This window comes from Globicephala melas, chromosome 1, assembly GCF_963455315.2.
Source record: "Globicephala melas chromosome 1, mGloMel1.2, whole genome shotgun sequence".
Taxonomy (NCBI): domain Eukaryota; kingdom Metazoa; phylum Chordata; class Mammalia; order Artiodactyla; family Delphinidae; genus Globicephala; species Globicephala melas.
The window spans coordinates 85807376-85879464 of NC_083314.1; positions in this window are offsets into that span (position 1 = coordinate 85807376).

Below are 72089 nucleotides of genomic sequence, written 5' to 3' on the forward strand. Positions count from 1 at the left end.
CTTTCCCCTCCTGCAGAGGGCTCATGCATGGTGGAAGAATCTTCTGACTGCCGACTCCCTGTTCACGGTGTCCAAATGGTCACAGCTGAACCTCTCTCACCAAAGGCTTCTGGATGTTACTGATAACCAGGTTACGTGTATTCAGTAGCTACGTAAGCCAGGTGCTGCGCTTTCTGTGCAGTGTGTGATTTGTTCTTTCATCATAAATGCCTAGTATCATTGCTGTTTTACAAATGAGGAATATGAAGCTCAGAGAAGCCAATTAATATGCCTAAGGTCAAACCACTTGTAGAGGGTGGAACCAGGATTCAAGGCCAGATCTGCCCAGCTCTGCTTTCGATGCCCACATCCTCTATACCTCTGTATTCTAAACTAAGGTCTGTGACACCAGCAGAGAATAGTTCACTCATTCATTCGATATTTGTTGAGTATCTGTTGTGATAGAGGCAATATTCTAGATCAGGGATTGTTAAACTTTGTCTATAAAAGGCCCGACAGTAAATATTTTAGGCTTCACAGGCTATGTCAGTCACAATGATTCAGCTCTACCGCTATATTATAAGAGCAGCTGTAGACAATATGTAAATGAACAAACATGGCTTGTTCCAATAAAACTTTGTTTACAAAAGCAGCCTGTGGCCAGATTTAGCCCATGAATCGTGCCCCTGCTCTAGGCACTGGGGTTATAGTACTGAAGAAGACAAAAAAAAAAAAAGCACAAAACTGGCTGCCTTTGCAGTGCTTACACCTTAGAAAGGGAAACAATTGTGTTTCCTGGCCCGTTTATCATGCAAAAACTATCACAGTATCTTGGAGACATTAGGGGTGACATAGTTCACTACTCTTCTCCCTGGGTAGCCCCCCTTACACCTCTCCCGGCTGGTGGGCCTTCATTCTGTGTGAGTGTAGCCAGCATCAGGGGAGCTACCCCCATGCCCCCCCCACCAAGTCCATCCTTCTTACCCAAGCCCTCCTTATCTGCCTCCTGTCAATTTGACCCGTTCATCCCAACTCTGGCCAGAGGGCCTCAGACTTTAAAGCCTCAGGATCACCTGCAGGGCTTGATAAAACACTTTGCTGGGCGCCACTCCAGAGATCCTGATGCAGTAGGTCTGGGGTGAGGCCCAAGACTTTCCATTTCTAACAAGTTCCTAGGTAATGCTAATGCTGCTGGTCCCTGGGCCACACTTTGAGAAGCAGTATTCTCTAGCAATAATGAGCGAGTCTAGCGATTCCTCTTACACAACTTTCCAGGTATCTGCTCATCAGCATCACATCAGCCTGAAGTCTTCTTCAGGCAAAACCCTCTTAGGCCCTTTAACTCTCCACATATGAGAAATAACTTACAGATGACAAGCTCTGTCACCACCACTCAGGCTGAATCCCTAGGATACAATGCTAATGACCTCCAAGATGGTCACTGCAGTTCTGCACAAACAATGGGAAACAGTGAAACCGGTTTTCAGGGCCAAAGGGTGAGAAGCAGTCCAACGCTGAGACAGAGCGGAGCAGAGGACAAGAGCACTGGGACAGCAGTCAGGAAGGCTGGGTTCCAGTCCCTCTTCTGCTGTGTGACCTTGGGCAAGGCGCCTCCCCTCCCTGGGTCTCAGCTTCCTCACCTACAACATGGAAGCTGGCTGAGGTTCTTCAAGCAGTGGTAATTCTAGAATTCTTTAACAGGTGGGGAAATCTCAATAGACAACCCTACCACCTCACTCCTGGGGACACCCTCGGGTGCCACTTACCCAGATTGCTCTCCTCTTCCAGCAGTCTGTGAGATCCATCCCTTCTCTCTACTCTGTATTCAATTCTATTGATACTATTTGTTCTCAAGGGTTGCTCTGCATTCGCTGAGTCTGTTAAAGTCTGATGTGTGATCTGTGACTGCCACAGGCTTACACCAATTACGCTCCTTTGCCGCACATCCGTGAGCAGAATGTTCTTTCTGGGCAGTTTGTGAACCCACAAAGCCAAACTGAACCTGCCTCCTTCTGTTCCTGCCACTCGGCCCCAGAAAGTACTCTGTTGGCTTCCAAGATTTCTGCAGGGACCAGTGGGCCCCCAGAGCCAGCCAAAGTGGCTTAAGACTCTCCTTCCACCCTGAGATCCAGGCCTCAGCCACAGAGCAAGAGTTCCCTGGTTCCTGCCACCTACACCTGTGGAAAGTCAAATTGTCATCTATGCCTTTGTCTGGTCCAGCAGCTCAGCAGCCCTTCAGTTTAAATAACAACCACAAAACAAATATCGCTGAGGACTCTTAGCAAGGCTTCTTTAGTCCAGTAGGATGTGGAATCCACATTCTGGTCCATATCGTGAAGGGGGTTCATTTCCCTTCCTGTGAAAATGACAAATGCCACATAAAGATTAAATCTAGCTTAATGCGTTTAGGTAAACAGGCCTACCAGGTGGGTCAGCCGTCCATCCCTCCTCAGGAGGTGGTAGAGCAGGAACCAGGTAAACAGCTGAGTTCGGGGCTGCTGGTGAGAAGTTCCAGTTTGGTTGGAAGGTAAACCTGGTGAGGGAAGAGAAAGCACCGCTTAGGTCTAACCAGCGGCAGATTTGTTATATCCGTTCATGTGGTCATTATTCATTCTTTCTCAGCCGCCTATAATTATTTCCAGGTGAGTCAGTAAATCTTAGTAAAGCATTCGGGTTCTGACATGAGACTACCACGGGTTTTTAGCTTGGCCCTGTTGTTTACCTGCTACATGCCCTGGGCCAGTTTTCTTAATCCATCAGCATCTGTTTTCTTCTATATAAATGGCAATGATAATACCTACCTCCCCAGCACTGAGAGTTAAGGGATATAACATGCATAATAGTGTAACATACATAATAGTGCTGTTAATATTATTTACAGTGCTTGTTCCAAAATATTAACCCAATTGCTTAACACGTAATAAGCCTTTAATAAACGTAATGAGATTAAGTTAGAAACTGTGGTGAAATGTTCCAGTTATTGCTTACGAAATCCCTGGTGAGAGATGAAAGATGTATGTGCTGAATTTCCTTCATTCAGCAAATCTCTCTCTCTGGGTGACCTCTAGTGCTTCCAGAAGTTCAGAGTCTAAGAAAACACATGAAGTTGAGAATTCGATAGAGAACGTTGATGCAGAAGGAATCTCAGATATGTAAACCTAGTTAACCCACAGAGAGAGGGGCTGCCTGCTCAAGGTCATGCAGTGGGTTAATGGCAGAGCCGGGATTGGGTACCATCCTATTTGAATCCCTCTAGCGCACATGTTTTCTCTGTTGCTTTATGCCGAACCTCACTTGAATTCCTGGGCCATATTATTGACACCACTCGGGCTGTTGGTGCCAAATCTACAGTGACCTTTGTGCCTTAGAGGTCAGGGCCAGAACAGATGGGAGGGAGCTGGGTTAGGATGGAAAAGTACAAGGAAGTAGAGAAGCAGGTCTGAAGCGCACCCTGCCCATCCCCCATACCTTACCCTTTGTCTACCAGCCTCCCACAGCAACTGCTTCTAAGTACAGATGTCTGAGGACTTTACAAACCTGGCTTATCTAACCCAGATGTCATATACTTTCCCTTCATGGGAGAACTAAGCCCCATGACATCGACGGAAAAATCACTTTAAGGGCAGCCATGAAACTTTCATTGACTCTATTGGTTTTGCATCTTTGGCCTTAAAACCTTTGACTCTATCCACTCCCTCAGATGGTCATTTTCCCTGGATACCCAGAGATTCTTTGCAGCAGCATTTTATAGTTCTCATGGCATCTTCTAATCTTCACCAGCTCCTCCAGGGCCTTTCCACCAGGCAGGGGTTTTATCACTAGGTAAAGCAAAGTCTTGATTTGGAGACCTAGAGGCTCTGGGCTCTGTAATGGGCAGCAATTTTTTTCTCTCTACTTCTATCTGAATTCAGTTTCTTTCCCCAACCCTCTCTTTTGCAGTTAGACTAGGTCCTGAAGGGCAAGGACCCAGCCTTACCCTCTTTGTGACGCCTGCTGGCTCAGTGCCTGGCACACAGCAAGTGCTCGATACACAGGTGAATTAACAACTGAACTCCTCTCCCTTCTAAGGCTTTGCTATCTCTCTAGGGATGCCTTGTATGCAGCTGTGGACAGAAGCCAAGATAGCAGGAGAGGAGCAAGAGGGACTCAGAAAAAGGCTGCTCAACCTGGTTTTGGTGCTGGAATCAATTATACCTGACAAGTTGCTAGTGGAGAAGCAGCTCTCTTTACTCAAATACCCAGCTTTGCCAGTGGTTCTATTCTCTTTTTATGTGAGGATTCTAGTATCAGTCATCAAAGAGTTTAAGAGTTTCTTCATAATTTTCCAGACAAGACCTTCCCCCCCCCCCACATTATCCATCTATTGAGAGTCTTCTATGTAAGATGCACTGTGCTAAGAGCTGAGACTGTGAAGATGAGTGAAGTATATCCTGCCCTGAGGGTATTTTACACCTGCCCTCTTCCAAACAAGAGCATGGAGAGGTGCAGGGACAGATAGATACGTGAGTGGGGTACTGTGGGGACCCTGCGGTAGCACCAGCCTAGCCTGGGGGTGGAGCATGGGGAGAATGCCTTAAAGAACAGGGGGAGAGAGGGAGAACAGCGGAAGGTAGGGAGTGAGGGGGCACATGGCAAGAGCAAAGCCTTGGGAGGAGAGTTTGAGAAGGAGACTGAGAGGCAGGCAGGGCAGATCTTGGACAGCCTAGGCAGGTACTAAAGACAAAAATGCATATTCAGTTATTTATATTTTAAAATAAAATCAATATATGTGTACAGCAAAAGAAGGAAAGGAAGTGAGGAAGAGAAAGAAAGAAGGAAGGACAGAAGGAAGGACAGAAGGAAGGAAGGAAGGAAAGAAAGAAAGAAAGGAAGGAAGGAAGGAAGGAAGGAAGGAAGGAAGGGAAGAAAGAAAGAAAGAAAGAAGGAAAGAAAGAAGGAAGGAAGGAAAGAGAAACAGAGGGGGAGGGATGGAGAAAATATTTCCAAAGAAAACTGCAGATGAATAATGGATGATTTGAATAGTCAAAAGGGGGAAACAAGAAATTTTGCAACATAACCTTGTGTGAAAATGGGGTAAGAGAATAATGTTTGCAGGCAAGGATGTGAAGAAACTAAGGGGAAATAAAATGCTGAAGAAATATGGCAGAAAGAGATGAGAAGGAAAGGTGACACAGGGTTCAGAGCCCCTTAATTAAGACTGAATAAAAAATACTTTTTAAATCATCTATCTCTGATACACTTTTTTTTAAATTGAAGTATAGTTGATTTACAATATTGTGTTAGTTTCAGGTGTACAGCAAAGTGATTCAGTTATACAAATTTTTTCAGATTATTTTCCATTATAGGTTGTTATAAGATACTGAATATAGTTCCCATGCTATGCAATAAATCCTTGCTGCTTATCTATTGAAAGAAAGAAAACTGTCAAATGAATCTAAAATTCTGCCTTTCTTCAGTCAAATCCGTCTGAAAGCAGCAGAATACACCTTCTTCTCAAGTGCACATACAACATTCTCTAGGACAGATCACATGCTGGGCCACAAAACAAGCCTTAGTAAATTTAAGAAAATTGAAATCATATCACGCATCTTTTCCGACCACAGTGCTATGAGATTAGAAATCCATTACAAGAAAAAAAACTGTAAAAAACACAAACACATGGAGGCTAAACAATATGTTACTAAACAACCAATGGATCACTGAAGAAATCAAAAGGAAATCAAAAACTACCATGAGACAAATGACAATGAAAACATGACGATCCAAAACCTATGGGATGCAGCAAAAACAGTTCTAAGAGAGAAGTTTATAGCAATACATTCTTACCTTAGGAAACACTGAAAATCTCAGATAAACAACCCAACCTTACACCTAAAGCAACTAGAGAAAGAAGAACAAACAAAACCCAAAGTTAGTAGGAGGAAAGAAATCATAAAGATAAGAGCAGAAATAAATGAAATAGAAATGAAGAAAACAATAGAAAAGATCAATGAAACTAAAAGCTGGTTCTTTGAAAAGATAAACAAATTGATAAACCTTTAGCCAGACTCATCAAGAAAAAAAGGGAGAGGGCTCAAATCAATAAAACTAGAAATCAAAAAGGAGAAGTTACAACTGACACCACAGAAATACAAAGGATCATGAGAGACTACTACAAACAACTATATGCCAATAAAATGGACAACCTAGAAGAAATAGACAAATTCTTAGAAAGGTACAACCTTCCAAGACTGAACCAGGAAGAAATAGAAAATATGAATAGACCAATCAAAAGTAATGAAATTGAAACTGTGATTTAAAATCTTCCAACAGGACTTCTGTGGTAGCGCAGCAGTTAAGAGTCCGCCTGCCAATGCAGAGGACATGGGTTTGAGCCCTGGTCCGGGAAGATCCCACATACTGTGGAGCAACTAAGCCCGTGTGCCACAACTACTGAGCCTGAATTCTAGAGCCTGTGAGCTGCAACTGCTGGGCCCGTGTGCCACAACTACTGAAGCCCACGTGCCTGGAGCCCATGCTCTGCAACAAGAGAGGACACCGCAATAAGAAGCCCGTGCACTACAATGAAGAGTAGCTCCCACTCACCACAACAAAAGAAAGCCCGCATGCAGCAATGAAAACCCAACATATCCAAAAATAAATAAATAAATAAATAAATAATCTTTCAACAAACAAAAGTCTAGGAGCAGATGGCTTCACAGGTGAATTGTATCAAAGAGAAGAGTTAACACTTATCCTTATGGAACTCTTCCAAAAAATTGCAGAGGAAGGAACACTCCCAAGCTCATTCCATGAGGCCACCATCACCTTGATACCAAAACCAGAAAAAGATACCACAAAAAAAGAAAATTACAGGCCAATATCACTGATGAACATAGACACAAAAATACTCAACAAAATACTAGCAAATCGAATCCAACAATATATTAAAAGGATCATACACCATGATCAAGTGGGATTTATTCCAGGGATGCAAGGAGTCTTCAATACCCACAAATCAATCAGTGTGGTACACCACATTAACAAACTGAAGAATAAAAACCATACGATTGGGCTTCCCTGGTGGCGCAGTGGTTGAGAATCTGCCTGCTAATGCAGGGGACACGGGTTCGAGCCCTGGTCTGGGAAGATCCCACATGCCGCGGAGCAACTAGGCCCATGAGCCACAACTACTGAGCCTGTGCGCCTGGAGCCTGTGCTCCACAACAAAGAGAGGCCACGATAGTGAGAAGCCCGTGCACCGCAATGAAGAGTGGCCCCCACTTGCCACAACTAGAGAAAGCCCTCGCACAGAAATGAAGACCCAACACAGCCAAAAATAAATTAAAAAAAAAACAAAAACATACGATTATCTCAGTAGATACAGAGAAAGCTTTTCACAAAAGTCAACACCCATTTATGATAAAAACTGTCTAGAAAGTGGGCATACAGGGAACTTACCTCAACATAATAAAGGTTATATATGACAAACCCACAGCTAACATCATTCTCAACAATGAAAAGCTGAAAGCATTTCCTCTAAGATCAGGAACAAGACAAGGATGTCTATTGTCACCACTTTTATTCAACATAGTATTGGAAGTCCTAGCCATGGCAATCAGAGAAGAAAAAGAAAGAAAAGGAATCCAAACTGGAAAAGAAGAAGTAAAACTGTCACTGTTTTCAGATGACATGATACTATAGATAGAAAGTCCTAAAGGTGCTACCAGAAAACTACTAGACCTCGTCAATGAATTCAGTAAAGTTGCAGGATACAAAATTAATACACAGAAATCTCTCGCATTCCTATACACTAACAAAGAAAGATCAGAAAGAGAAATTAAGTAAACAACCCCATTAATCATCACATCAAAAAGAATAAAATACCTAGGAATAAACCTACCTAAGGAGACAAAAGACCTGTATTCTGAAAACTATGAGACACTGATGAAAGAAATCGAAGGTACCCAAATGGAAAGATACACCATGTTCTAGGATTGGAAGAATCAATATTGTCAAAATGACTAAACTACCCAAGGCAATCTACAGATTCATTGCAATCCCTATCAAATTACCAATGGCATTTTTCACAGAACTAGAAAATTTGTTTTTTAAATTTGTATGGAAACACAAAAGACCCTGAATAGCCAAAGCAATCTTTTTTTTTTTTTTTTTTTTTTTTACGGTTCGCGGGCCTCTCACTGTTGTGGCCTCTCCCACTGTGGAGCACAGGCTCCGGACACGCAGGCTCAGCGGCCATGGCTCACGGGCCTAGTTGCTCCACGGCATGTGGGATCCTCCCAGACCGGGGCACGAACCCGTGTCCCCTGCATCGGCAGGTGGACTCTCAACCACTGCGCCACCAGGGAAGCCCCCAAAGCAATCTTTTTTTAAAATTAATTAATTGTTTATTTATTTATTTTTGGCTGCATTGGGTCTTTGTTGTTGTGTGCGGGCTTTCTCTAGTTGCAGCGAGCAGGGGCTACTCTTCACTGCGGTGTGCAGGCTTCTCATTGTGGTGGCTTCTCTTGCTGCAGAGCATGGGCTCTAGGCATGCAGGCTTCAGTAGCTGTGGCACACAGGCTCAGTAGTTGTGGCTCACGGGCTCTAGAGCACAGGCTCAGTAGTTGTGGTGCACAGGCTTAGTTGCTCTGTGGCATGTGGGATCTTCCCAGACCAGGGCTCGAACCCATGCCCCCTGCATTGGCAGGCAGATTCTTAACGACTGTGCCACCAGGGAAGCCCCCACCAAAGCAATCTTGAGAAAGAAAAACAGAGCTGGAGGAATCAAGCACCCTGACTTCAGACCATACTACAAAGCTACAGTAATCAAAACAGTATGGTACTGGCAGAAAAACAGAAATATAGATCAATGGAACATGATAGAAAGCCCAGAAATACGCCCACACACCCATGATCAATTAAGCTATGACAAAGGAGGCAAGACTATACAGTGGAGAAAAGACAGTCTCTTCAATAAGTGGTGCTGGAAAAACTGGACAGTTATATGTAAAAGAATGAAATTAGAACATTCTCTAACACCATACACAAAAATAAACTCAAAATGGATCAAAGACCTAAATGTAAGGCTGGACATTACTACAAAACTCTTAGAGGAAAACAGAAGCAATGTAAATGTAAATTGCAGCATTATCGTCTTTGATCCACCTCCTACAGTAATGAAAATAAAAACAAAAAGAAACAAATGGGACCTAATTAAACTTAAAAGCTTCTGCACAGCAAAGGAAACCATAAACAAAACAAAAAGACAACCCACAAAATGGGAGAAAACATTTGCAAATGAAGAAACTGACAAGGGATTCATCTCCAAAATATACAAATAGCTCATGCAGCTCTATATAAAAGAAACAAACAATCCAATCAAAAAATGGGCAGAAGATCTAAACAGACATTTCTCCAAAGAAGACATACAGATGGCCCAAAAGCACATGAAAAGATGCTCAACATCACTAATTTTTAGAGAAATGTAAAACAAAACTACAATGAGATATCACCTCACACAGGTCAGAATGTCCAATATCAAAACTCTACAAACAATAAAGGCTGGAGAGGGTGTAGAGAAAAGGGAACCCTCCTACACTGTTGGTGGGAATGTAAATTGGTACAACCACTATGAAGAACAGTATGGAGGTTCCTTAAAAAACTGAAAATAGAACTACCATATGATCCAACAATCCTATTCCTGGGCATATATCCAGAGAAAACCATAATTTGAAAAGATACATGCACCCCAGTGTTCACTGCAACACTATTTACAATAGCCAAGACATGGAAACAACCTAAATGTCCACGGATAGAGGAATGGATAAAGAAGATGTTGTACGTATATACAATGGAATATTACTCAGCCATTAAAAAGAATGAAATAATGCCATTTGCAGCAACATGGATGGACCTAGAGATGATCATACTAAGTGAAGTAAGTCAGAGAAAGACAAATACCATATGATATCACTCATATGTGGAATCTAATTTTTAAACAATGATATACATGAACTTATTTACAAAATAGAAACAGACTTACAGATATCAAAAACAAATTTATGGTTACCAAAAGGGAAACAGGGGGGGAAAGGATAAATCAGGAGCTTGGGATTAACATATACACGCTACTATATATAAGATAGATAACCAACAAGGAAGTACTATATAGCACAGGGAACTCTACTCAATATTCTGTGATAACCTATATGAAAAAAGAATCTGAAAAAGAATGAATATATGCATACGTATAACTGAATCACTAGGCTTGTACACCTGAAACTAATACAACGTTGTAAATCAACTATATTCCAAACAATTAAAAAAATGAAAAATAAATAAAATTCTCCCTTTCTGCCTACCTCCCTATCCTTGGTCCTTTCCCACAAATAAATTATAAACAGCTTCCAAGGCATCCTTCCAAGAAATAATGCATATATTAGAATATTTGAATATTTATGTATGCATACTCTTTCTTATTTACACCAATGATCATGTACAGTGCTTATTGTTCTGCACCTTGATGTTTTTAGGTGTTTTTTTTTACCTTATGTATTAGAAATATTCTTGAATCAGAAGGTACAGATGTATGATATTGATTTTAACAGCTGCAGAATTCTCCAATCATTTATTTAACGCCTCCCTGGACATTCAGGTTGTCTTTAGTTTCTATTACGAACATTGCTATAATGAGCATTTTGGTTCGTGTGCTCATTCAACAAATGTTTGTCCAGCATCTCTGTAGGCCGGGCACTGTTGTGAAAACTAGCATACAGTAGTGCCATATATTATTGTTCTTTTGTGAGGATATCAATAGAGTAAACGAGGATTGCTTGACTAAAGGAAATGTGCATTTTTAGTTCTGATAAATATTTCCAAATGCTTGCTGAATGGCTGCAGAAATCTATACTCCCTCCAAGATGATGTGTAAATGGTCGTTTCTCCCTCCTCCCCAGCATGGAATATTATCAAACTTTAAATATGTTACCAATCTGAGAGCCAAAAAATGCCCTCTAGTTGCTACTTAACTGCATAATAATGAGTGAAATTGGGCATTTTTTCTTGCTATTGACACTTGTATTTCTTTTTCTGTGAATGGCATGTTCCTGTCCCTCGGGCATTTTTCTACTGAACTGTAGTCTTCCTACAGTTCTGTGCCTGTTCCTTGTAAATTAAGGAAATTAGTCCCCTGTCATATGTTTTGCAAACATCTCTTCCGGTAATCTTTTGTCTTTTGACTTTGTATAGGGTATTTTTGCAATGCTTCCTGGTAGAGATAAGGTTCAAGTCGAGTCTTGAAGATGAGTAATAACGATGAATAACTCTGTCTAATGCTTCTTAAGTGCTGAGCACGCTTCAAAGTGCTTCATATGTATTTGATATTGTACCATTAATTTTTACAACAATCCTAGGAGGTGAAACTATTATTATTCCCATTTTAAGAGGAAGAAACAGAGGCACAGAATGGTTAAATCACTTGTCCAGGGACTCATAGCTGCAGCAAACCACAGACGGGATTCAAAGCAATGAAGAGCTATTTGTCAGGTAGCTTAGGAGAGTCAGCAAAGGCATGGACGTGTGAAACAACACAAGATATCAGGGGAATTTCAAGAGAGGCCGCTTCTGAGGAAGGGAAGGGAGATAGAGGTCAAGAGGGATGCGGGCCAATTTTCCATGCCTTTGCAAGGGGTGGGTTAGTCTGGTATCCCCAACCAGGGCATCGTGCCCTTGAAGGCAGGGTCCGTGCCTAAGCCCCCTGTTACTAGCACCATGCAGAACATGTCCAGGCAGCTGGAGAAAATGGAAATGCCCATCACTGTGCCTGTGCCAGGCATGTGTGATGCAAGGCATTTTACAGCCTTAGCTTATGACTCAGTAAGCCTTTGTGGGTTCGCTGATTTAACTCCTGGGTGTCTCAGCCATGGGTGGCCAGGCCTTCTTTCCACAGTCCATGCTCCGTCCCCTGCAGATGGGCTCTCTGCTTTGCGGTCATTGGCAGCAAATGTTTCTCCGGTCCCACCATTGCATAGCACATTTCAGGGATGTTTCCATGTTCTCAGGGGACTCAGAGGATAAGAGAACTGAGTAAGTCTGTGCTCAAAGGTCACATCACCCCTCCAAAAGTAGATATAAATAATTTTGGATTATCTGTCTCCTGTCATTAATGTACTTGTGCCCTCCTAACACGGTGGTGATACTAAGCCCTGTGTGATGGACAGAAGGTTTTAGACTAACCAAATGTGCATTCAGTTCCTTTCTAACGACGCTTGGCCTCCAACTTGTCTGTGCTTGACAACCTTCCCAAAAGGCTTCTCAATGTTGAGGCAGGAGCTGTAGAAATACTGGCTTCAGAAGTAGTATGGCGAGGAAGAAAGAGTCCTGGATAAGGAGCCTAATACTATAATATTGCAATATCATCCGGTCCCAGGGATGGCAGAACCCTGCCACTCCCCTCCCTGCACCTGTGGCAGACATTACTAATCAATCGTGCACTCTTTTCTACAGAACCTATATGTAGCCTCAGATTCCTCAAAATGCTGGGCCCAGTAAGCATTCCCAGGTAACTGCACCTGGCTCTTGAAATGAAATGTATTTGTCATCCCCAACCTACTGGTTTAAAGCAGAGTTCTGGAGGCAGATAAACCTGAGTTTAAATTCTGTTTGTGTGATCCTGAGCAACTTAGCCTCTCTAAGCCTTCATTTTCACCATGAGAACATTCCTCAGAGAGTGTACGAGAAGTCAAATGGGGATAGTGTGCCTTGAAAGCTCCTTGAAAAACACAAAGTCCAGTTCCAGTGTCAAATCTGAGAAGTCACCTAGAATCTCCAGACTGTTCCCAGTTCTCTCTTGTGAAAAATCAGACAGAAAGACTAGGCCATCTCCAAAGTCCTTCCAGCTCGTTCAGTGGGACTGGGCTGCTTCCCTGTCACTCATTCATTGATTCATTCAATGGCTTTTTCCCAAGTGCTACTTTGGGCTAGGCAGGCACTGTTCTAGGCTCTGGGGCAAAGGCTCTGTCCTCTAGGAGCTTCCATTCTAGTAGGGAGGGAAACAGTAAACAAATTGTGTAATGTCAGCAGGTAGAAGGGCATGGAGAAAAACAAAAGACAAAAAAAAAGAAAATTGGGGGCTTCGCTGGACGCGCAGTGGTTGGGAGTCTGCCTGCCAATGCAGGGGACGCAGGTTCGAGCCCTGGTCCGGGAAGACCCGACATGCCGTGGAGCAACTGGGCCCCTGCGCTACAACTACTGGGCCTGAGCTCTAGAGCCCGCGAGCCACAACTACTGAGCCCGTGTACCATAACTACTGAGGCCTGCATGCCTGGAGCCCGTGCTCCGCAACGAGAGAAGCCACCGCAATGACAAGCCTGTGCACCACAATGAAGACCCAATGCAGCCAAAAAATAAAATAAATGAATAAAATAAATAAATTTTAAAAATTGGAGAAAGACTGTCTGGGGCAGATTCCTGAGCTGCAGATTCTGAGGTGAGAAGTACCCTGTCAAGAGAGAGCCCAAGAGACTGAGGCTGGGAGGCTGGGGGGCAGTCCTTTGCCCTATCAAAGCACTTGGGAATGATAAGAAGATTGCATGACTGCCAGCCCTCCTCCCATACAGTCTATCAGGGAGCTGGAGCCTCTCTTTCTACGAGAGACTTGGGTGGACTACTCGGACTTTAAATCCATTTATGTGAGAAATCTTTGCAGGGAAATCCTCAGTGCTCGTATCAAGGCTAACAGAAAGGGAGAGAGGATGAGAGCTGTGGTCCCATTTAGGAGTCTTTTTTTTTTTTCTTTTTTGCGGTACGCGGGCCTCTCACTGTTGTGGCCTCTCCCGTTGCAGAGCACAGACTCCGGAAGCGCAGGCTCAGCGGCCATGGCTCATGGGCCCAGCCGCTCCACGGCATGTGGGATCCTCCTGGACCGGCGCACGAACCCGTGTCCCCTGCATCGGCAGGCGGACTCTCAACCACTGCGCCACCAGGGAAGCCCCCATTTAGGAGTCTTGAAGTAAGGCAATCACCTCAGGGCACTGCTGACAACTGGCCAACAGTGGGAGACTGCCAAGCATTCCCTGGCAGGCAGCTGTCACGAGCCTTCAGAGGGGCAACTGCAGGCACCTGCCAGGAAGGACTTGAAAACCTGAACAGAGGGATGACAAGAGGACCTTAAAAATGGCACCAAGATGATAAAACCACAGACAACCAAAGTGAGGGAGAAAAAGAGGAGGCACCAGATCCTCATCTGAACCAACAAGGAACCTGAGGGGGGCCTAAGAAGGACAAAATACAAACGTGGAAGTGGATTTGACACAGGAACCAAGAAGCGAGGGAAACTAGCATTAATGGCTTCATGACAGGGCTCTGTATTTTAGATTTACTGAGCATTTACCATGTGCCAGGAGCTGTTCTAAGTCAGTTAGTCTATTATCTCATTAAATTTCTACAGCAGCTCTGTGAGGTTATTATCCCCATTTTACAGATTAGAAAATTAAGGAACAGGTGGGTTAAGCAGCTTGTGCAGGGCCTCTCACCTAATAAATAGTGAGGTAGTACTCAAGAAATATTAGATAACTGAATGGATAAATGAATGTGAAACTAATCTCTTTTCCTCTTTAGATATTAGAGTACTAGCTCCTTGGACATGGTTTATCAGCAGTTAACCTTAGTATTTGACAAATCTCTTGTAAACTCTTGTAGAAAAGAGTGGAGAACTGAAGGGAGAGTGATGGTTCGTTGGTGGGATTTGTTAATAAGTCAGGACGTCCATAAGAAGGCCTCCAGTGGCATTGGCCATTCATGCCTCTGTTTTGTCAAATGTGTCTTTAACTTCTGACTTGGACAAATGCATGCTCATCGAATTTGAAGAGGATCCAAGAGGAGTGAGGTATAGATTGACAGAATGAGAATCCCCAGTCATGGCTGGGACAATAAATGAACAGGGTGAAGTTTACCAAGGACAAAGGCAAAGCCCTGCCCCTGAGGCTGCAAAAGTTACCTGCCCTTGATAACCGGGGCAGACTCAGAAGAAGTGTAGATGAAGACGACCTTAGAATGGAAGATGACTCCAAGTTCAAGTTGTCAGTGGAATGTGCCTCCTTAAGACCCGCATATAGTCTGAGGTTCTGCTGACAGAGGGTAGCCAGAGAAGGGGGTCCCAAGGTACTTCACACTGGCCAGACCCCCATTGGAGCAGGTTGGTTTCAAGCACATATTAAGAGAGACACTGAGCGTGCCCAGAGAAGGGCATTTAGTGAAATTTCTGCAAGCTTTTTGACATTCAGAATATAAGGAGGTACTAGGGATGCTTCCCTGAGAAGACGCAAGTCTTAGGAGTTATGTCATAGCTGTCTAGTTATTTGAAGAGCTTAGCCAAATGACTCCAACAGGCCAAAGTACAATCAAGGAGTAAAGGCATATAGTGTGGCAAGCCCTCACAGTGTAAACGTTTACCACGAAGATCTTGTCCTTGAAATACCTGAGTTACTTAATGCCTTTTAGCTTTAATTTCCTCCTCTGTAAAGTGGAGCTAACAATAGTATATCTTTTCCCAGGAATATTATAAAAAGAAATTGGAAAATGCCTGTAAAGTACATAGCCCAGTGCCTGACACACAGGAACCACTGAAGGTGTTAGTATTTATTTTACTTTAAAATGACTTAGGCTTAGAGCTGACTAATAGTGGAATAGATTGCTATCAAAGGCAGCGAGCATGCTTCCTATCACGGATCATTTCTAAGTGTTTACAGGGGTGGTGTGGAAAGGACTCCGTCACTGGGCTGGGGACTGGACTCGATGGGCTCCAGCGCCTCCCTTCTTCCACTTTTATTTTAAGGAACCACCTTACCTCACCCTCCATCTCAGTTCCCAGGGTTTGGGTGAGTCTGATCCCACCTGGAGACCCAGAGGTTGGTAGCAGACCCAGCCCTGGCCCTTCACTGGGTGGGGTAATTTATTCCCCTCCCACAGGACATGCCTATGACCCATGTCAGGCCAACAACAGCTTCAAGATGGTGCTAAAGCTACTGCCACAAAGAAGGTTCCTTTCTCCTGGGGTTGCTAACCTTAAGCCTGAATCTCTTAGTGGCATTATTCAGAAAGAAGTCGAGAGAGAAAACTGAATTTGAGAGATGGAGTGAAACAAATTCCTAATGACATTCTTTGAACAACTAGATCCAGCTCTTCCTAAAATATTCCTGGACATTTCAGCTACCCGAGTCAACAAATTCCTCTAAGTTAGTTTGACCCAGAGACGAATAGCCAAGCCTCCATCCTACTCCCTTTCGGAGGATAGGGATCTACAGGAAGCTGGGGGAAAAAATTACAAATTCCTTTGGGCAATTCCCATCGAAACAATAGCCCATATAGGAATGCAGCTACGTGAGAGACCCCAAGTGAGAACCACCCAGGTGAGAACCACCCAGGTGAGAGCCCAGTGAAACCCCAGAACCCTGAGTGATCATAATAAAACATTAGAGTAGTTGCAGTAAGTAACTGAAACACACAGGGAACAAGGGCGCCTCAAAATCTGGAGCCCAGAGTGAACTTTCACTTTGTTTCTGGGCTACTTGGAGGCTCTAGCTGAGATAGAGTGACACTATAAATGCAGCTTTTATAACCCCTTTGTCTACCTTTTTCCTTATCAGTGGTTAGGATGACAGCCCTTCTTAAATTCCAAAGAATTTCTTTTATTCTTCTCCCTCATCAATTCACCTCCCTCTTATTCACCCAACCTGTGTGCACACACATTCAACACTGCGCGTAGTAATAAGGGGATCCTGTTCCAATGTCAGGTCAATTCCTTTCACCTTACTTTGTTGGGGGGTGGATTAAATCAGGGAAACCCTTTTGTTCCTTGGAGTAGCTGTTACTTATAATGAAGTTACTGAGTAGGTAATATCTACAAAATTAAAGTGCATGTACTCATGGATTTAGGAATCCTGCAATAAGCATTTATTCTGTGGATACTCACAAAGGTTTGCTAAGATATCTGCACAAGGATATTAATTGAAGCACTTTTGTAATTGGGTGGGGGGAGAACACATTATCCATCCACAGGGACTGGTTGAGTAAATCATGGTACATCCAAATGATGGGACCTATGAAGTCAGACTAAAAAAAAAAGAGAGAGATAAATCTGTGTTGATCTGGAAAGAACGCTGGTATATCTTATGAAGTAGAAACAACACTCTTACCACGGAGCATAACCCCGGTGGACACCATCCACGTTGTGGAGCCCCATCAGGGCTCCACAAAGCACAACGGGGCTAGTGACCGCAGAGTTGTGTAATCCTCAGGCTATTTTGGTGTGTTAATAATATTTAAGCACGAGCAGATATGTAGGTATATACAAAAATTTTTTCCCCTGGGAAAAAATCAAAATAAACTCTTAAGAGTGGCACCCTTGCGAGAGGGCTAAGTAAGGGGATGGGAGATTTCACTTTTCATTTTGTACATTTTTGTATGTATAGATTATCTAATCAAGTACTTGTCTTCCTTAATGTCTGTGGATATTACTTGATGGTGGGGAAGAGGAGATTATGGGCCATGTCTGTTTTATTCTTGATCCCTCTCTGTACTAATTTTTCAAACACTGACATGTGGCTTTTTTTTTTAAGCCACTGAGCTGTACCATGCGCCAAGCATAATTTCTGAAGATTATTCAAGTGATCCATTTTTCTCATGCGAAGTATATATTTCTCCTGTTGCAACACTCTCTCCCATGAGATGCTTGTTTCTACTTGTGAAAGAAGCCCCGAAATCCTTGGGCAAGCACACACTTCTGTCCCCCGTGCAGTTAGCGGAAGGTGGGACTGGGGCTAGCAGGTGGGGGACAGCTCCTGCAGAAAACCGCCGCCCCCTGCTCCACCTGCCTTGGTCAGTCCCTGCCAGGTGGCCCATGCCATCGGCCATCGGATTCCTCAGCGCTGCTCCCTGCATGCCAGCTCCCAGGGCTTGTTTAGGTGAAGAGGGAGTTGAGTCAGCAGATCTGCCCGATACGAGGCCGGCCTGGTGCCAGCCTGGCTTCAACCGGCCAACTCCAACAATAGTTGGCAAGATGGGGTCACAGCCGCCTCTTGGGTTCTGGAAATGAGCTCACCTCCATTGGCTGCCCTAGGGAGACAGACGCTCGGCCGAGGGGAGCTAGTCTGGAGGAGGGGCTGCTACCTCACCAGCACCTTGGGGAGTGGGAGGGCACTGGGTAGAGTCTGAGGAACCCCGACTCTCCCATCTGACACCATCTTCTGGGCAAGGGCAGCTCCCAACAGGGCCCCTCTGCGACCTCGCGGACAAGGACTTCTTGCACATTTCTCTGCAACACCCTCTGTTCTGTTTCCTCTGCCTCTTCTTGGCTGGGGTCCACAACTATCAAAAGCCAAATGACTAGAAGAATTCAACAATAATAGAATTATTATTCAGGATGGTAAATCTGTGAAGTGGGAGACTTCCTTGCTGCCAGCCCTGAATCACTGTCTCTTTTGAGCATCTTCTCCTAATGGCCGGTCAGGCTGAAAGACCTCCCCTCTCAAACCTTGTATATATACCTACTCAAGCCCTGATCACTTCTTCTCACAAGTTTACTCTGCATCCAGGCTCTTCATGAATCAACAGAAGAACTGGCTGGAATGATCACTCTTCATTCTGGGGGTCCCATAAGCTCTGTTTGGCTTCACGTCCCTACTGACTGAGAAAAATGCTATCTTATCCCAACTTTCACGGTTTGACCGTCGGAGTAGCCAGCTGGTTCCCGTGGCATTTTGTTGCTTTCCATGGTTTCACTTGCCTTGAATTTGAGCTGCTCTTTTTCAGAGGCAGAGAAGTATTCTGACCTTCCTTCAGGAGCAAGCCCCGAAGACTTCAAATATTGGGCGTCCACTTGATATGAAGAACAATAAAGAACAGCAAAGTTCTAGAGATGATTTTATGCCAACAGCAGCTTCTGCCCCGAGACTCTCCACTTCAGAAGGGATGAGTCCCCCTTGTCAAGAGACCACAAATGCTGGTACCACTGGGTAGGTATGTAAGGGGGAGACAATGTTATTGACTGATGTCGGTCAGGTCCTAGGAGAAACACTAAGAATTTTGGTCTTACACATTCCTCCCAAGAATTCTGAGTGGAAGCATTTTTGCCCTTTTCTTCATAGAGGAGGGAACTGAGGTTCAGAGGCATTTGGTGACTTGCTAGGGTCACATAGCTTAAATAGAGCCCCAGTCTGTCTCCTGCAAACCCCCCGACAGCCTCTTTCTGGATGAATGAGGTGACACCACAGACTAAAGAAGTAAACAACCCCTTAGTTAGTGAATTTGCAGACTGAGTGTTCAGACAGACCAAACTTGCCACCCTCACCGATACAAATGAGTGTGACCCAGCCCTCTGGTTCACTCACAATGGAGGTTCTGTGCCACCATGGCAAAGAGACGGTGAGTCTCTACCTGCAGCAAACAGCATACCTGCCCTCAACTTAATTCTCATGAAAGTTTATCAAATAGGATTGAACTTAATTCTCATCAAAGTTTATCAAATAGGATTCTTTTTCAAAGAAAATCCAAATCAAGCTGCAAATCCCCTTTCCAAGTCTCCAAAATTCACAGCCTTTAAGCCAAAGGCCCAGCTCACTTGCCCTTCCCAATGCTGGTGGATCGAACTGTTGGAAAACCACTGTCCTCTGGGGCTATGTGGGTCCTGGTCCCAGAGCCTTTCCCTTCTCATGGCAATATGGCTGAAAGACTGCACAGGGGCTACTGTCCCCCTGAAACACCTTCCTGTGGGTAATGATAGCAGCAGATGTTGCCATTTAGAAAAGCACCTTGCAGGCCTGGCTTTTGGCCCCATGGTTTCCATGACGAGGCTAGAATGGAGTCTCCTGGGGCCCAGCTCTGGCCAAACATTATCAAAGTCCATTTTCAAATAGAGTTGACTCTCAGTTATTCATAGATAAATGGTTCAATCTGTACACCCTCTTACTCCTCCTCACTCTTCCTCTTCCCTCCCTGTGCCAGCTGCCTTTTGGCTCTCCTCATTAATACACCCACCAGAGCAGGCATAGGCAGAGGACTGGCGATCAGTCAATGTTAGGGCCTGTTAGCGATCACAGTGGAGGTTTGTTTAAGGAGCAGGTTGGGTGGAATGTGGATTTCAAGTATTCTTGCTAATCTCATTCCCCCTTATGGACAAGAGACAACTGCCTTGATTTCTTTGAGCTCCTCTGCTAAGTCTTGCCAGGAGAAGAAAGAGAAGGACTGAAATCCACACCCCCAGAGCCAGGTCCCAGGCTGCGACTAGCTGGGTTGAGAAGGCAGGCTTGCCCCGTGCTACCCCATCTTGCAGACCTAGGATACGTGTGTGTATTTGCTCAGAATCTTCGAAGGACTGTCTCTTGTGGTGGATGGGAGGAAAACGGGTTTTGAGATGAGTGAAACGCTCAAGAGTTTTCCTTTCTTGAGCGGTTGGCGTTTTAGATTTCCAAATCAAATAAATTAGGAAATAAAATATGAACACTACTTTTAAAACTTCTAATTCATACACTGTAGCAGACATCACCTCTTTCCTAGCAAACAAGAAGAGTTCCCAGTCTTAGGATGAGTTACATTCCCCCAAAACGATACCATAACTTCTCCTTATGTTATTAATAATAATAAATCCTAACTCATATTGATGCGTAAGTGCCTGATGCTATGTTAATAAACGTATATGAAAATATTTAATCTTTACAACTCCATGAGGTAGAAACCACTATTATTCCTGTTCACAGCATGTGAGACTTAGGGAAGTTAAGTCACTTGCTCCCGACGGCTCAGCAATAAAGGGGTGGAGTGGACTGTCTCACCCAATCGACGGACCTCATGGCCCTTGATCCACCAAGTGTTCCAGCTTTTCTACAGTGTGGTCCACTTTACATGTTTTAACCTCTTCTCTTGACCAGAACTACAACAACCAAAACCCCAGTTATGTAACTGGCGATCCCCAGCCCCCTTCCTGTCCTCGCCATGTGGTCTCCTGATCCCCAAATGTCTAGCCCGAGGGCTCCTCTGCTCTGCTAGACCTTCCACCCCATTTAGCAGTGAACTGTGCACATCACGTGGTTCATGTATTTGTTCTTTCAGCATTGTTAGGTCTTACGTTGTTATTTAACTTTTTCTGTGTAAACGTCATCTCCCTAGAGTCGAGTCTCCTGGGAAGGGACAGTGTCATGCGTCATACATAACTGTAATTTGTCATGGCTCTTACTATTATACTGGGCACAGAGTAAGCCCATAACACCGGTTTTCTGATTATTTAGTTGACTGATTCAGAGGTAGAAACCTCTAGTGTATCTCTGCATATAGTAGTGTGGACGAAGAATGTCACCGGCCATAACAGTAAACAAAGGATGTTGCAACTATCAAGCCATCAGCCACTGCAGCTGCCAGGATGTTGCAACTATCAAGCCATCAGCCACTGCAGCTGCCCCCGGCTGTATACCCTGAGGGGATTCAGGATGGAAAATAATAGGATACTGGCCCCAGATAGTTAAGGTGCATATCAAAGGAATGATTTCAAGAGCCCAGACTCTTGCTTCTTCCCATACATAGAAAAGCACTAACTAAATTCATTAACTTGGGATGTCTGGTGTTCTTTAATAAACAATCATCTTTTGATGTTTTGACTACCTGATTTTTTTTTTTTTGCAAAAATTCCTATATATCCTGGCTCCTCCCTCACCTCTTTGGAGCAGTCCCTCACAAGTATCTGAGATCCTGCCTCCCAGGCTTAAGTTCTCAGTATGTCCGCTGAATAAAACATAATTCTCAAAAATTCTCAGCTATCTGAGATCCTGCCTCTCAGGCTTAAGTTCTCAGTATGTCTGTTGAACAAAACATAATTCTCAACTTTTAGGTTGTGCATTTTTTTTCAGTCAACAGTTTATACTCGATACAATTTTTGTTGCCTGTTTTGAGCATCAGACTACCCAGAAAAAAGAAAGAATGAGTCTAACAGTTACTGAGCCTCTACAATGTGGTTTATACGTATTATCTAATTTAAACTTCACAATAATTATGTGAAGTAAATACTGTTCCTACTTTTCAGAAAGCCCCAAATCCACAGCTGATGAAGGGTGATACGAGGGTTTACAAGCAGAGCCCAGGCAGCAGGGTGAGGAGACCCTAGGCACCCGAGGAGGTTGGCCTGGGACAATCAAGGTCCCTCTTGGGGACACCCAGGAGGTAGTCATGTGGCGGGCAAGAAGGGTCCGGGGTCAGACAGGTCAGGTCCTAGGACCGACGGAGAGTTTGGGCTGGGTGTCTCAGCCAGCAGCCCCCAGGAGTGGCCCATGGGGACTTTCTGTCCCCAACCTTGGACCTAGTTTTGAAGCCAGGCTCCGCCCATGTCTAGTGTTTGTCTTTGGGCAATTGACAGAAACCACTCTAGCCCATTGCTTTCCAATTGTTCTGGGACCTGAGCTGGTTCCAGCTGGATAAATCTGTGTCAGACCAGAGAGAAGGCTCCCTAGGAATCTGTGGGAATGTAGGGGAGTAGGCAAGAAAAGAGACAGTAGGATTAAAAGATTTAACAAAGAAAGCATTCCTTTACATGGGACAATGCCCCGCAGGCTGGTTCTGAAGCATTTGTGGAGTGGGATTTGTACAGCTCAGGAACATGAGAGTTTGTATTTACCTAAACTTCTACAAACTATTCAAGCATGCATGTCTTGGCGGGAGACGGGGACTGCTCTAGGGTTCCCAGTTCATCCTGCCAAGCCCCTGCACGCAGACTCAGTACATGCCTGCTCCCATTTCGAGTCCTGAAATGTCCATTTCAAGTCTTAACGGGAAGGCTGATAGGTGAGACAGACGTCTACCAGCAGGAAGGAGGGCAAAGACGGTGCCTTACCGCAAGCCACACCCCAGCCCACCCCAGGGTGCATACCCTTGCACACAAATCATTTCCATTCTGCCCAGAAGAGACAGCGCTGTCTTTGCCTCAGCTGCAAGAGAGGGGCCGCCAGACTGGGCTCTGCAGGTCCTGAGACAGAAAGGGAAGGGGCAGGGCACAACCAGTAAAAGAATAACACAACCATTAAGGACAGGATACCACAAAAACCAGTTAGAACCTACTAGACCCAAGATGGCGGAAGATTCAACTCCCGGTAGACCTGAGCCTCATTATGCTCTCATTGTAATACATTAGCATATGACACACCCACAGGTGCCAGGACAGTTCCCAGGCCGACCATAAAAGGCCAAAGAGTGGGCGATGCCCCATTTCCTAGAAATCCCTTCCTTTTCTCCAAGATGGTTAGACTATTTCTCCCACTCATTGGCCTATGCAATTACCCAGCCCATAAAAAGCTAACCGTTTCCACACCCTGCGGCCTCTCACCTTCTGAGATGGCCCACACCCTGTCTATGGAGTGTATCTCTCCCTGAATAAATCGGCTTTCACTCTACTTTGACTCACTCTTGAATTCTTTCCTGCTTGAAGCCAAGGACCCTCACTTGGCAGCCCATCCCAGGGACTCACCCCAGACCTCGGACATGACCATCCCCTTGCGCCCCATTTTTCCTACAACAGTCCCGTCCTGTCCCGTTTCTCAGGAGTCTGGCCTCGGCATCTTCCCTTGTTCACCAGGGCCTGAATATAGTAGGTGTTTGATAAATATCTGTCCAATAAGTTAGTTAACAACGTTTCAGGTATGTCTATTAACCTGCCCCAGGCTGGCCTGGCGATTACATAAATCTGGCAGGCAAGGTGGAGGATGGGGGAGAGGGTCGGGCAGGGGGCCCACTAGACAGGTGTGATGCTACTCAGTTTTCAGAGCACGACAGGAATTGGCTCTCGCAGACTTCCTTCCTTACGGATGCAGAAACAAGGCCCAGGGAGGTGAGGGGACCACACATGAAGATCCAGCCTCCTCATGCCCTGTGCCTCCCCTTTAATTACTCCCTATGGCTTACCAAGTCCTACCTCCTTAGCCTGGCACCCAAGGCCCCTCCAGACCCTCCCAACTTAACTCTCCAATCTCAATTCTCCTCATGCCCCACAGCTTCCACTCCTGTCATACATTTAGTACTTCTACTACTTTGTGGTTCCTCTACCTCCATCAACCTTCTCTCTTTTTCCTCTCTTCATTTGAGAAACTTCTCAATTTGGATTCCACTGCCATCACCTCCTCTGAGAAGTCTTCCTGGGATGCCTCTAGGAAGGCTTAGAAGCAACCTGTCTTCAAGTCCAATAGTATACTAGCACGTGCAATGGTGCTGTGTTTGGGTTACCTGGCTTTCTCTCTCTCCTTCCTGGGAGATCTTTGAGAGAAAGGATCTTCCACCACTATTGCCTGCCTGCTACACAGCAGAAGCTCAAGGAATGTGAATGACAATAGCTACTAGTTATTCAAACCAGGCACTTTAAGAAGCTCTTTCCATATCTTCACTCATTTAATCCTTACAAAACAACCCTAGGAAGGAGATTATTGTGATGTTTACTATTTTTAAAGTATTTGTTATTATAATCATCATGACCATCCCATTTGATAGGAGAAGACAAGCCAAAGGGGTCTGGAGGGGAGGGAGCACACAGGCACCACCTTGCTGACCTCCACCTGCCAGCCGGAACCACTTCCCTCTTCCCAGAACCTCTTCCCTCTCCCACCCTCGTGCCAAGCTCCTTGCCTTCTCAGCAATGTTCCCCCTCTTCACAGCCTTTTGAAACTGTTAACTGTCTCTCCAGATCCAGTCACATTTTCCATGACACTTTCTATGCCCTCTGGCCCAAACAGCTGGCTCCTGACTTCCCACAGCATTAACAGCGGCGTGTAACACATTCTTTGATTTCTCTCTTCTTTGTGTCATAACATCACATTCTTTCCAACGTAACGGATGCTATGTGCTCCTCCAGGCAAGGGTCTGAGCCCTCTGCTCTTTTGGTCTTCCCTCCTGTGCGCCCAGCCGACTGTCAGGGGCATGAGAAATGCTCAGTAAATACCTACTGATTCTTGGAACAAAACACCCAGAAGACCCACCGCGTCTTCACAGATGATTGTCGCTATCTGCCATCATCATCACTGTCGCACCGTCTGGGGCTCCCTTGCTAGAGGCATGTGTTCTCATCTCGGGGTGCGCAGACAGAAGACCAGGTCTGGGGATATTTGGTTCAATGTAATGTTCTTGTCCCATTGTTTGCCGATCTCTGAGTAACTGTTAGGGGAGCCACTGACCAAAACCACCCACCCTGGCCAGGCAAGATAGTAGCTACTTGCATGAGTTATCTTAACAATAGGAGGTCCTGGTAAGGAACGCAGAACTAACAAGCTACACCAACTGGAAGAATTCAGGAAAGGTCAAAAGGAGAGAGGAGACGCCAGCCCATATGTCCTACCAACTTCCCAGAATCCTTCTCAATGGAATCTATCTTGGCCGAGCGATGTGCGCGCCACTGGGAAGGACCCTGAGTCAGAATGATTGGCCAGAGACAACCCAGAAACTAACCCCATCACCATAAAACCCGAGACGGCGAGCCACGTGGCAGAGCAGTCCTCCTGGGTTCCCTTACCCTCCTGCCCTCCGCCCGGGCACCCCTTCCCAGTAAAGTCTCCTGCTTTGTCAGCACGTGGGTCTCCTCGGACAATTCATTTCCGAGTGTTAGACGACAGCCCACTCTCGGGCCCTGGAAGGGGTCCCCCTTCCGACAACATAACTGGACTCTCCTTTTTCCCTCTCTTCCTTTGATTTCCTTTCCTGACCCATAGAGAGAGAAGAGGAGTTGGTTTAATATAAAACAGTTAAGGAGTTTGAGCCACACTAGAAAAAGACACATAAAATACAAAAAAGTGTCCAGGAAAGAGGTCTGTGGATTGGCTGGGGAATGGGATCACATATGCCACCTCCGTCATTCTGGGGACCTCCTCACGATGGCCCAGCAACCCTGCAGACCCACATACCAGTCTGTTTGAATGAGCCCATCGGAAGGCCAGAGAATGGGAGTTGAGAGACCACTTACTATGGATGTGACAGGAGCAGGGCAATTTCTCTCTAGATTTCACTCTTCTTACATGAAAAATGAAATAATAATGTCTAGCCTACCTACCTCATAGGGGGCTGTTGTGTAAATGAGAAAAGTACGTGAGAGTACTCTGTGGACAATAAGTTATTATATTCATTCATCCGATGAGTATTTATTGAGCACTCACCATGCACCCGGCACTGAACGTAGTCAATGGGGATACGACAGAGGGCACTGAACCAACACAGGTACTTCCTGCTCTTCTGATGCCTACAGTCCAGGGGGGGAATGGCTTTCATCAAGTGATCACACTATTGGATGATGGATGGTCACACTACTCCACAAGATAGTAGGAAAGGAACAGGGTTCCACGAGACAGCAAAGTGGCAAAGAAGGAGATCACATGACACTCTTTATTGCTGTTGCTACAACCTAGGCAGTGGTCCTCAAATTTTTAATTGGGAGAGTCACACAGAAAGCCTGTTTAGCAGGTAGATCCCTGAGCCACATCTGCAGAGAATTTAATTGAGTAGGTTTAGAATCCCTGCCGGATACTTACATTTTTAGAATGCTCCTCCGCCGCACCTCTCTAAGTGATTCTCGTGCAAATGACTTTGGGCAAAATTTTAAGAGAGTGACAGTGTGGTTCCTTAGTTGGAGACTGATGCCTACGGAGGTCTCCAATGATGGTCATGATGTGTTTCTAAGCTGACTCCACTCCAGGCCATTTTGGAAGCTTGTGTGGTGAGCCAACAGGTTTTCCTCTTTCCTTGAGCTAGTTTGAGTTGGGCTTCTGCACTTAAACATACCAGCTCCTGACTAATTTAGGTCCCTTCTGATCTCTTCAAGCTCTTCTCATGATCTCTGCTGGCTGTGTGCTGCATATTCAATCCACAGGGGCGAAGTTAAGATTTATTGTTGGAAACAACATTTAGCATCATTATCTGTTCTCAGCCCCAACCCCTCTTTACAGCTCCCCACATTCATCTCCAGGCTTTTTATGAGTGCTGTGATATGTACCAATGCACAAAACAGGGACGTCAGCAACCAGTCTCAAAATACTGATTTCTGACCGAACGAGACTGCTACTTATGCTATGACTAAATACAAATAAATTTGGTTGGATAATTACTCCACATCACCAAACCACATATGATGGGGGTTGCATGTTTGCATTCTGGGGTCAGGCTATCTGGATGTGAAAACTGGCTCTGCCGCTCCCCTCTGCTGGCTCTGTGATGGTGGACTAAGTCACTTCACTTTTCTGAGCCTTCGTTTTTTCACCTATAAAATGAGCATAATGAATAAGTCTTGTCTCATAGCTTTGCTGTGAGGATTAAATACATTATTGTATGTAAAGAATTTAGAACAGAGCCTGGCAACCAACTAGGGCTCAAAAAATATTAGCTACTATTATGTGGATTTAAATGGGTTTGCAGTAGCAATCCCTACATAGGGTTTCCCCAGCCTAATGACCTCTTACCCACACTAGGTAATCTTGTTTGTAATTGCACTTCCCTTTCCCCTGCTAATGAATATTATTTTCCATCTACATCTACTATTTACCTCCTGTCTCCTAGAACTTAGGCCTCCTTAACTTTCCCCTTTCCTGCCAGTTCATTGCCCCCTCCTTTTCGTGAACCCCTGAGTCTCTCTAATGTCCTTTCCCGTACCTCAAGGCTCCACTTTGAGCCTCTCTCACTGTGTATGTCTCCTCCATGGTCCTGGGGGCACCCAGAGACCACAGAGAAGCTCCAGCTACACCTATGCGCCTATGCCTAGCACACATCCCCGTGACCACTGCAGCCATGTGCCAAGCACTAGCTAGCTAATGACATAACTCATTCAATTTTTACTCGAGCCTCTGAACCTTGGTTCCCTCACTTGCCCATTGAGGATAATAATATCTACTTAATTGGATCACTGGACAAATTGAAGGCTGTGATACATGCAAAGCCCAGGTTAGCGCTCAATAGCATTTATTACTGTAATTATTTTCATTATCTACATCTGTCAAGAAAATAAAACAGGGCTTCCCTGGTGGCACAGTGGTTAAGAATCCGCCTGCCAATGCAGGACACAAGGGTTCGACCCCTGGCCTGGGAAGATCCCACGTGCCGCGGAGCAACTAAGCCCGTGTACCACAACTACTGAGCCCGCATGCCTAGAGCCCGTGCTCCACAACAAGACAAGCCACTGCAATGAGAAGCCCGCGCACCGCAACGAAGAGTAGCCCCCGCTCGCCGCAACTAGAGAAAGCCCGCGTGCGGCAACGAAGACCCAACACGGCCAAAAATAAAAAAACAAATTAATTAATTAATTAAAAAAAAAAGAAAACAAAACAAATGAAAGGTCTACATTTTCACACACATATGCCAACGAAGCTGACCACTGACCACCAGCCCTGGTTTGGAATGATGAGGGCTGCACTTCAGTGCCTGCCCTGGTTGGGAGGACCCTGTTACTAGTCACTACCATCACTTCCATTTTGCTCTATAACTCTCTCTCTCATAAAATACACTGCGAGTGAAAAAATATTGCCTGCCATATCAGTAAACAAAGGATGTCGCAGCCATCAAGCCATCACATTAGAGCCACTCCAAAGGTGAGCCCTGAGGGAACTCAGGATAGAAGCAGGATGCCTGCCATCAAGCCACTGCAGGCGCCCCGCACCAGTGTACCCCGAGGAGACTCAGGATGGGAAAACACAGGATTCTGGCCCCAGATAGCTGAGGTGCATAGCAAAGGGATGATTTCAACAAGCCCAGACTTTTGCATCTTCCCATACCTAGAAAAGTGCTAAATTCATTAACTTGAGATGTCTGGTTTTCCTTAATTAATAGTAACCTTTTGATGTTCTGACTACCTGGTGTTTGTTGCAAAACCTCCTATCTGTCCTGGTTCCTCCCTCACCTCTTCAGAGCAGTCCCTCAGAGCTACCTGAGAGGCTGTGTCCCAGGCTTAAGTCCACAGTTTTGTCCGCCAAATAAAACACATTTCTCAACTTTTACGTTGTGCATTTTTTCAGTTGACAACACATAAAAATTACCATCTTAACCATTTTAGAGTGTGCATTTCAGTTGTGTTAAAGATTCACTGTTGTACAACTAACCTCCAGAACTTTCATCTTGCAAAACTAAAACACTATACCATTTAAACAACTCTCTATTCTCCCCCTCCCCCAGCCCCTGGCAGCCACCATTCTACTTTCTGTCCCTATAAATTTGACTACTCCAGATACCTCATATAAGGGGAATCACAACAATATTTGTCTTTTTGTGGCTAGCGCATTCACTTAGCATAATGTCCTCAACTTTTATCCATGCTGTTGCATGTGTCAGAATTTCCTTTCTTTTTAAGGTTGAATAATATTGCATTGTATGTATAGACCACATTTAGTTTATCCATTCATCTGTCAATGGACACTTGGGTTGCTTCCACCTTTTGGCTATTGTGACTAATGCTGACATGAACGTGAATACACAAATATCTCTTCAAGACCCTGATTTCAATTCTTTCGGGTATATACCCAGAAGTGGAATTGCTGGATCATATGGTAAGTCTATTTTAATTTTTTGAGGAACTGCCATACTGTTTTCCAGAGCAGCTGCACCATTTTACATTTTTACCAACCACGTGTAAGGGTTCTCTACCTCCTTGTCAACACTTGTTGTTTTCTGCTTTTTCAAATGATAGCCCTGCCAATGGGTGTGAGGTGCTCCATAACTCTCCTTTAACCCTGGCTTTAGGGATTCTCTGACCAAGGACAGGCTTCAGAATCAGATTTTCCAAACACTGCTCCAGGGGACCAGGCAGAGTCTTGACAGAGGGAGCCCAGGCCCCACACCTTGGACCTTAATTCATTTACTCTTCAGAGTCACCCTAAACATTAGTAATTTCATTTCACAGGTAAGAAAACAGATCAGAATGGCTAAGCAGCTTGCCTAAAGGCACACAGCTGAAAACCTGGAATTTGAACTGGGCTCCACACCATGTAGGTACATGAGAATTGTCATGGGTCAACATCCACTCTGTACTCCAGGGTCCAAGGTGAGAACACTCCCTCTCTGATTCTCTTGAAGCAATACAACCCTAAGGGTCTGCTCAGCTGCCCCTCCCCCAGCTGTTCAGGGTCCTTCCAGGCTGGATGAATAGGAAACAAAGCAGATTGCATTTATTACTTAACCAAGCTTCCTGGTGCACCTGTTGCAGCACTGGGTGCTGCTTATGATTGCAATAAAATCTGCAGTCCGAGCATTAGTGGATTTACAAGAATTTCCTTCAATTCCAAAACTCAGAGTGAGGGAGGGGCAGGTGTCAGCCAGCTGGGGTCCTTCGAGTGGGACCTGCTTGCAGAGAGGGCTGTTGAAATATGATGCACTGGGCTTGGCTTTGCCTGACCTTTGTGCAAACAGCAGCACAAAGACCTCTCCCCCTGTGGAGGCTGGGTGGGGTCACTCAGATACGCCACGTTCTGTACAGAGGGACAAAGTAGGAGGTAAGGCAGGATAGGCTGCCCCAGATCCCAGCTGGACAGAACTGGTCTTGCCTGACCCAGGCTTGCAGAGTCAGCCAGCTTGTTCTACCTGAAAGTCTTTGTCCCAGACATGGGTATCTTAACCGCACCCTGAGGGATTACTGATCAGTCAAGGCACAGCCTCAGTAGAAGCGGTGAGAACCCTGCATCGGTGAATACACATGTACTCCGACGTTACCTCCCAGCCACAGGTTAGCAAGGCTTGACCATCCCCAGGGCTGTTACCCCCTTGACTTGTTTCTGAAGTGACCATCATACTGTGACCTGGTCACGGAGGGGCCAGAGGTCAGCCCAGTGAGGGCTGTGCCCTCAGATAAAACTGGGAGAGAGGCCAAAAGATGCTTGCAAGCCCAGCTTTCAGTAGCAACGTGGAGCGGGAAGGAAACAGTGAGCAGAAGGCCTGGGGCTTCGACTAGAAGGAAGCCCACCGGAGGTCTTGGAACCAAAGGAGACTTTCTTGGTAGGGCCCACAGCTGATTTGGCTTGGACAAAAATTGCACAGGTATCACAGCCCATGAGCTAGAAAATGAGATGAGGGGAATGGCAGAGCTCTGTTAGGGATGCAGAAGAGCTTGTCGTGAGCTCCTGTACAAGAGAAACGACGGGGCAGAACACGTAGTTGGTTAAAGGTGTGAGGAAGGGACTGGCCAGTTTCAATTTATCAGTAAAATATCTATTAAAATCTACTTTGTGCAGGGCTAGCGGGCATTTCTAAAATGAGTGCAACCCTCAAGATGTACGCTTTGAAAAGATCACATCTTCATATTCAGAGGCTGTATGTGTATATTCGTAGGGTCTGAACGCTCAGACCCTAGCCTCAGAGAGCTTGAGTTCAAGTCCAGCTTCACACGTGCACTGTGAGCTTGTGCAAGTGGCTTACCTCCTGTAGTTCTCAATTTTTAATCTGTAAAAGGGGTATAGTGGTCCTCATTGTAAAGCACTGGACACGCTTCTATGCTTGGCCCAGAGTGAGCGCTCAGTAAAAGTTGGAAATTATTACAGAATTTCAAAGCAGTGCTAATGAAAAAAGCAGAGCGGCACCTACTCTGTGCAAGGCACTGGGCCAAATTATATATATGAATTCATAATATTTACTGCTTATGACTATTCCCCAGGCAGTTATTATCCCCATGGTACAAACAAGGAAGGGAGGAAACGGCATCCCAGGTGGAGGGCTTGCCCTGCCATCAAACCAAAGCCAGGTGAGCTGTTGGAAAATGGCGATGCACACATCCTTTCGAAGTGGCGTTGAGCCTAGACTTGCTGGAAGAAGTACAGTAAGTTCCATCACTGAGGATGCATCATTCCTAGGCCGGCTCAATGGGATGGAGTTGGGTCTCTTTCTTACATCCCATGGCTTCCTCCATCTTGTCAACAGAACTGCACTGAGGTGCCCAAACCTCCCCAGACACACTTTTTGCTGCATCAACAGTGGCTCCCGAGAGGGCCCAGCAGCCCTAGGAGTTCTACGGGATTAATGTGGAAGGGAAAGAGGCTGAGGCAGGGATGTGGAATGAGAACAACCACTTCACTGAAGGATTAGCTTGAGAAAAGGGAAGCCAGGTGGATCAAAGGAAGAAAGGAAAGGCCACCCGCATCTCACTCTCGAGATGTCCACATACAGGCTCCGCTGTCTTCACATTCAGCTCCTGTTTCGACCTAGTGACGCAATAGGATCTTAATCCTGGAAAGGACTTAGGGGCCGATTGGTCCAGCCACACTGTTTTACTGATGGCTCTGAAACGCACGTAATGTGCCCAGGGTGGCACTGCTAGCAGGTGACAAAGTCCAAACTAAACACTTGGTTCCTCATTCCCAGTGCAGTGTTATTTCCATCCTCCTCATATGGCTCCCAAATTGCTCACTTTCCAGACCTCTCCTATAAGACTTTGTCCCTGGCCCCAAAGCAGCAGGCCCTTTGGACAGCAGCCGGCATTTCAGGGAGAAGCAGGAGAGGGGGCCCGCCCTGCAGGTTCATTTCCTTCACTGCAATGGGACCAACTGGAATCAGAGCACGAACAGGCTGAGTGTGCCTCAGTGCAGTCTAAACCAGCCCTGAATACTAACCAGGGCGCTTAGATGGAGCTAAAAGTAACTGGCTAATCACCACCAGGAAGAATTAACAAGGACTCAGAAGAAAGGAAAATGTCTTAATATTCCATCTCTCTACAGCTGGGCTCCAGCTGAGGCCAGTCTCTTCCCGATGCCACAGGGCAGGTAATTAGGCAGCACAGAAGCTCCAACACTTATGGGCTCCGGGAGGGGGCCTGCCCCCACCCGCAGGAGGGTAAACGGAACAGGGTTACTTGGGGTGAGGTGAATTGGAAAACAGTGAACACAGAAGAAATGCGAGGCAACAGGAGGCAGGTGTTGAAGGATAAAACAGTTGTTGCCTTTTACACGCCTTCTCCTTCGATAAAGTAAAATCCTTAATTAAAAGGGAAACGTCGTTTCATTCTGCTCTGCAAACCCTCTGACGGTCTTCCCTTCCCTCCTGTGCAGGTGCCTAGCTCTGAAAGCACCATTGGCGTCCGTACCCTGGGGATTATATTGAAATGAGGTCTTCCTGGCAGTCACCCTCTTTGGACAAGGACCAAGACAGATCTACAATACACTGAACACTGGGATGGAGCAGAGCAGGTGAATAAAACCATGAAAGGCATGATTAGAATGATTCCTTCCTATAACCTTAAAGAGTAGGACTAGTGAACATTTATTGCAACTTGGACTTGGAAGAGGTCAGTTCAAGAGAAATAAATGGAAAAATAGCATTTTGTAGAGGGCAGGGTAATATCTGAAGAGCTTCCTTTCTCCAAAACGTATAATGGGCTTAAATAAATAGAAATTGGTTTGAAAGGTTCATGAATGATAGGTACACTATTAAAAACAACTACCAGTGAAGAGCCCTTTGGGAGCACATCAGAGCCGTTTAATTCAATGTCATAGCCAACGTCCTCACCGATGCGTCCCCCAGCCTGTGCACATGGTGAGGGCAGGTGCTGTGTCTGCTGGGTGTAAGAATAAGAGACAGAATGATATAAGGGAAGAATGTGGATTAAAAGAAAAAGAGGAATGTGGACTTTGGATGCAGAGGGTGGGATCAAGTCCTGCTTCATCAATTTCTAGCTGGATCGTAGCTTAGCTAGATTTAGGCTTGGCTCTCCGGGTCTTTCTTTTCTCAGCTGCAGAGAAGGATGATAGGAATGTCATTTTCTCTGTAAGGAGAATCAAACCACCTAACACAAGTAAAAACATTTCATTCATTCTAACGAAGTGAAATAGTCTAATGAAGTACAAATATTAATAACTTACGCAATGGAAAGAGACAGACGTGAACTGGCGAGGTCTGGGCAATCTTTCTGATGCACAGAATAAGACCAAGAAGCATTTAACTGCTCAGCACCCGCACCTCTTTCCCATCACAGCCCTCCTTGAGTAGGCGGGTTTCGGCATGTGACTTTTTCTGTCGCTTATTCTGGTTCCTTGGGCTCTAGTGGCTGGGCGCACCACTGCTGTGGCCCGGGAAGCGTGCTTGTTGCTGAGTTGCAAGAAGGCAGAGATCTGGAAGTCTCTCTGTTGTCTTCCCACAGCCAGAGAGGCCCCATCCTGCTGCCTGAGTCACACTGTCCTCCCCAGGGAGGAAAGAGTGACCACAATTGAGACGGAAAGGCTCTAGGGGACCCTGCCTGAAACACTAGGGGAAGGCAGATCTGGGATTTTTAAAAATCCACTAGTCTGAAGTTGTTCCTGCTCCAAACCAGTAGATTTTTTGGGAGGGGGTCTTTATCTGACAACATTCAAAATTTCTAAGGAGCATGATGGCACTGAAAGAGAAAAGAGCAGAAATCGAAAAACGAAAATGGCAGCCGTATCGCTTACCAGGTGCGCGATGCTCTCAAATGACTGAACGACTCTCGAGCTTCATCTGATAAAGAGCAAAAGGAGGCTTGCCCTGCTGCCTCTCAGGGCTGCTGTGGGATTCACGGAGGAAATGTATAACGAAGTTATGAACTATATCATCTCATTCAAATAGGAACTTAATCCGTTATTTGAGCTCTAAGGTAGATGATTATTAATATAATAGCTTGATTAGCACAGCACTTATTCTTTTTAGTTGAAGGTTATTAAAGTATAAATTACTACATAAAATGTGCCCTTTCTAATGAAGATATAGAACAGTTCCACCATCCCTATCATTTCCTCATACTCCTTTGCGTTTAACTGCTCTTCCCACCCTGAGCCCCTGGCAATCACTGATTTGCTCTCTATTCCTATAGTTTTACTTCTTCCAGGATATCATATAAATTGAATAATACAGCATAAAGCCTTTTGAGTCTGGCTTCTTTCACCTAGCGTAATGCACTGAGGTTCAGTAATTCATTCTTCTTCACTGCTGAGTAAGTAGTATTTCATTCTATGGATGTATCATAGTCTCTTTATCCATTTGGATTGTTTCCATGAATAAACCACTATTAACATTTGTATATAGGATTTTATGTGAGCATACATTTTTATTTCTCTTGGGCAAATACCTAGGAGTGGGACTGCTGGATCAAAGAGTAAGTGTCTAACTTTATACAAAACTGACAGGTTTTTTTAAGTGGCTGGAGAATTTTGCATTCTAGCACATCACTTAAAAAAATATTTAAAAAATCATCCAAAGCCCTCATGTGTCCAATTTTATTTTATTCTCCAAATAGCTCTGTGAGATAGGGAGGGTAAATATCACTGCCCTCCTGTAATAGATGGGGATGTGAGGGCTAAAGAGGAGAAATAATTGGTCAAAATTTGCTGTGGCAGAGGCTGCTATGCCCCCAGTATATATCCTCTCCCCTTCTCCCTCATAGTAGAGCCGCCTGCTTCCTGCTGAGTTTTGACTGAGCACATGATACCCATCAAGAAACTACATTTCCTTTGGAAAGATATCCCATGCTCTTGGACTGGAAGAATTAATATTGTTAAAATGGCCATATTACCCAAAGCAATCTACAGACTTAATGTGATCCTTATCAAATTACCCATGACATTTTTCACAGAACTAAAACAAATAATCCTAACATTCATATGGAACCATAAAAGACCCAGAATTGCCAAAGCAATCATGAGGAAAAAGAACAAAGCAGGAGGCATAATCCTCCCACACTTCAGACAATATTACAAAGCTACAGTAATCAAAACAGCACAGTACTGGCACAAAAAACTGATATATGGATCAGTGGAACAGGATAGAAAGCCCAGAAATAAACCCACACACCTACAGTCAATTATCTTGGACAAAGGAGGCAAGAATATACAATGGGAAAAAGACAGTCTCTTCAGCAAGTGGTACTGAGAAAGTTGGTCAGCTGCATATAAATCAATGAAGTTAGAACACACCCCACACCATACACAAAAATAAACTCAAAATGGCTTAAAGACCTAAATATAAGACATGACACCATAAAACTCCTAGAAGAGATCATAGGCAAAGAATTCTCTGACATAAATCATACCAATGTTTCCTTAGGTCAGTCTCCCTAGGCATAGAAATAAAAACAAAAATAAACAAATAAGACCAAATCAAACCTACAAGCTTTTGCACAGCAAAGGAAACCATAAACAAAACAAAAAGACAACCTATAGAATGGGAGAAAATATTTGCAAACGATGCGACCAACAAAGGCTTAATGTCTAAAACATACAAACAGCTCATACAACTCAACAACAACAACAAAAAAAAACCCAATTGAAAAATGGGCAGAAGACCTAAATAGACATTTCTTCAAGAAGACATACAGATGGCCAATAGGCACATTAAAAGATGCTCAACATTGCTAACTATTAGAGAAATGCAAATCAAAACTATAATGAGGTACCACCTCACACAGTTCAGAATGGCCATCATTAAAAAGTTTACAAAATAACAAACGCAGGAGAGGGTGTGGAGGAAAGGGAACCCTCCTACACTGCTGGTGGGAATGTAAGTTGGTGCAGCCACTATGGAAAACAGTACTGAGGTTCCTCAGAAGACTAAAAATAGAGTTACCATGTGATCCAGCAATCCCACTCCTGGGTATATATCCAGACAAAACTATAATTTAAAAAGATAGGGACTTCCCTGGTGGCACAGTGGTTACAAATCCACCTGCCAATGCAGGGGACACGGGGTTGATCCCTGGTCCGGGAAGATCCCGCATGTTGTGGAACAACAAAGCCCATGCACCACAACTACTGAGCCTACGCTCTAGAGCCTGCGAGCCACAACTACTGAGCCCATGCACCACAACTACTGAGCCTGCGAGCCATAACTACTGAGCCTGTGCACCACAACTACTGAAGCCCATGTGCCCTAGAGTCTGCGTGCCACAACTACTGAGCCCACACGCTGCAACTACTGAAGCCCACATGCTGCAAGTACTGAAGCCTACACGCCTAGAGCCCATGCTCCGCAATAAGAGAAGCTACCGCAACGAGAAGCCCACACACAGTGATGAAGAGTAGCCCCCATTCATCACAATTAGAGAAAGTCCGCGTGCAGCCATGAAGACCCAACGCAGCCAAAAATAAACAAATAACAATTATTTTTAAAAGTATATTTATGTATAACTGAATCACTCTGCTGTACAGTAGAAATTAACACAACATTGTAAATCAACAACACTTCAATTTAAAAAAAAACATAAAAAAAGAAACTATTGGGTGGGCCAAAAAGTGCCTTCGGTTTCTTAAGTAAAAATAAAAGACACATTTCTCACTTTCACCAAGAGCTTTATTGAACAACGTATTCACCCTTTTGTTCCATTACCTTCTGCCATTTTTCAGGCAACTTCATAATTCCAATTTCCCAAAACTTTTTATCTTTTTGAGCAAGGAACTGTTCCAGGTGCCTTTTACAGTCTTTCAGGGAATTGAAATTTTTTCCAATAAAGGATTTTTTAAGACCAAAATGAATAAATAAAGAGCAAAATAAATGGAAATCTAAAGATGCAGTGTCTGGTGAATACGGCGGACGAATCAGAACTTCCCAGCCAAGCTGTAACAGTTCTTGCCTGGTCATCAAAGAAACGTGCGGTCTTGGGTTATCATGAAGGAAGACTGTGCATCTTCTGTTGAATAATTCTGGACGCTTTTCTTCAAGTGCCACTTTCAGTTGGTCTAACTTGGTGCAGTACTTGTTGGAATTAATTGTTTGGTTTTCCAGAAGGAGCTCATAATTGGACTCCCTTCCAATCCCACCATACACACAACATCACCTTCTTTGGATGAAGACTGGCCTCTGGTGTGGTTGGTGGTAGTTCACTTCGCTTGCCCCATGATCTCTTCCATTCCACATTACTGTACAGTATCCACTTTTCATTGCCCATCACAATTTGTTTTAAAAACGGGACATTTTCATTATGTTTCAGTAGAGAATCACATGCGGAAATATGGTCAAGAAGGATTTTTTCGCTTAACTTATGTGGAACCCAAATATCAGAGCGATTCACATAACCAAGCTGGTGCAAATGATTTTCAATGCTTGATTTGGATATTTTGAGTATGTTGGCCATCTCCCGGTGGTATAATGTTTATTGTCCTAAATTGTTTCGATTTGATCGCTATCAACTTCAACTGGTCCACCGGACCGTGGAGCATCGTCCAGTGAGAAACCTCCAGCACAAAACTTCGCAAACCACTTTTGACATGTTCCATCAGTCACAGCACCTTCTTCATACACTGCACAAGTCTTTTTTTGCGTTTCAGTTGTGTTTTTACCTTTCTCAAAATAATAAAGCATAACATGCTGAAACCGTTGCTTTTTTCTTCCATCTTCAATATTAAAATGGCTACACAAAAATTCACCAATTTTGATGTCTTTTTTTAAACGCACGCTGATATGACAGCCGTCACATACAATCTAACAAAGCTGTTTTGAATGAAGTTAAAGAAAACTAAGTGTTACTAGAGCCATGTTACGGAAAAAACCGAATGAACCCTTTGGGCCGCCCAATACGTTTCCCAGCTTCCCTTGCATTAGGAGGGCCATGCGACTAGACTTTGGCCAGTGGGATCTGAGTGGGAGTGATATGTGCAACGTCCAACTCACTTCCTAAAAACTGAATTTGCTAACTCTCTATATCCTCTTTTCCCTTGCCTGCTGGCTGGATTGTATGGCAGCAACTCACTTGCACTTGAAGCTGAAGGTACAGAATGGAAGAAACCTGGGTACTTGATTGTACCCAGCCTCATCACCTCCCAGAGATCACCTCTTCTTATCTTCCACACCCCCCATAGTGTTAGGCCCACTGGACAGTGGTGAGAGGATTTATCTTATTCGTGGAGAACTGCATGTGAAGGAGCAGTGGAACTTGCACTTGCTGGACGTGAGGATGGTTACCACAAGGCGTTTGAAGTCATACCAAGGCATTTGCACCTGGTAGATTAAGCAGAGGCAGGAGATCCTTACACATGGGACTGAGGAGATAAAAATGTAGTTCACAGAAGTGGCTTGTGGCAGTTGTGCAGTGAGGAGATGGGAGAGGTGGAGCCCGGGAGTAGGAGGCCCTCGCAGGGAGAGATTGTGACAGAACAGGGCTGAGAGTTCAGAACGCACAGGAAGAGTTTGGGCAGCTACTGGTCTGCAGAGTGAGGAGAAAAGGTGCCAACGATGAAGGGAGAGTGGGTGGGGGTGGATTTAGGTGATAGGGGATGGAGTGGATTGTTAAGAACCCCCCAGGGACACCCATAGCTGTACCCCCTTGCTATTTCCTTTCCTACTTTTTGAACAAGCACTTCCTTTTTCTTTTTTAATTGAAGTATAGTTGCTGTACAATACTATGTAAGTTACAGGTATACGATTTAGTGATTCACAATGTTTAACGGTTGTACTCCATTTGTAGTTATTATAAAATATTGGCTCTATTCCCTGTGTTGTACAGTATGTCCTTATAGCTAATTTTATACCTAATAGTTTGTACCTCTCACTCCCCTACCCCTATATTACCCCTCCCCACTTCCCTCTCCCCACTGGTAACCACTGGTTTGTTCTCTATATCTGTGAGTCTGCTTCGTTTTCATTATTTTCACTAGTTTGTTGTATTTTTTAGACACCACATGTGATATCATACAGTATTTGTCTTTCTCTGACTTAGTTCACTTAGCATAATGCCCTCCAAGTCCATCCATGCTGCTGCAAATGGCAACATTTTATGCTTTTTTATGACTGTGTAGTATTCCATTGAATATATATACCACATCTCCTTTATCTATTCACTGGTTGATGGAGAACAAGTACTCCTTCACTTGTTGGCAACACTCTATTTGTTTTAGTCTTCAAATCGTGTGGCAAGGGTCGAATAGGGCCTGACCTGTCCTCTGCAGTATCACACAACACGCCCAGCCTGAATCCCTGAATCCCAGAGCAGGTGAAGGAGGGGGGAAAGGCTTTGATGCCATAGGTAATGGGGAGCCACTGCAGGTTTTGGAGGAACAGTGTATCTTACTAAAAATGGTATTTGAACTACTAGTGCAAATCTCACCACCAACAAATAATCATATATAAAAATGATTAGATTTATTTGGGTTATTAATTAATTCAATTTGTCTAGGACCTAAATGCAGTCTTGAAGAGAAGATATAAAGCTGCTTGGAGTCTACAGACAAAGGTGAATGATAAGGAGTAATGGATTCAGGAAGAGACAGTATCGTGAAGAGTACACAATGGTTAACTTCTGTACCCTTACTTAGCATTATAATTTTATAATTATATAATTTATAATTATATAATTTTAGAAATAGATGGGGTCTTCAAAAACACCAAAGGATAAAGAAAGCTATGGAAGAATGGAGAGTCCTGACTGAGAGTCAGGACACCTGGGGACAAGCCCCAACTCTACCCCCAACTTGCTCTGGGATCTCAGTCCAGTCATTACCCTCTCTGGGCTCCATATGGACCAACAGTACTTTATGATTCCTGCAATTGCTAACATTCTATCCATCTAGTGCAATTAAATAACACCTAAATCAAACGTGAACACATCAGCGATACTGTTGATAGTGAATTGGTGGGCTTGCAGAGAAGAAAGAAGAAAGCAATAATTTATAGATCTGTTTCTCAGACAAGATACAGGTGCCCCTAGGAATGTTCAGCCGTGCCCCAAGGAGCATAAGTAGCCACAGGACAAACATGGAGTGTCTTCTTGGAGTGCCAATTATACTGCTAGTACATGTTTTAAAATGTATTTATAGGATATCAAAAATAAATACATTACGGAGGAGAATACAATATTCCAATAAGTTTAAAAGACATACTATGAAACTTCAAAAAAATTTTGAGCATGGGGAGAGCTCTTTGGAACTATGCCTAGGGATTCCCAACGTGTGTGTGTGTGTGTGTGTGTGTGTGCGCGCGCGCGCGCGCACGCACATCCTGGCTCAATAGATCCGAGCAGACAGAAATCCATGAAATATGTATTTGAAAATTGCACTCAGCTTATAATAGAACTAATCCAATTTGAGGGAAAGGTGCAAAGAAGATGTACAAGTACACATTTGGCGAGAGAAACTCATAAGGAGGCCCAGGAATACGGAACTGGATGAGAATTCACAATGAGGCAGGGCCAGAGCAGAGGGAAGGGTGGGGAGATCCCTGTTGAGGGGGTGTGACATTTTGTCTCCACAGTGGCCCCCTCAGCCATCACCTTTGTACTGGGTTTGACCTCCTGGGTAAGCTGTTGTTGATGGTGGGTCTGGCAGGGAGGAAACAGTGAGGGGATAAGGAGGCAGGACTAGGGGCTGCCGGCGAAGGGGGTGGGGAGCTGAGGAAAGGTGGAAGATGAGCTGCTGTCTCTTTCAATCCCAGTGCCAAGCCTTTCACTGTCCCCAAGGCCGCTAAATCCCATCCTCACCATGTCTCCTTCCCTGAGACCTTGGAGGCCACCAGCTTCCCACCCCACCTTCATATCTCTCCACACCTGCATCCCCCCTTCCTCCAGCCTCCGAGGCTGAGGGTCCTTCCTGTCACAGGCCAACCCGCTTCCAGGCTCTTCAACTCCCACTTCCTGGCGCCTGGAGGCTGTTCCCCAGTCACTCCTCCTCTCTCACTGGTATTTTCACTCTCACCCTCCTTTCTTGTTTTCCCCCCTGAGTCTATACATGTAATCACACTTCTTCCCCTAAACCCAGACTTCCCTCCTTCCTCAGATCCTCTTCCCTGTCTCTTTCCCTCCTCCTTGGAGTCCTGAGTGACACTGCCTCTTCACTCCCTCGGGTCCCCTGAATGCCACAAACCGTTGCCACAGCAGCAGGCAAACACAACAGGTGCCCGAGGTACCATGGAGCCAGTGTTGTGAAGAAATAAAGTAATAATAAAAGGATACACAATGGCTTCCCTGGTGACGCAGTGGTTCAGAATCCACCTGCCAATGTAGGCGGACACAGGTTCGAGCCCTGGTCCGGGAATATCTCACATGCCGCAGAACAACTAAGCCCGTGTGCCACAACTATGGAGGCTGCGCTCTAGAGCCCGTGAGCCACAACTACTGAGCCTGTGTGCCGCAACTACTGAAGCCCACGCACCTAGAGCCTGTGCTCAACAACAAAAGAAGCCACCACGATGAGAAGCCCGCGCACCAGAACAAAGAGTAGCCCCTGCTCGCCGCAACTAGAGAAAGCCCGTGCGCAGCAACAAAGACCCAATGCAGCCATAAATAAATAAAAAATAATAATAAAAGTATATATGGATGTATGCATGTATATATGTATACATATGTATATTAAAACACAGATATTTAAATTGATGATATCTTGGGGGAAATCAAAACTCTGTTGGCCTTTATTACAATTACAAGTTAGCATTGATTTTATTTTGATATATACATGGGGAGGACAACACAGTCTTTTTAGTGCTTAGAGCTTCTAACAGTCTTACTCTTGCTCTGGAAATCAGGACTTTACCCCTGATGATCCATGAAGGCGCTCCTCCCTCAGACACTTGGGCCAGAATCCTTGGAATCACCCTGCACTCTGTCTTGCTTACTCCTCACTGCAGGGAACCACCAAGTAGTGATGACTTTTTTCTAAACCACTTATATCTCAAATTTACCACTTTTTCCCTATCCCTACCACCCCCCGCCTCACCCACACCCCCATCGTTTCTGAACTGGTGTAGCACAGACGCCCCTCGCCATGCCCCCTGCCTCCAGCCTGGCCACTCATGGGTCCATCCTCCACTCTGCAGCCAACGAAGGTCTTGTGATTTCCCCACTTGAAACCATTCATGCGTTCCCCAGCGTGTACACCAGAGACTAAGCCCTTAGCCTGGCTTCAAGGGCCTTCTAGGACCTTCTCCTAGTACTTCATCAGACTCACCTCCTGTCGCATCCCATGTAACTGTTCCCTGGTGGCTCCTCTCATAAGCCACGTAGTTTCCTGGCTCTGTGCTTTTGTTGATGTTGCCGCCTCTTTCTGGAATTTCCTTCCCCTCTTTCTTCACCTGGTATCACTTTCTCCTGGAAGCCTTTGCTTAACTCCCAGGATAGGCACCCACTCTGGACACTCAAGATCTGTGAACATCTCTATCTTATAACTTACCTAGTGTACCCAAAGCATTTATCTACCTATATCTTCCCAAATAAACTCTAATATCTTATTCATCTTTGTAACCTCAGCCCTTAGGCCAGGGCCTTATATATAGTAGGTGCTTAGTAACTACTGAGATAAATGTAAGTTGAACTGGACAGGAATTCAGACTGGATGTGAGAAGACAGGGCTTGGGGATTGTGTGATGGGGGAGGATGATTTGGGGTCCAGAGACTGTGTGGGCTGGGAAGGGTTGAGGAGACGCAAATGTGATGTGAGGGCACGTCACAGGGAAGCTGTGTGTGTGTGCGCGCACACGTGTGTGCATATGCACAAGCTTAAGAGAGAAAGAGGGAAAGATTATAAATATAAAGAAAGAGTAAGTGGAAAGGAAAAGGGAGGGAGACGACAGCTGGAAAGGAAGGAGTGAGGGATGGGGAGAAGCCCACAGGTTGGACCTTTCCATACTCATAGAAAGCATGCAGCCAGCAATAAGAGAAGCAACGGGGGTGACCTCCACATCTGGCTCTGCTTGGGACTGGAGCTGGCTTGGGAGATAACCAGGATCTGCAGACTTTAGAGATTTTGTGTTTCTTTCTTGAGTTCAGGGTTACTTTTTCCTCCCCTCTGAGCTCTTTTGGATACAGAGGCTTTTATTGCCTTGACAGAATAAAACACTAGCTGTTCATAAAAGTGTCTTTTTGCTCAGGGAACACAGCCTCCCTATTTGCTCTGTCAGGTGCCTTCTTTCCCCCAGAGAAATCACTCTCGGCTGCGAGTCCGCAGGCCTCTGGGAGGTATAATTTGCTAAAGGAGGTCAAATCAATGCACCACCCAGAGCAGAGCCATGCCCAAGGCTGGAAAGAGCCCTTCGTGTTCAGGAATCTGAAGAGTCCCATTTCTCCCAAGTGGCATCTTGAGGGGCTGATGCAGAAAACTCCCCAAAATAGGCGAAATGAGAGCTTCGCCCCAGCATTTGCGGTCGGAGCTTTGGAGAGAGAGAGTCTTTTTTTACGTTGCTCTTCAGCAGCAGAAGGGGGAGGGAAAAGCCGAGCTCTGCCCTCTGAACCTGGCCTCAGGCTTGGGTCTGCGGGCCCAGCCCAGCTGCAGGGCTGTAGGAGCAGCCAGGTGGGCCAGGCGGGGCCACTAGGGGAGCCCTGGCAGCGGAGTCAGTGCCCTCCTGCTCACGTCCGATTACTCTAAGGCTTTTAAGGGCCTGCTTTGTGCAGGCCCCACGCTGGGTATCAGAACACCAACGTGCCAAAGACTTATCCTTGCCCTTGAGAGGGTCACAGCTTGGTGGACGAAACAGGTTGTCCGTAATTTCTGCACAGAGCGCTAAGTGTTTCGTGTGAAGGAAATTCGGGATGTTATGGTGCCTGGGAGGACCACCTGTTCCAGCTTTCATAATAGTGTCAGCAGAAGATTGCAGGTCCAAGGGACCAGCATGGACAGAGACCCAGAGGAGAGAAGTGACAGGTTGTGTGGACTGCCACAAGGAGTCTGCTGCTGCCCGAGGGAGAGACGTAAGAAGGAGATGCAGGAGATGGGGCATCCCGGGAGGATGGTTTTGACTTCTCGGCCACACGGTTTACTTTCTTCTTATTTTCCTTTTCTACTCTGACCTTTTGGTCAAAAGATACAGATTTGAGGGGTGAAGGAAGGGTAGGAGGAAAGAGTTCTTCCCCAGGCCTTGCCATCCAAGTCCCTGGTCACCACCCCAGCGGGGCCTTTTTCACTGAGGACGGTGGCCTCCGGGAGCTCAGAGGGGCAGCTGATGTGTGTCAGGCTGTGAGGGCCTAAGCCACAGCAGAGCAGGGGACAGAGGGCTGGCCAAGGCCCACAGCTCCACGGAAGGCCAGGAGGGCATTCTTACTCCCTTCTCAACTTCCAGCCAACCAAGGCAGTACAAAATTATTTACTCTCCTTCCCTTGATGACTGCTTCTCAAACATTAGCTGCTTTATATCCTCTGGGCATAGCAGAGTTGGAACATTCTGTCATGGCAGGACATCCCTTCTTGGAAAGCATTCAGAAGAAGCTGCCCTTTCCGGTCTAGAGCAAAGGTGACCTCAGGTAGATGCTGCTGCAGTCAGGTGCTTTCTGTCTGCCGCTGCCTTTGGAGAGAGCCTGGACTGCTGAGAATCGGCGAGGAACCTGCAGTTACTGATTCTGGAGGGGGCAGGCCTTGACAAAACTGGTTATTTAAGATAGAGTTGTTATGTGCAGGTTCTTATTGAAAGACAGTTTCAGCCCATCAGCGCTCTTCAGGCAGGTGTCTAAAGGCACAGATAGATTGCCTTCTCAAAATGAAAACAGCTGCACCACTGGGCTTGCTGCTTCTCTTCCTTTCTCTTCCTTTTGGGTGTGATGGTCGGACTTCCTGGGCCCCACAGGAGGGGCCTAGGTCCCAGAGAGTGAGCCTTGCAACCCAGCAGTGGTTCCCTCCAACTTGCAGAATAAATTTCAAACCACCCCTCCCCCTGCCCCAGCATTGCCCAGTCTGCTGCTTATTACTAACAGGGGAGAGGGGGCGGGGAATGTGTTCCAAAACCAAGCAGCAGACAAACTGTATTTCGCATCTTTGTGGCCTGAATGAAACAAATCATCGGGGATGACTGTTTAAAACCAGAACTGGAAGTCCCACTTTGGCCTTCCCCTCACACTCCGGCTTCTGCTCAGCCCCCTGAATAATCAACTCTATTTCCTGCTTACCTGTCAGCTGACCCCATAAAACACCACTGCTGGGGATGCAACCTGGCTATTCCAAATACAGAGAGAAATGGACCCTTAACATTTGCTTCCTAAATGTGCCAGGGCTTTTTGTTGTGTTGTTTATTTTTCTCTTTTGACTGACAGTCAACACACCTGCATCTTAGACTGTCCTACTACAACTGTCCTTTGGTACAACCAGTGTGCACTTGATATTGTTATGACCTTGTGAAATGACCTTGCAATTCTTCACACTTTCGAAACTGGCCACTGTGCAAGATTCTTTTTCTCAACTGTATAACCTCTCTCTGAACCAGCACACTCTTCAGTCTCCTTGCTGGTTTCTTTGCTAGCAAGATAATAAACTCGGACATGTACTCAAGATCAATTTGTCTAAGGCATTTAAGGTCTTGACATCACTCTGCCCTCAGGGCACACCCAGTTACAAAGGTTTTCTCAGCCTCCTCCTTCCCAGGCACTTTCAAGTGCACGGAGGACAGGTAAGTCTCTACCCCAGTCCCATGCCCATTCTATCTCCACCTCCCCTTTTCAATCTGTTTATTCCTATTTGTCTTTCAAGACTCATCTCAAGGGCATCTCTCTGAGAAGACTTTCCTGATGGACATTCTACCCCTCCTCACCCTTCGATTCCTCTCTCCATACAAGGTTAGGGAATCCTTTGTGCTCCTATGACCACCTTGTTTACATCTGTCATTCGACATCATGAGAAAAATACAATTTTTAAAAACCACCCAGGGACTTCCCTGGTGGCGCAGTGGTTAAGAATCCGCCTGCCAATGCAGGGGACACGGGTTTGAGCCCTGGTCCGGGAAGATCCCACATGCTGCGGAGCAACTAAGCCCATGCGCCCCAACTACTGAAGTCCGCACACCTAGAGCCCGTGCTCCACAACAAGAGAAGCCACCACAATGAGAAGCCCACGCACCACAACAAAGAGTAGCTCCCGCTCGCTGAAACTAAAGAAAGCCCGCACGCAGCAACAAGGACCCAACGCAGCCAAAAATAAATTAAAAAAAAAAAACTTGCCTAGATTGATAATGTAATTGTGAAGTACATGAGAAATATTAACAGCTAACATTGATTGAGCTCTTGCTATGCACCAGGTGCCATTCCAAGAGCTTTACACAAATGATCTCATTACAAATTGACAACAGCCCCGTACCTGTTACCTACCAAACCACCCCTTCCCTTCTTCATGGCTGGCAGAGCCCTAATTTCATTTGAGTGTCTACCATTCTTCCAAGTAACTCAAGGAAGCTATATCCCAATTGGTCTAAACCAATTACTGTGATCCCATTTCTCTTAGAGTAATTGGTTTCAGCAGAGACATGGAATAAAATTCTGGCCATGAGGAATGAAGAGAAGTCTAATGAGCAGGAGAAAAGGACGTGCTTCTCAATAATTTCTGGATGCCAGAAACTTTGGCAGTCGTTCGCAGTTAGGAAGGGAATTAGCTTGAGAACAAAGAGACATAACGAAAATGTCAGAACCAAGAAATGGAAAGTAATTGAGTCTTTGATGGTGTCATTGATTACTGAGGTAACCAACCCAGAAGTATCAGGACTTCTTTTTATGTGAGGAGATATATTTTCCTTATTGTTTAAATTGAATTACTTGTAGCCCAAAGCATCTTAATCATTGCAAAATCGATTAGAATGTTCTATTATTATTTCCATTTCACAAATAAGATAACTGAAGCTCAAAGAGCTTAAGTAAGTAATTTACTCAAGACTAACTGCTTGTAAAAAGTTAACCTGACTCTAGGACTTTTAGACTCCACACAATGCTCACTCTCTGAGGAAAGAGCTCAATCTTATTCGGGATTTTTTTTTATCCTTGCTTCTAGCTGGCATATAATAGGTGCTGAAATACTTTTTGAATATGTGAGTACTTGTATGATCTGAACTTTTATGGCCATTCTCCCCTTAACATCACTGAAACACCTGAGTCCTGAAACGGAACAGAAAAATATATTTCATTTGGGTCCTGCACCACTACCACTGGATCCCCTGAAGAACCAGTATTTAAAATAAGAAAAAAATGTATATGTATTATAACAGTATTACAAACAGGAAAGTAGATGAGAGCAATGGCTTAGTAGATGCATAAAAAGCACTTGATAAAATTTGGAAGTCATTTATAATTTTAGAAAAAAAAATCTTAGCAAACTGGAAAATGAAGAACATTTCCTTAACCTTTTAAAGTATATTCAATCAAAAATCAACTGCAAACATCTAATTTAATGTTGAAGATTTAAATGATCTCCTTTAAATTCAGGGTCAAGACCATCACTGCTTCACTACTTCTACTCAACATTATATTGGTAATCCTAGCTAGTGGATTAACAAAGGAAACTAAACAAAAGTTGAAAAGACAAGAAACAAAGCTATTATTTTTCACAGGCAATATTATTATCTACAAAAAAGAAAAAACAAGAGAATTTTTAGAAACACTATTAATTTTAAAATGTTCTGCAAAGTTGTTAGATCAATATGCAAATACAGATTACATTCCAATATACCTACAACAATTAGAAAATAGCATTTTCCATAACAAGAAAACTTGAAATTTCCTAGGAATAAAACCCACAAAAAGGATATGCAAAATCTCTATGGATAGAATTACCAGAGTTTATTGAAAAACGTAAGACCTAAATAAGTGAAATATAAAAAGCTTATGAATTGACTTCGATTATTATAAAATTTCCAATCCTCCCCAAATTAAACTATGAATTCAACATGAAGAACAGAGGGGCACTTGACTTATCAGACATCAGTACTTGAAATAAGGCTATAGTAATTAAGATTTCAAAAGCATGGGGGGGACTAGTGCTTCTCAAACTTTCAGGCTCCCAGGAATCCTCTGGGGATCTTGTTAATCACAGATCCCAACTGAGAAGGTCTGGGATGAGGCTTGAATTTCTACATTCCCAAAAAGCTACGAGGTGGTATTGATGTTGCTGGTCCATGAGCCACAACTTTGAAAAGCAAGGGAGTAAATAATTGAAAGAAGAGAGTAACAAGCCCAGAAACAAACCCATGCATTTATTAAAGCTTGCTATACGATAAAGATGGCAAAGCAGATTAGTAGGGAAAGTGGACTATTTAATAGATTGGGCTGACCCAAAGTCCGTATAAGAGGGACATAGGAGTGTCAAAGTTAGGGAGAGATTTGAAGATTAGATGTGGCTGGCTTTGAAGATGGAAGAAGGGTCTACAAGCCAAGGGATGTAGGTGGGCTTTAGAAGCCAGAAAAGGCGAAGAAACTGATTCTCTCTTAGAGCCTAAAGAAAGAATGCAGCCCTGCTGACATGTTGACTTTTAGCTCAGTGAAAGCCATTTTGGACTTCTGTCCTCCAGGCTATAACAAATTTGTTGTTTTAAGCCACTAAGTTTGCGGTATATTGTTACAGGAGTATTAAAAAAACAAATGCACCACATAACAAAAGTCACCATAGAACAAAGTGAAAAGATAAACCACAGACTGGGAGGAAATTTTTGCAATGCACACAGCTGACCAAGAATTAGAATGGAAGACTATAAGAAAGACTATAATAACATCAATAAAAATAAATCAAGAGGCCAACTAGAAAAACAAGCAAAGGATATGTACAGAATTCACAGAGGGGGATACCTCAACGATCAAGAAAAATAAGAAAAGATGCACAACCTCATTAATAATCCTGGAAGTGCAAATTAGAAAATCAGTGAGATGTCATTTTACACCCATCAAAAATTTTTTTTTGAAAAAAGGAATCATTATCTTTTATTTAAATCCATACACCTAAAACAAATATCATATAATATCACTTATATGTGGAATCTAGAAAAATGGTACAGATGAACTTATTTGCAAAGCAGAAATAGAGACACAGATGTAGAGAACAAATGTATGGATACCAAGGGGGGAAGGGGGGATGAGATGAACTGGGAGATTGGGATTGACATATATACACTACCATATATAAAACAGACAACTAATCAGAACCTACCGCACAACACAGGGAACTCTACTCAATGCTCCGTGGTGACCTAAATGGGAAGGAAATCTAAAAAAGAGGGGATATATGTATATGTATAACTGATTCACCCTGCTGCACGGCAGAAACCAGCACAACATTGCAAAGCAACCACACTCCAACAAAAGTTAATTAAAAAAAATAAATTCATACATTTATTCTCAGTCTTCATCTGGGTTGAACTCTCAGCATCTTTTAAAACTATTTTTCAAAAAAGAAAAAATTAAGAAAACAAGTCCTTTTTTTTTTTTTTAGATTCCATATATATGTGTTAGCATACAGTATTTGTTTTTCTCTTTCTGACTTACTTCACTCTGTATGACAGACTCTAGGTCCATCCACCTCACTACAGATAACTCAATTTCGTTTCTTTTTATGGCTGAGTAAAAAAAAAAAAAAATGGTTATAAAGAACCGAGGGGCAGGACAGGAATAAAGATGCAGATGTAGAGAATGGACTTGAGGACACGGGGAGGGGGAAGGGTAGGTTGAGAGGAAGTGAGAAAGTGGCATGGACATATATACACTACCAAATGTAAAATAGATAGCTAATGGGAAGCAGCTGCATAGCACACGGAGCTCAGCTCAGTGCTTTGTGACCACCTAGAGGCCTGGGATAAGGAGAGTGGGAGAGAGATGCAAGAGGGAGGGGATATGGGGATATATGTATATGTATAGCTGATTCACTTTGTTATAAAGCAGAAACTAACACACCATTGTAAAGGAATTATACTCCAATAAAGATGTTAAAAAAAAACAAAAAAAGAAAACAAGTCCATCTATAAGAACATCAAAAAGAGTAAAATACTTAGGAATAAATTTAATAAAAGAAACATAAGACTTGCACAATAAAAATCATAAAATGCTGTTGAAAGTAATTTTAAAAGTCCTAAAACAAAGTACTAAATAAATGAAATGATATCCCATGTTCATGAATTGGAAGACTTTGTACTGTTAAGATGACAATATTCCCCAAACCCCATCTGCCTTTTTTTTTTTTTTTTTGGCAGAAATTGAGAAACTGATCCTAAAGCAATGGTGATTAAAACAGTGCGGTACTGGCATAAGGCTAGACATATAGATCCATGAAACAGAATTGAGAATTCAGAAATAAACTCTGACATTTATGGTTAATTGGTTTTCCAAAAGGGTGCCAAGATAATTCAATGGGGGAAAGAATAGTCTTTTCAACAAATGGTATTGGGACAACTGGATATCTATATGCAAAAGAGGCTGGATCCCTATATCACACCATGTAAAACAAATTAACTCAAAATAGATCAAAGAAGGAAAAGAAAGGATCAAAAACCTACACATGTGCACTAAAACTATAAAACTCTTAGAAGAAAACATAGGAGTGGATCTTTGTGACTGAATTAGGCAATGGCTTCTTAGATATGACACCAAAAGCTCAAGCAACAAAAGAAAAACTAAACTGGAATTCATCAAAACTTAAAACTTTCGTGCTTCAAAGGACGCCATCAAAAAAGGAACAGACAACCCAAGAAATGGAGAAAATGCCTGCAAATCATATATCTGATAAGGGTTCAGTATTCAGAACAAATAGAGAACTCTTATAGCCCACTTTAAAAATGTGCAAAGTATTTGAATAGACATTTCTCCTAAGAAGATACACAAATGAAAAGGTGATCAACATGATTAGCCATGAAGGAAATGCAAACCAAACCCACATTGATACACCACTTCACATCCATTTGATCTTTTTTTGGGTCTTCATTGCTGCTGCGCATGGGCTTTCTCTAGTTGCGGCGAGTGGGGGCTACTCTTCATTGCGGTACGCAAGCTTCTCATTGCGGTGGCTTCTCTTGTTGAGGAGCATGGGCTCTAGGCGCACGGGCTTCAGTAGTTATGGCTTGCGGGCTCTAGAGCGCAGGCTCAGTAGTTGTGGCACACAGGCTTAGTTGCTCCGCAGCATGTGGGATCTTCCCAGACCAGGGCTCAAACCTGTGTCCCTTAGAGAAACAAGAATCTCATAACTGGTTCTCATTACTTGCTTGTAAAGCTCCTTCTGCCATGCCTCTAAATTCCACCATTCTTGCTCCAAGAAATAAACGGCCACATCCTCAAAAGTCAGAGGTAACGGAGCAGGCTCGGCCACGTGTCCTCGCGGTCCCACCTGGCGCGGACTGGGTTATGGCCAAGCCAGGCATCCCAGCTGCCCGGGGCACCTCCCCCGTGGTGGCCCCCCACTCCCCCCATCAAAATTTTAAAATTTTGATAATGCCAAGTGTTGATGAAAATGTAGAACAATGGGAACTTTCATAAAATACTGACGGGAGTGAATATTTTTGCAATGACTTTGGAGAGAGCAATAGAGACATATTTAGTAAACCTGAAGGCACTCACACTATATGACTTAACAATCTCACCTGTAGGTATTTCATTAGAGATGCAATCACATGTGAGTACGCAGAGAAATTTACAAGAGTATTCATTAAGGCATTTTTGTAATACTAAGCAATTGCAAACAACCTAAATATCCTTCCATGAGCAAATGGATAAATAAATTATAGCATATTGCCACAATGGAATACCACACAGCAGTTAAAATCAACGAATCAGCACTTCCTCTCCTACCTATGTACATAATTATGCCCTAGCCGGTTTCCCCATCCCTGGTGTCTTCCCATTTTTGTACAACTGGAAGATATTTAAAAATCTGATCATGCCTCTACCTTAACTAAAAATTCTCCAGTGTGTTTTTGGTTTTTCGTTTGTTTGTTTTTTTCTTTTTGTGGTACGTGGGCCTCTCACTGTTGTGGCCTCTCCCGTTGCAGAGCACAGGCTCCGGACGCGCAGGCTCAGCGGCCATGGCTCACGGGCCCAGCCGCTCCGCGGCATGTGGGATCTTCCCGGACCAGGGCACGAACCCGTGTCCCCTGCATCGGCAGGCGGACTCTCAACCACTGCGCCGCCAGGGAAGCCCTCCAGTGTGTTTTTTAAACAAAAGGTTTTATTGAGGTATCATTGCTATACAATAGACTGCATATATTTAGTGCACAATCTGATAAGTTTTGACACACATATAAACACCACCATGATCAAGGGAATGAACACATCCATCACCTCCAAACATTTCCTGTGTCCCTTTGTAGTCTCTCCCTCAACCTCTCCTATCCCCAATTAACCATTGATCTGCTTTCTGTCACTATAGATCAGTTTGCATTTTCTAGAGTTTTATTTAAACAGAATTATTCAGTATGCATTCTTTTTTCTATCTGGCTTCTTTCACTCAGTATAATTATTTTGAGATTCATCCATGTTGCTGTGTGGCTTATCCCTTTTTATTGCTGAGAAGGATTCTACGGTACGGATACACCACAATTTGTTTATCCATCCACCTATTGGTGGACATCTGGGTTGTTTCCAGTTTTTGACTCTTACAAAGAAAGCTGCTATGAACATTTGCATACAAGTCTTTGTGTGGACTTGTGCTTTCTTTTCTCTTAGGTAAATTCATAGAAGTGGAATAGCTGGATTAGACGGTAGGTGTATGTTTAACTTTTTAAGAAACTGACATAGTGGTTGCACCATTTTACATTCCCATCAGCAGGCTTCAGTGGGTTTTAAGAATAAGATCTGGGGCACTTGTTATAACAGGAGCTACTGCATAGCACAGGGAACTATATATCTTGTAATAATCTATAATGGAAAAAATCTGGAAAAGAATTATATATGTTACATATATTCTGGAAAAGAATATATATCTATATGTAACTGAATCACTTTGCTGTATACCTGAAATATTGTAAATCAACTATACTTCAATTAAAAAACAAAGAATAAGATCTGGGGTGCTTGTCAGGCATTGAAAAAAGGGCCTTGGGAGATGTAATTAAGGATCTCGAGGTGAGACCATTCTGGGTTTAGAGCAGGCCCTAAGTCCAATGACAGATATTAAGAGAAAGGCAGAGGGAGACAAAGGCAGAGATTGGAGTTATGCTGCCCAAATCAAGGAATGCCTGGAGCTCCTGAAACTGAAAGAAGCAAAGAAGATTTCCCCCCAGATCTTTCAGAGAGAATGTGACCCTGCCGACACCTTGATTTTGGACTGCTGGCCTCTGGAACTATGAGAATAAATTTAGTAATTTGTAACAGCAGCCCTAGGAAAATAATACAGTCACCATAGACTTTACACTGGCCATGGAGGATGTGAAGACTAAAAGGTGTGGATCCCACTCTTGAGGAATTGTGAAAAAAGAAAATTAAACTTACAGAGAACAATCACGTCAAAGTGAGATAATCGCTGCGACCAGGTGTATTTGGTAAGGACAGTGATGGCAAACGTCTGACCAAAAGCGGCAGCCCTGTCCTGTCCTCTCCTTTCTCCCTCCCCTCCTGTCCTTCTGTGGCTTCTTTTCCTCTGTTCCCCATCTCAGTGAACAGCATCCTTACTATGCAAAGTACATAGGCCAGAAATCTACAAGTCACTCTTACATCTCACCTTCCCCTAACCAATCTGTCACCAAAAGCCTATTAGTCCTATTTATTTTATTTTCTTAATATTTCTAAAACTCTCCACTTCCCTTCATCTTCACAGCCATCACTATAGTCCAAGCCCTCATCGCCTCTGGCCTGAGCAAAGCCCTCCTATTGGGTCTACCTGCACCCCTCTGCTTTCCTCCCATCCGGTCCTCCCTCTGCGGCTGGAGTGAGCTTATCACAGGGAAATCTGGTGGCCGGGTTCTGCCCTGCTGATGAAACTCCCTGCCCCTCCGCCCGTGGGTCTGTGCGGCTCTGGGGGTGAACCTCCAGCTGGTCTAGGAGGCCTTGCTGTGCAGCCCTGCACTTGGCCCCTCTTAGCTCTGCCCACTGGTCCACCATCTGTCCCGGCACACAAACCCTGGCACATTCAGCCCCTTTCACTGCGGGCTGTCAGGAGAACTGGAACTCTCCTTTGCCAGGCTGACTCCTGCTGCTTCAGTGCCATCCCCCAAGGGAGTGCTGCTTTGTCTCCTGGGGAGGTCACCCTCCTGTTTCCAGCTCTGAGAGTATTATGTGCCTCCCGGTGACAATTTTACGTTTACCTGTGCCTCCACTGCACTGGAGTCTGCTTCCTGGCTACCTGCAGGCTCCTTAGTCGTGGGGACTGTGACCCTGTTCACTCATTTTCGTGTCTCTGAAGCACAGCCTGGCACCTGGTGCACGGAGCTGCTCAGTCCGTATTTGCTGAATGAACAAAGTGCACCATTGTTTATAATAGTGAAAACCTGGAGACAATTTCTTGGGAAGAAGTTACATAAATTATGCTCTATCCATGCTCTGTAATACCACGCATGTCTTTAAAAACCAGCAAGGTAGAGCTGTATTTACTGACGTGGAAAGTGGGCTATGATAGACTTTGAGTGAAAAACAACAACAACAAAAAGCAAGTTTCAGAACAATCCTTAGGGCGAACCATTGTTTTAAAATCAAAAGCAGCATATATAAAATATGTTCTCCTGTGCCTGGGCGAAGGTGTGGAAAGACCGCACCAAATCGTTAACATGCTTCGCGGTGCCGTGGGGCTAGGGGAAGGAGACAAGCCATTCACAGTATTTCTTAAAGAATTTAGAAAATTTTGCACTGATTGAACTTTTTATTTTTACAAGTATGTATGAGTTTTGTAAGTCAAACGTGTTTTTAAAGAGTGCAAAAGGAAGACAAGATGCCACGGGGGGGAGGGGCATTTCCTGCTACCACCTCCTTTGTCTGCCCTCAAGCCCCATAAGTGCTTGGCCCCACCCACCCGGCAGTACACCTGTGCCCCTTCCCTCTCACCTGTGCCCCTGCTGTCTCACCTGTGCCTGTGTCTTCTTACCTGTACCCCTACTTTCTCATGTGCACCATGCCCTCTCCCCTGTGTCCGTATTCTCTCACCTGTACACCTGTCCTCTCACCTGTGCCCCATCTTCTTGTGTCCCGTCCTCTTACCACTTCCCCAGAGTGCGTGGCCCTTTTGCAGTTTCATGAAGGGCGAAGCCCTTGGAATACAGGTAAGCTCAAGTCAATTCATATGGTGAGCTTTACCTCCCCAACTGGAATTAAGCTTTCTGAGAAGGAAAGGAACTAACGTATTAAAAAAAAAAAAAAAAAAATTTGAACTCCTAACCCCTGGCAGGCGTGTCTATATACTTTAGCCCATCAAATCCTCACAAGAACCTTGTAAGTAGATAATTTTATCTCCATTTCACTGAACGCTAAGTTCGGAGAGCTTGTCGCTTGCCCAAGGTCTCACAGCAAGGACTCAACCAGAGCTCTGATTGGCCCCCAACTCCGAGCTTTCTGTGCCTTGGCTCCGGGGACACAACCGCACCACATCCTCCCACGTACTTCCCAACTCATTTCCTCCAAGATGATAAGTGCTGGGTAAACGTTTGCATAATGATGGAGGTTGTTTATCCTTCAGCCAGTGAGTCCATTAACTAGTCTTTGTATTCACTTTCCATAAAAGCTTCATCTCCCCAAAGCTTAAAATAGGATTGGAAATTTGCTACGTTTGACCTATTTTCACTCATTAGCATATTTATCAAATTAGAGAACTGAGAAGCTCTTGGATAAAGAGGGGGGAGCCCAGGCAATCTCAGGGTGGGGAGACAGGGTACCAACCAAGGGCCAGGGGTCCTGGGAGCATCAAAGGAAAGAAAGAAGGAGGGCTGCAAAAGGCTCAGAAGCTGAGGTGGGAAAGAGAAAAGACAAGTGTTTCATGGCAGAGCGGAAGGATCCCCCAGACTTAGTAGAGGAAACCTGCACTCACATCCCAGCTCTGCCGCCCATTGGCTGGGAACCTGGGGCAAATCAGTTTACCACCTGAGCTTCCGCTGCCTCCTCTGAAAACAGTGAGAGGTTACAAACGTCACCAGGGTGATGACACTAGTTCTAATGAGATGTTGTGTGTGAATGCTGTTGGTAAAGAACTAAGACTGAGGCATTTACAATGTTCCACATCTACTTCCATAAAATTATCTTCTTTACTTTGGACTGAAAGTTCTCAGTCTGAAAGATGGGATGTTTTGAAATCGCAGTAAGTGCTTTAGAGCAGCGGTCCCCAACCTTTTCGGCACGGTTTTGTGGAAGACCATTTTTCCATGGACGGGGCGGGGGGATGGTTTCAAGCGTAATGCGAGCAACGGAGAGTGAGTGGCAGGTGAGCTTCACTCACTCACCCACTGCTCACCTCCTGCTGTGTGGACCGGGGGTTGGGACCCCTGCTTTAGAGGCAGGGATCATCTTTACACCCCCTCCCCCATCTCCTGGGGCCTAGAATGGTGCCTTGCACATAACAGGTACTCAGAGAGGTCTGCTTGAATGAATGATGAATGAATGAATGAATTTAACTCGTTACTGCTCAAGCAGTGGCCCTATGCAATTACTGCTACCATGCTCAACCCTCCTCCAGAGGGCCCTCAAGTACAAACCTGTGCAACAACAGCCCCTTGGAGGTAACTGCAATAAAGTGGGAGCAGCTATTTGGAGTGGGGCAAACATGGCGAGGAGAGTCCAGTTTACAGGTAAGAGGAGGCCCCTGAATCATCTCTTTGCTGGCCACCAAAGGTCTGGGGTTGGTGCAAGAGTGAGACTAGGGAAGGATGAAGTGACCTGATGATAAATGGAAAGGGGTCTTTAAATTATTAGCTGAAAGCCAAAGCAACAAACAAAAATAATAATAGATCCTGATCAAATGACTTTTTAAAATATATAACACGCATACTAACACACAAACTGTGCTATAGTCACTCTAGCTGATGATATATCTAAGGAGAATAAGATTGTGTTTGGTGTTAGGGGCTTAAGATAAAATGTTTCCTTTGTGTGTGTGTGTATGTTTTCTCTATATTCCAGTAAACATTGTGCTGGGTTTCCATCCATAGGTCGTAACACACATACTGTTCATTTCTGGCTGCAATTCTGGATTGATTTTGGCAGCAAAAGCACCGCTTGGGGTTCGGATGAGAGAATGATTTGGTACTAACAAAAGATGGATTCTTAGAGAGGGCTGAATGATGCCCCCCAAAAAAAGATACGTCTACGTCCTAATTTCCATAACTTGTGAATGTTATCTGATTTGAAAAAAAGATCTTTGTAGATATAACTAAATTAAGAATCTTGAGATGAGATTATGCTGGATTCTCTAGTGGGTCCTAAATACGATGACCAGGGTCTTTTTAACGGAAGGGCAGAGGGTGGTTTTAGACAGATGCAAGAGGTGAAGGCGATCTGAAGACAGAGGCAGGGACTGGAGTGATACGGCTACAAGCCAAGGAATGCCAAGGATTGTCAGCAGTCACTGAAAACTATGAAAGAGGCATGGAATGGATTCCCTCCCAGAACCTTAGAAGCAAGTCTGGCCCTGCTAACACCACGATTATGGACTTCTGTCTCCAGAACTGTGAGAGAATAAATTATCATTGTGTTAAATCATCCAGGGTGGGATATTGTTACAGTAGCCATAGGGAACAAATACAATTTTGAAATGCTATTTTCCCACGAATGTTCAAAATGAAAGACATTAGCACTCAAACTTCAAACCCCAGTGGTGAAAAGTCCCCACGGAAGCTCAGGTCAACAGTCTCTCAGAGTAACTTCCCAGTGCTCCCCAGGCTCCCTGATTCCTCCATCAGACCTTTGCCCCTTTTGCCATGTTGGGGGTCTTATGTAACCTTCCCCTGAAATGTGCTCAGCTGAGCCCCACACACCAGCTCTTAAGAATGTCTAGCACTGTGTCTCACTTACCCAAGTTCAAGGGCTCTAAGGCTTGGGAAAGTCTAAGATGTACCTGAAATCTCCATGATGAGGGCATGTTGATCCTGACGCTGGGAGCACAGGGACTGTCTTTGTAGCAGCGCTTGTTCCATGGTGTCTTATCACTACCAAGCACTAGATAACTGCATGCTGAATGGTTAAATCTAGCATATATCCCTAGGCGACCTGCCTGGCTAAATGGCGAAGGGGACAAAACTGTGTTCTAATTTCCTCCACATCTTCAGAAGCTCCTGTGCCCCTAAGCGCTCAGGGCCCCTGTGCTGGTCTCATCTTCTCTCTGCAGGGCCCATCTGCTACTCCTCTCATCCCACCCACCAAATGAACCTGTCCCGTGCCTGTTGACCTAGGCCTTTCTCTAATGCTAGGGACAATTATCAGTAATACGTTAATTAGGTCAGAGTCCAGAGAAGAAAAGACTGAGGAAACATGTTTTCTATCTTCACATATCTGAAGAGCCATCCACTTAGAAGGGCTGGGGGTGTAGGTGGAGTGCAGGTTGAAATCCTAGATATCTAGGATTTCGAAGACAAAATTCTGAAGGGACCAGATTTGGTTTTATGTCTGAGATTCAGAGGTGTACAGCAATAGGGTGGCCTGCCTTAGGAAGAGGTGACAGTCCCATCCTCAGAAATATTCAAGCAAAACTACTGTCCCAGTGATCACCAAGTTGGGCTAGACTGGACTCACCGGCTGGCTGGGTTTCTCTTCCACCTTCGCCACTATGTGTATGTCCCCTTAGAAGCCACATGATTGGTGGAAAAGGATGCCTTTTACAGACCAAGGATGGCCATTTGTGGTTAGAGTCTCACGTAGCATTGCCCCTGGTTAGAATCTCTAAATAAGTTCTCACGGTCCATTTGAACAAGTCTCTTGCATAACGTTACATTTACTTGTGTATAGTATCTTATCATGATGATTTTCGTTTCAGGTAAAAGATGCCCAACTCAAATCAACTTAAGGAAAAAAGGGAAGTTTTTCATATAACCAACAATTCGTTCGGGTACTTCTGCAGGACAGCAGGGGAGCTGGCCTCAGACATAATCCGTAGTCAGAGCCTCCCTCTCCACCTCTGAACTCTACTTCCTCCATTCAGAACCCAGGGCTGCGAAGAGCTCTAGGCTGACTTCATCCCAGCTGGTAGCCCAAGGGAACAGGGTGGTACAATCTCTTCTTAGGGATGAGCTCTGATTGGCTCAGCCTGGGTCACGTGTTCACCCCTTGGACAAATCACTGTGCCAAAAAATTGGGGACCATGATTGGCCAGACCTGGGTCACTTTCACTATTTTAGCCCCAGAGAGGGGACTGCGATTAGCAGCCAATCCAGAATCACATGGATAGATCATCAAAGGAAATTGCAGATAAAACAACAGCCACCCATTACTGTGTTCAATAGTTTACAGAGCACTTGCGCACACATGATGTCATCTGATTTGCACTATAATCCTGCGAGGAGTGTAGATCACACATTATTTTTCTCCACCACACGATGCTGCCTCACCTTACAGATGTAGCTGGTTGCACATTCAGCAAAATACTACGAATTTCTTAAAGAATTTTGTCATAGAAGGATAGATTCATTAAATGTCCTTTATTGTCATCTGATACAGTCCTTGCACACCACCAGCTCAAGCTATTCCAACTGAACTCCTGACACTAGAAAACTCCCTTCTGAGTTTTCAGATAGCAGGTCCCTGGGGAGTAGAGCCTAATGTCACGCAGAGAGTGAATCGGCAGCAAAGCCATCACTTCACTCCCTGGTGACCCACTTCTGAAGCACAGGTCCTCCCTCTCTTCCCCAAACTCTTCCCTGGCTCCTTCTCTGCCAGGAAAACCAGAGATGCCATTAGGAAAATTAGACAGGTGTTATTTCAAGCAGAACTGCAGTTGGCAACAGGTCATTTTCTGATATGTGCACTCATTTTCTTTATTCTTTTATTAATTCATGCATCCATTCATTCACACACTAAAATGCATTGAGCACCTGTACGCTGATTAGTGATCGGGCTAAGCAATTTTAATAAAGAGATCCCAAAGTAGAACGGCTTAAGAAAAATAGAACTGTATCTGTTTCTCATATAAATGTTGGGGTGAGCTGTTCAGGGGCTGGGGAGCTTTGCTAGGGACCCAAGTGCCTTCCATCTATTTGCTCTGCCATCTCTGCTACCTGTGTCCCAGCCCATGGGAAAGGGAGAGCACAAAAGGGACAAGCTACTCTGTTATTAGGAATGAGAAGTGGATGGTCGCCTAACTTCTGCTCTTACCTCTTTGCAGAAACTGGGTAGGGCCATGCCTAGCTGCAAAGGAATCAGAAAGGCAGCCCTAGCCAGGCAGCCACGGACTCGGCCGAGACTTGCTAAAAGGAAGAAGGGGAGAACGGGTGGTTGGTACAGTAGCAGTGTCTGCCCCAGTCTGCCCGATGTCATGCAGGGTGCTAGATAAGATGACAATTGCACGGGGCTGCTCTCAGGTTGCTTGTAAACTCATGAGAACAAAGTGTCTTGTTCCCTAGCAACAATACAAAGCAGTACAGAAAGAGGCGATACAGAAGGGGGAGCAATACGGAGGCAATACAGAGAGCTGAAAAAGTTCAGAGGAGAAGGAGGGATGGCTTGAACTTGAGATAATTATTCTGACTCCTGAAGGACGGAGCATTTGAGCTGGCTGGCCTGGGCTTGAAAGGCGGATATAAACCTGAAAATGGAAATGGGGTGACGAGTGCAAGCAGAGCAAAGAGCAGCGATAACTGCAAACCAAAGGACAGGTTTTTACGTGAATGAGGGACTCCTGGGCTACCCCTCCCTGACAGCGCTACATACCCACTTCCCCATTCCCCACTCCGTGTACCCATCTGCGTTAGCGCCGGCCAGTCACTGGCCTCCTCCTTGGTCTTGGAAGACACAGAGGCACGCAGATGTGCAGGATATCTTTCAAGTCATCTTCCATCCCCTCGGAGCGAGAGAGGCCTCAAGGCCTAAGGAGACAGGCCAGGCTGTGAGTCAGAGTCAAGAAACCTGCAGTCTAATAACTTATTCATGACCAACCTTTTCAGAGTTTTGCAGTTTACAGAGCGTACTGACCTGCAGAATTTCACTTGATTCTCAGCTCAGAGGGACTGGCTCAAGGAAGACATCAGATAGGAAAATGCTTGGAAAACTAAGCAGTGCTACAGAGTGGAAAACATCACCATAGCAACGCTAAAATCTTTTTATTTCAGACTTCATTGATTCAGAATTGGTGTTAATTTGCACAAGGGTCCAGGCTGAAAATTATCTTTCTGCCCACTGTAATTAAAAAGCTTTGCTAAGCAAACTAACGGCATGGCCAAGATTGCCAGGGGTGGGTATTGTGGCACTACTGCAAGCGCACTGGACTTCAATTAATTTTGAACAATGCTCTTTTCATTAAAGCAGTTCTGGCGGGACTTTTACAAGGCAATAAAACTTTGTCAGTCATTTGTTTGAGCTTCTGAATATTCTAAAGAGTAAGAAAATTACTAAGCAAATGAGTTTGGGGCCTCACAGAGAGAACGTGTTTGAGAAAAGACTGGACAACCATTTGGCCAGGATGTTGAAGAGGAGATCCTGGTACCAGTTTGCAGTTTGGATTAATTCTGGCAGTGAAAACACTTCCTTTTCCTTTCCCCTAAAAGCTCCACGAAGCTGACTCATGCAGAGCGATTCCGGCTGCCGTGAGGGTGGATCCTCTTGATTTCTCACCTCTAACCCCACTCCTCTCAAGGCACCTTGGACCAGGCGCTGAAGCACTCCAAAACTTGGTGACATTTAGAACGTCTTTGAATCCTGTGTCTATAAGCTTATGGAGAACTACAATAAATGGCAGCCAACACTTATTCAGAGCTTACTCTGTCGCAGGTCTTTGCTAAGTGCTTGTTTTCACAGATGAGAAAACTGAGGTTTTGGCGGCTTGCGGGATTTTAGTTCCCAGGACCAGGGATCGAACGCGCGCCCTGGGCAGTGAAAGCTCAGAGTCCTAACCACGGGACCCCAGGACAGCGAGAATCTACTTTCTCTCTCCAAGTCTTGGCCCCAGGGGCTCTTCCACATCACCATGGAGACCAGCCTCCCCTCCTCCTGGTGTTGCTGCTGGAACATCTGTAACCTTATACTATCAGGCCCCCTGCTGCCTCCATGGCCCTGCTTGACATCCTACTCTCTGTGGATTCTTTTCAGTTTCTCTTTCTGCCCCCAAACCCACCAGCCCTCTCTCCATAACCTCCAGTTCACATTCCTGCTTGGCTAGAAACCTCTTGCGATATTACTTGCCCACTGCTGGTCCCAAGAGCGACAGCCAGATGGTCCCAGTCACATGGTATCACAGTGGCTTCTGATGAAGGAATGTCCCTTCGTAGAGGGCTTTGGGCTGGTTCCATCACTCCCACCTCCCCCACCTGTCCCCAACCCCCTGAAAAGGGAGCTGTAGGCACTGGTGCATTACGAGGCCTATCCTGCCCAGTTAGGGACTCTGCTTTCAGACACAGGCTCTGAGTAGGAGGGGCCTTAAAAGTCATCTGGTCCAAAGTCCCTATGAGACTGAGGTCCCTTGTACCACAGCCTGGCCAAAGCATCATCCAGCCTCTTTTTAAATACCCCCTGTGACAAGGCACCCACGCCTTCCAAAGCCATCCCGTCAACCTGTGGTCTACCCTGCCTGTAGAAGGAAATTCACCTTCTATTGAGTTTGAATCTGCTGTAGGCTGTATTCCGCCAAAGATAGAATCACTGGTCCTATTCTATTCTTCCAGGGCTTAATGGACCAGTTTAAGCCCTTTTAAATATCATGCCCTCTTAGATAACAGAGGACCGTTTCCTTGCATTTTCCCTTCAAGAATCCAATTCCCTCCAGTTCATACAAGCATCCCTCATGTGACTTACTTTGAATTATCTTAGCACTTACCATCCTGCCTGGAACCTGCTCCCATTTACCTATTTCCCTCTTAAGATGTGGCCCCAGAGAGAAGCAGTTGTCTAGGTGACAAGCTCCCAGCCAAGTGCGGCTAAGCCTGCTCCCATTCCAGATTTCTGGTTGCTCCTCTTATACTTTATTCTAGCGGGGGGTTCCACGGTCCCTGCTGAGTGCTCCTGCTGAGCGGCACATATACTCAGCAATGCTTCTGCTTTTCGGATGTGCGTATTTATTAAAACTGAACCAGCCAAAGACCACCAGGGACAACTGTGGTCTGGGACAGACACACACACACGCACGCGTGCACGCACGCCACAGTCAGACTTCCTGGCTTGCTGCAGTGAGGGAGGACACTCCAGAGGCACGGTGGCCAAGAGGGAGGAGAGAAGCAGCCTCCACCAGGAGTGTGTTCCTGCAGAAGGATTCTGAGGGGGCCGTGAGGGGAGAGCGCTCTGGTCTGGACTGGTTGCCTTCTGATTCAGACTCAGGGGAAGTGGAGGGATGAAGGGCTGTTAAGAGACCAGAGCGGCTTAGTAACTGGGTGTCCGCGGTACTGAGTGGGTTTAGCAAAGCGGGTCTGGGGCGCCACTGGGAAGAAAGTGGTGGTCGCTCATTTTACAGCCACTACAAGACCTTGGGAGAAACCAGGTCGCCTGTTAAGTTTGCAGCTGCTCTTATCTGCATCCTCCCAGCCTGATTAACTAGAGGAGTCCTTTTTCCTCTTTCAGTCTGCGCTGATTTTCACTCTCTCAATCCCAGCTTGACACGTATTCTTTCAGTGTCTTCATGGATTCAAGAGGCTTTGGGAAGCAGGAGTGGCACTGAGCGTACAGTCCTCACATTCTCCCGCGTGTTTCCAATGAGAGTCCCAGGTAAACCACGCAGGCCCAGTAGCAGTGCTTGCCTGACCCTGTTCTTTTACTCCTCCTACTGTCATTCTTAGGCCTCACTTGGACTGTGGCCACAGTCTCCAAGGGGCCCCAGACCTCTCATCTGAGCCCCAGATCCATTCATCCAACTGTCTGCCCAATAGACCCACTGGGAAGTCCAACAGGCCCTTCAAATTCAACACCCCCAACTCACCTCTCTTGTCTCCCCCAGCCACCCTTGATCACTTGCACCTGTCTTAGGGTTGCTATTGGGTGCACTGGGGCTCCATCCATCCAAGCACCCTCCTCACCCAAGACGCCTCCCTCCCCACCACGTACAAATTGTGGTCATAGCTTATTGGTTCTTCCTCCTAAATATATCTTTTAAACCTGCTTCTCTTCTCTCCCTCGGGTCCTTTGATCCTTTGCTTGGATTAATATAAGAGCCTCATGGGACTTCCCTGGTGACGCAGTGGTTAAGAATCCCCTTGCCAATGCAGGGAACACGGGTTCGAGCCATGGTCCGGGAAGATCCTACATGCCGTGGGGCAACTAATCCCGTGCGCCACAACTACTGAGCCTGCGCTCTAGAGCCCGTGAGCCACAACTACTGAAGCCCACGCGCCTAGAGGCCGTGCTCCACAACAAGAGAAACCACGACAATGAGAAGCCCGCGCACCGCAACAAAGAGTAGCCCCCGCTTGCCGCAACTAGAGAAAGCCCACACGCAGCAACAGAGACCCAACACAGCCAAAATATAAGAATTAATTAATTATTTTTTAAAAGAGCCTCATAACCCACCTCCCCCCTCCAGTCTCGTCTCCCTCTAATCCACCGAACGCCCTGCTGCCAGAAAGGAATCTTAAACATGCACATCTGATCCTTTCCCTACCTGTGTAATGTCCTTTCATAGCATCTCATCACCTGGTGTGAGACCTGAAATATCTTACACAGCTCACGAGGCTTTTCATCTGATGGGCCCATTTCCCCAACCTTGTCTTCTACCAACCTTCCCTTCACCAGCCACGGAGAACCACCGACTCCCTGGACTGGCTGCCCTTCAACCTCTCCCACCTTTGGGCAAGCTGTTCCCACTGTCTAGGATGTCAGCAATACTGACGACATCGTTACCAATGGTAATGACACTGTTAACTATTTATTGATCACATACCGTAGGTCAGGCACTCTGCTAATGAATTCACGCGCATCAACGTAACAATTCGGTAAAATTGTTGCAACTGTTATCTCCATTTTACAGATGAAGAAACTGAGGCTTAAAAAAGGTTAAGAGACTTACCCAAGGTCACACAGCTGATAAGTGGCTGAGCCAGGATGTGAATCCAGGTTTCAGTGAGACAGATTCCACTGCATCTCCTCCTGCGTACGTGATAAATTCTAGTCATGCCCTAAAACCCAACTGCCACATCCCTGTAGCCTGAACCTGTCTCTCGCCTCTCCTTCATAAGCAGTTAGTTTTCCACCTTCCTGCCACTGCATCTTGTACCTAACTGTGTTATATCAACCATCTCCCTGCTGGCCTGGGACTGCGGGTGGTGCCCACCCATGCATCACAGCCCTCCCCAGCTAAGCGGCCAAGCTCCACACCGTGGGTTTTGCCTACAACCCAGGCTGTGGCTGACCAAACGTGGAACAGACATCTAACCCCAAAGGGCTAGTGTGTGGGCTTGGACTATAGCTGTGATGCCTACATTTATCTGCCTAAACTGAGAGCTCCTGGAAGGCTGTGTCGGCCATGGAGGTGCTCCACTCAGATCTCCTTCCAAAGCTCCTGCTGTCGGAAACGTAACTGGCCGACAGCCTCCAGCCGCTGCCTTTTATATCCACCATGGCGTTCCCATTTCTTCCAGTCTGTCCTCAGCCAGTGAGTACACTGCAGGTACTGGGGCTGGTCTGTTCCTGCCCCAAAAGGGGCTCCTCCAACTGGCAGCCTTGGCTTGGGAAGCTCTCTGTCGGCCTGGCTGAGACCTTCTCGGACCTGCATGGCGTCTGATGCTCTTCCTTCCTGCTCTCCTTTCACAGGTGGCAGACGTGCATCACGTCTGAAGACTCTCCCCACCTGCCCCTGCTCTTTCGTCCTTTAGCTTTCATTAGCATTTCCCCCAGTAAGTTTCTTGCACATCACATTCTGCTTTGGTGTCTGCTTCATGGAGGACTCTAAAACGACATAGAAGCCAAAACCATCTTTATACAGCTGACACATAGCAAGTGTCCAATAAATGTTCGCTGACCAAGCAGTCTCCCTGTTGCTGGTTCTCCCCCACCCATCCCTATACCACTTCCAGAACAGTCCTCCTAGAAAGGACTGTGTGCACGACACTTCCTTCCCTCCCCATAGGCAAAGTAATAGCAGATAAAAGAGGAAAAGATACAGTGGTTTAAGTATTTTTAAATGTGGCAATTAATATTAACAGTGATACTAGTGATGTGGAATGCAATTTCTCAAATTGCATTATGAGTTTTTTTAAAAGGAGAAATTCAAAATGGCAGGATAACTTTTGACCATTGAGTCATGAAAATGGGTTTAAAAGTGGTTTTAGAAAATGGGAACTTCACTGGAGTGAAAGTGCCTCTGTTCCTCCCACCCCAACATGATTCCTTTGGGAGCTGTATGCGCCAGGCTTGGGTGTCTGCCTGATTGCCTCATTGCTCTCCCCCTGGGAAGAGCTCAGAACACTCGGCTAGCCCCTGAAGCACCTGTTTCCCCTGTCATTAATCTTGAATTCAGGTTTCAGGGTCTTCCACAGTTGCCCACTTCCTGTGGGTGGCATCAGGGCTGCCAAGTGTTCACTCCAAGGGGGTACCATTCCCATCATAATTTCTCTGGATGGCAGCCCCTTGAGTCACACAACGCACAGCTCTGTGTGGACTCCTCTTCCCCAGGGCAGCCTCCAGGAAAACTTCTTTCTCCCCCAGACTCTACAGCTTGAAACCAACCCAAAACAATTCTTCTGTGATCAGATGCATTCTGCTTTCCCTGGCAAATTTCCTTGAAAAAGACTCTTCATGTAGTGTTTTTGGCATGACAGTCCAAGACAGGGTTATAATAAGCATCCTCTTGAAGCCTTAAATACAGTCTCTGGCTCTGCAAATACCATTATGACAGACTTGCATTCTCAGTCCCAAGAAATGTTGTGGGCACTGGAGCTCAGAAACGTCCTAGGCGTGGAAGCAGGCTTTATTCTTATTCGTGTCTGGGATCCAAGGAGAAAATGGCAGGGTTCCAAGTGCCAGTTCACACAACACTCTCACAGAGGCTGAGGGAGGGTCTCTGCAAGTGTGCTTCTGTGATGAGAAGGTGAGCAGAACACATCTGGGTGGGTCGCGTGGTGCCTCTGGGCCACGGGGCGATGGGAGTGCAGTATCAGGGTCTCAGGTTAGCACGTTAATGGCCAAAAGCAGAAGCTGGGGAAAGGCCTCAGCGTTGCCGAGTGGTCAGAAACACTCATGGTTACTGCTGGAATTGGAGACATGGGGCTCAAATGACATCGGAAGGTTACTGAGGGGTTACCTCGCTAGAACCAGGAAATCGAAAGGGTGAACGTCAGGCTCCCTGTGTGCCCCACCCTCCCCAACTCCCACCCTTCCCTCATTCTCTCCGGGTAGTTGCCCTGGGGCCTAACCAGCCATTCCTGGGGCCCAAGGCAGACTCCTCCTCCCAAAATCAACTCCAATACTTATTTCAAATCCACGTGTACCTTTGTTTCACAGAAAATGAATGTGTTTGAGGAATTCAAGTAAAAATACAAAAATTTTGAAGCCTTGTATTTTTGTTAGGAAGGAAGGCCTAGTTGAAAGGACTTCAGTTGAGAGTATTTTTATAAATCACACCCAGTTTGGAAAGCTAGCTTTTTCATCCATTGAGTTCCTTAAGGCCTGGATAAAACTGCATTTTCTTAGGAAACTTGGAATCCTTGTGAGTTGCCTTAGCTTTCAGGATCTTTCAGAGAGGGACACAAAGTTGGTGGCCCATGAGTTGGCTGTCTGGGGAGCACTGTCAGCGCCCTAGTGCTGGCACAATACCAGCCTGGACAGTGGGGTGCAGTGAGACAGGGCCAGAGTCCCAGGGGATGCTACTGCCATGGCCAGAATGTCGGCAGTTTCCAGGGCACCCCTTTTCCCCCCAGGGCAGCGACTTGTCTGCTGCAGCCCAACCTGGGCTTCCAGGCTTCACCAGAGGCACGGTCTGGGAGGGACGAGGCAGAGGATTTCCTCCCATGAGCAAATTCTCCATGAGTGGCACCTTTGCGATCATTTTTACAAGGTGATATTGTAACCCGATGGTTACTTACACTGGAGTGAAAATTCATTGCCAGAAGCAGAGGGAAACTGAGGGTCAGCCTGCTCAGCTAGCCAATGACACCTTAGTGATTGTATTAGTCAGCACCAGCTGCCGTAACAAATACAACAGTCTGGGTAGCTTAAACAGCAGACATTTACTTCTCACAGTTCTAGAGGCTGGAAGTCCAAGACCAAGATGCCAGCCAATTTAGTTTCTGATGAGAGCTCTCTTCCCAGCTTGCAGACAGAGCTACCTCCTTGCTGTGTCTTCACATGGCAGAGAGAGGGGAAGCAAGTCGTCTGGTAACTCTTGCTATCAGGGCACTGATCCTAACAGATGAGGGCTCCACCCTCATGGCCTCATTGAATGCTAAATACCTCCTTATAGGCACTATCTCCAAACACAGTCACACTGGGGGGTTAGGACTTCAACATATGAATTTGGGGGTGGGGGGATAAACTCAGTCCATAGCAGTGGTCAAACAGTGAAACATTCAAGAATGATGGTACCCTTTGAGGTATTTGCTGCCCTTCCAATCAAAGTCTCAGGCCTCATCCTCTGGCCTACCCACCTGAGGCTCCTTCCCCCATCTTAGAATCTGGTCATGCTTCTGCCATATCGCCCAGGGGCAGGGTGGGCACCCCTGAGGCCTGGTGCAGGAACACAGGCGGGCAGAGCTGTCTGGACAGCAGTCTGTGGGGGGAGCCCAATGGTCAGGTCCTGGGTGAGCCTGGAGGAAGGGGAAGAGGAAGCAGAGGGACAAACCTCATCTGTTACTTAGCAGAAGCATGAAGCCACCTGGGGTCAGGACCCAGCAGCCTTATAAAGTCTGTCCTTGGGCAGACTTCCTCATACATTTCACAGGTTAAACCGTTGAAACTTGGGGGCTTCCACATGCCTGGCCTATAATGTGGAGACCATTCATCATGTGTTAAGTCCAGGTTAATCTGCTAAATAAGAAACACTTGGGTTGGGGGAGGGATGGCGTGGGAGTTTGGGGTTAGCAGATGTAAGCTATTATGTATAGAATGGGTAAACCACAAGGTCATACTGCATAGCACAGAGAACTATATTCAATATCCCGTGATAAACCGTAATGGAAAAGAATACGAAAAAAAGTATATATATGTATAAGTGAATCACTTTGCTGTACAGCAGAAATTAACACAACATTGTAAATTAACTATACTTCAATAAAAATTAAACAAACACCTGGGATTTGTCTATCATTACCAACAGCTCAAATTATAGGCAAAGAAAAGTCTCCAGTCCCCTTTATTCTTCCCTTTTCACCCTGGAAAGTTCTGTGGTCTCTATTCCTGTTCTCCTCAGCCTGCACTCCCACACCCACTGCTGGCTGCTGTCCTTTCTCTGCCTTTGTTTTATAGCAGTGAATGGTAATGACCCTCAGAAGCTCAGGGGACATTCTTCCATTGTTAGAGAATCCAGCTACGCCACTCAGGCTGCCCCCACTCAGGACTGTATTCTTCTAGCCGTGAGTCACTGCTGCCATCTTGTTCCTGTGCTTCCTGCGAGGAGATAAGAGGAGGAAAAAGAAAGCGGGGGGGCACCCGGCCGGCTCATGGAGCACCTGCAGGCCTGGGTGGGCTCCGGCCATAAAAGTCTGCAGAAGATGGAAAAGGCAAGAAGGGGAACTGGGCTGTTGCCCTGAGCAGGGGCAAAAGCCGTGCCTCTGTGGGGGCAGGGGTCACATTGGGCCGCACAGTCCTCTAGGTAGGGGGCCTAGGGCAGTACCATTAACACAAACGGCTCTGGGCTCCAACAGGCCTGGCTTTGAAGTCCAGACCTACTGCTTCTAGCATCCTGGACAGGTTCCCCAGCCTCCTGGAGCCTTCCTTTCCTCATCTGTACAATACGGAGCCCGGTCCCCTTCATAGGATCATGGTAAAGGCTGAGGGACATGACCTATGCAAACCACCTAGAACACGGCCTGGCATAAAATAGGAACTGGGCATTTAGTAGGTTTCCTCTTTCTCTCTCAGATCTTCCTTCTCTCCTTCCTCCTCCTAATGGGAGAGCAATCATCCCTAAGCAAGAGTACCATCCTCAGAAAGGTTCAGCAGTGCCCAGCCATCTCACAAATGCTGGCTGCCACACACACAAAGGGACTGTTTTTGCTTAGAAACGGAAACAACTGGGGGAAGGTCTGGGAACAATGAACCTTGCCCTACACCAAGGGGGACCTCAGCCCTCTCATTTGTTTGATCTCGACTCTGTTTGGCAATGGTTAATTCTCACATCTCAGACTCATGGCAAGAATTTGAATCCCCATTTAAAGGCAGCTCTTATCATTCAGCTCCATAATCATCATTCAATATTTATTATGTTCAGGGCCTTCTTCCAGACATTATATATTTCCTTCAGTCTGGAAAGTGAAGGCTGAGAGGGGCTGCTGAGAGGTCCATAAAGTCCCCAGGGACGCACAGGACTTGGGAGCAAGTCCTTGTTTACCCAATCCCAGCAGCGTAGGTCCAGGAAGGGGTTGGTGACATTGGAGCAAGAGGACTTTTAGGTTACGTGAAAGGAATGTATTTCATTTCCAGCAAGTAATAAACTCACAGAATTCATTACCCAAGAGGGAGCTGAGTGTAAGCATAGAAAGGACATCAAACGAACTTTCAGGCAAATTCATGGTTGGCTGATCTCTGCGTGGGGTGTCCCCTGACCTTGCCACCAGGAAGGACATCCAGCATTTGGCAGGACTTAAAGAAGGAGAACTCTGTCCCCTTGGGCCTTGGGTTCTGATCCGTGCAGCAATTCCTATGCCCATGAGAATGTCCTAAATTTCTTAGATTTGTGATTTTTTCAGTGTCATTCATCTGAACTGGGGGAGAAAGGGGGTAGCAATCCTGGAGAGAGGGGACTTTCAACAGTGGCATAAGAATCTCCCAGGCAGCAGACCTCACTGTCATTTCTTTTCTTGTCTAAAATCCCAAAGGCCTACACCCTTCTAAGACTGAAGCAATTTCATAAGAGCATGGAGTGTTTGCATTGGAATTGAGTTGCTGGACCATTCCACTTACTGCAGTTTCTGCCCTGAACAGTTCTGTGCAATAGCAATTAGATTCAGAAATAGAAACAGTGACGATGCTAGAAATGCAGTTGCTGAGCTATGTATCTTTGAGGCAAAAAAGTCTATATACCTGAGGACTGAACGTTTACTTATTTATGCAACAAATATTTTGAGCACTAACACTGAGCCATGTGCTTTGACTACAAAGATGAATAAGACATAAAAATATCTGTCTTCTGAGAGGTAGGCCGGTGGGGAAAACAGGGAAACGGCTCTCATATTGTGGGTGTTATGAGAACAGGAAAAACAGGGGGTCCATCCATCTCTATCTGCAGGAGTCAGGATTCGAAGGACTGCCAGGGGTTCCCTGGTGAATGTGAGAAGGGGAACCGGGATTCATGCAGACAGGAGAGTGTGGAACATTTGAAATGCTCAAA